General features: G+C 45.3%; 3 protein-coding genes across 5 annotated transcripts in view; all 3 read right to left on the bottom strand.

Annotated features, from left to right (window-relative positions):
* Positions 1-12476: 12476 nt before the first annotated feature.
* Positions 12477-46727, bottom strand: LOC102088834 (immunoglobulin epsilon heavy chain-like). Its single transcript, XM_021300643.2, is given in 8 exon segments — positions 12477-20418; positions 20581-20714; positions 21180-21242; positions 22038-22315; positions 23901-23960; positions 34584-34597; positions 37455-37774; positions 40229-46727. Coding segments are annotated over 8 exon segments (1017 nt in total). The 5' UTR covers positions 40275-46727; the 3' UTR covers positions 12477-20316.
* Positions 46728-47225: 498 nt separating this feature from the next.
* On the bottom strand, positions 47226-54194 carry LOC102089017 (immunoglobulin superfamily member 1-like). Of its 2 annotated transcripts, none has more exons than XM_065077219.1 (7): positions 54072-54194; positions 53565-53600; positions 52816-53118; positions 51069-51371; positions 49358-49435; positions 48280-48381; positions 47226-48206 (listed from the first exon to the last, which is right to left on the bottom strand). In XM_065077219.1, the coding sequence occupies exons 1-7, from the start codon at positions 54100-54102 to the stop codon at positions 48130-48132; spliced, it is 930 nt and encodes a 309-aa protein (XP_064933291.1). In that variant the 5' UTR covers positions 54103-54194; the 3' UTR covers positions 47226-48129. The 2 variants fall into 2 exon arrangements, with proteins under 2 accessions (XP_064933291.1, XP_064933293.1); XM_065077221.1 differs by having other exon boundaries at positions 49124-49435; positions 54072-54193.
* Positions 54195-67858: 13664 nt separating this feature from the next.
* Positions 67859-71359, bottom strand: part of LOC102089215 (alpha-2,8-sialyltransferase 8E) — a 9364-nt gene continuing 5863 nt past the window's right edge. The window contains exon 8 of one of the 2 annotated variants that reach the window (XM_065077218.1): positions 67859-68331. In XM_065077218.1, the coding sequence (XP_064933290.1) occupies positions 68280-68331 (52 nt within the window). In that variant the 3' untranslated portion in view covers positions 67859-68279. Of the gene's footprint in view, positions 68332-70987 lie in introns of those variants that run through there. The other variant, XM_021300644.2, reaches the window with a different exon arrangement.

Raw genomic sequence — 71359 nt, 5'->3', positions numbered from 1 at the left:
TCCCAGCACCACAGCAGCTGCTTGCGGCCCCGTCCAATCACCGGCCTCCCCCTCCTGCCCTGTCCCGTCCCTCCCCTGTGGCCTATGGAGCAAGGGGGGCAGCCCGAAGGGCTGGGAGTGGGCGTTCGCCTCCTCGTCAATGGGCATCTTGGGTCTCGTCTACCACAGAGCTGCGGTGAGCACCCAGGGGAGATGCTGCCTCCTGAGAAGCTGCTCTCCTGGGAGTGAGCACCCCAGGGCTCTCGCTCCTTAAATACCCCCACTGTGGGGACCCCCGTGTCACAATGGCCTCTGGCTGTGATGACCCTGTGTCACAATGGCCTCTGGTTACTACGTCACAGAGCCCAGGCGGTCGTCACGGAGACACCCACCTCCAGGCCCGGCTGGGACTGGCTGTGCGTGGCATAGGGCAGCCCCTGCTTGAAGGAGGAGGGAGCAGAGAATGGCGAGGGAAGCTGTCCCTAGCACACAGGACCCCATCCCCTAGAGCTTTGCTCAGAGATGCTGCTGCCTGCTCCACTACACCTGCAAGAATCTGCATTTAGAGCTTGTTTGCAGGACAAATCAAGGGCCACTCTACAGCCTCACCACACTGATTCTTTGTTTTTGTCATGGTTTGATCATGGGGAGACAATCAAAATCATGGGAGAAGGTTTCCCTTCGCCCTTTTTACCCCTTCCCCCTTCAGGCCACAGTAGTCTACAGTTAATCTCCACTCATTGCTAGACTTACGCACTGGCCAAATTGGGCTATTGAAAGGTGAGCGAGTCTTCCTGATCACACCCTGGCTTTCCAGTTGACGAATCAATTCCTGAACAGGAATCCAAGAGTCCCGATTGGTGTGATACTGTCGACGATGCACCGTTGTGGTAGCAACTGGCACCTGCTGATCATCAACCATCAGCAGTCCTACAACAGAAGGGCCATCTGAAAGACCAGGAAAATCAGACAGCTGTTCAATTCTCTCAGTGTCCACAGCTGCTATCCCAAATGCCCACCTATACCCTTTTGGGTCCTTAAAATACCCTCTCTTAAGGTAGTCTATGCCAAGGATGCACGGAGCATCTGGGCCAGTCACAATGGGAAGCTTTTGCCAATTTTTTCCAGTTAGGCTCATTTCAGCCTCTACAACAGTCAGATCCCCCAAGTCACTCCAAAAATACTGATGGGCTGTGTCCCCTTACAGTCTGAAGGAATTATTGTGCACTGAGCAGCAGTGTCCACCAAAGCCTTGTACTCCTGGGGGTGTGTTGTACCAGGCCATCTTATCTGTACCGTCCAGTAAACTCTGTTATCCCTTTCCTCCGCCTGGCTGGAGGCAGGACACCTCTAATCTCGGTCTTCCACGGTCACTCGGTGTGAATTAGAGGTTCCTTCACGAGCATCAGAATCTCTTTTGCAAACCAGGGCAGCCCTTTTCCTAGAAGCCTGCCCTGTTAACTCATGCACTCGTTCTTGAAGTTCCCCAGCAGGTTTATTGTGCCACTTACTCATATCTTCTCCCTGCTCACGTAGGAAGGACCACAGTAAACCTCTGATGGTGGCCTGCCTGTGTTCTCTCTCTCTGGAGATTGGGGACGCCTTCTCTCTCTCTCTGGGGACTGGAAACGCTTTCTCTCTCTCTCTGGATATTGGAAATGCTTTCTCCTAATAGCTGAAACATTGGTTCCTACAAATCGAGAGTCATGTGTGTGTTCCCTGAGTGCTTTCATTTCTCTCAAAAGCTTTTCAAAACAGTCAACAGTTGTTTCACTCAGTTTCTCCACCCTAGAGACATAAGCCCCTAGGGGATCAGAAAGGTTTTCCTCAAATTCCCGGAGCCGCTCAGTCATGTCATTAACACTTTGCCTACCACCAGCTGACACGAACGTTCCTGCTAATATCTTAGCATACGGAGCTGGTGCACTCTGTGAGAATCTGCGCCACATAGACCGTGTACACTCAACTCTATCTGGATTCATCCCCTCCTGGCTATCTGGCCCAAAATAGATAATCTCTAGCACAGCTAACTCTCTTAGGAACTGGATACCTCGCTCCATAGCATTCCATTTCCTTGATGTGCATTGACAGTCATCCTTGTTACGGAATCTGGTTTTCATGGCTGTCAAGAGTCGGGTCCAGAGGGCCGTGGGGTTGGGCTCACTGGCAATTGCCCTATCAAGGGTGGAATCCCTTGACAGAGATCCCAACTGTTTGGCTTCTCCACCCTCCAGTTCTCTTGTGTCAGCCCCATTATCCCAGCATTGGAGCATCCAGGTTAACATATTCTCACCATCTTTACGAGTATAGTCTTTTCGCAACTCTCTCAGCTCACTTGGAGAAAAAGACCGGGTAATGGTCACTTCCTCCCCTGACGATGCCCCTTGGGATGAATGTGGCCCCTTGCCATCATCTGCAGCCCGATTAGTCTTCTTAGTCGCTTTCTTACAACCAGCTACTGATGCCGATATGGGCTTAACATTATCGCTGGGCTTGTTTTTGCTACAACAGGAACAATGCCCTGTATTTGAGGAAGAAGCTTGAGCCTGAGTAGCCTTGGTGTTTGTGACTGGGGAAGTGGCGGCCGCAACGGCAGCCCCTTTTCCAGCCTCACCAGACACCGTGCAACTCTCATTGATCAAAAGATACACAAGCCTTCGATTTAACCTAATCTCTCCTAACAAATATATGAATACTAAGATATTTGTCAGGACAGAGATCAGTATTAGAGTTCTTTCAAAACTCCATGAATATTCGAAGTGCTCAAAAACATCAGGAATCGGCCCAAATGAGAAGCGAGAAGTATGCTGAGTCATACTTTCCCAAGATTCACTAGCCCATTTAGCAAACACATAACTGGAATTTAGCTCTCCTGGCAGTCTCTCAAGGTACAGCAGAAAGGAACAGAAACTCATTATTGGTTGCACTAGCATAAGGTAAACCACTGCCAAGCCACACAGTACCATTATAAGCACGGCCCAGTTCTTTGTTGTTATCTAATGTAAAACTCTATTGACAAGAAACATCCAGAGAAAACAAGGAATACTTGTGCACAAGGTATCAAATAACTTACAGAAAATATACCACAGCATTTTTCAAATCAAAGTAATTCACCTCTACATTAATACCACTATTCAATATTCTAAACACCCAGACCTGCGAGTCTTATAATCCTATGAGTTGGCACTGTGCTAGGAAAATTCAAAGGTACTATTGATCAGTTTTAAAACCTCCCGTTTTTTTTCCCCGTGCCACCCCACGCTGAGCCTGCCGGGTGGCCACGTGGCGCCGAGCCGCGCTCAAACAAAGACACGGCAGACAGCGACACCTAGTGCCCGCGCTGCGCAACGCTGAGCCCGCCACATGGCCGCCGAGGCAAAGGCTGATCGCGGCGGAGAAACGGCAGGGCGCAGGAGCACGCGGGTCCGACCCTGCCTTTACAAGTGCCAAAATACTAAAAATTTCTCAAGTCCCGAATTTGCCCGCATTCTCCACCAATTATCTGTCGTGGTTTGATCGTGGGGAGACAATACAAAACGTGGCAGATGGTTTCCCTTCACCCTTTATCCCCCTTCAGCAACCCCCCCTCTAACCTTCCCCCTCCTTCTCGCTAGGATGTGGGGAGGACAGGAAAAGAGAAAAGTAAAGGAAAAGAGAATTGGGAAACTTGAAAACGTTTACTAAAACTAGGAAAACGAACACAGGGCAAAAATAACACAGAAACAAATATTGGAAAACCAGTCCTGAAGTCCAGCAGGATCCCACAGTTGAACCGGAAACAGCACGAGACTTCAGCTCGCAGGAACAGCAGAACGAAGGAAAGCAGTCCGATGAAAAACAACCAATTCGCCCAGCAGCCGATGCAAAAAGAGAGCAAGCCAGTCCACGTGCTCTGCTTTTATATGCAGGAAATCGTGAATGGGATGGAATACCCCTATTGGTCATTTAGTGGCCACATGACTCGGGCCAGTTCCTTCCATTGCTCCCCCCCCTCCGCTTCAGCCCAAAACGAGGGGGGGCGGTTCACAACACCAGGACGGTTTTCAACGTGATCGTCATGAGTTTTCTTAAGTAGGTATGAGCCTCCTTTGAAGAAATAGGCTGAAGCCACATTCACAAAACCACACAGTCTGTTTTCAGCAATAGAATCTACTGTTTCCCCCTTTAGTGACAACCAGGGTTCTCTCAAGGTGCGCTTTTACAGTACTTCTGAGCTCTTCAGTGACTCACTTGCTAAAGGAGGTGGCCTCATCCAACTCCCAGTTTTAGCCTGCCAGCTCTCCAATGCATTGCCTCTGCCACCTTCCTTCTACCGGGCCCAAAGCGCATTCTACTGCCTGGTTAGGGAGATGCATGTGCCACCGGTCCCAAAGCATCTCTCTGGGGACCCATCATAGCTGACCATTACCTCTCAGCTGCTGCACCAGCCAAACCTTTCTGGAACAGCAAACTCTCAGAATCTGCTCCAGGTCTGTAAGAGTCGGTCCAAAACCAGTATCTGCCTGAACATCGCCACCAAGAACAGACTGACAGTGACTTAGAGAGAGGCCTGAGGAGAAGCATTGTGTTGCACAGGTGTCTCCAACCTGGAAGGCTACTGCTAACAATGGCTGCTGTGTGGAGTTTGCCTGCTGCTTCAGCCAAGCTAGCCCCCACCTCCTAAAAGGGATTGTTAGACGGGTCTCTCTGACCCAGGGACAATTGCTGCCGTCCAGAAGATGGATTCTTGCCTGCAGCCTCAGTCACACCTTGTCCCCCATCCGCTCCCTCGAACAAAGGACAACAAAAAAGAGAATGCCCAGAAGCTCGCCAAGGGTCCTGAGGCCACCCGATGGACCAGAGAGATACCCCTGAATGCAGGCCACGCAGGCGCAGACAAGCGCTGGCAAGAGAGGCGAAGACTTTTCGAGCCTGTGCAGTTAAGCCCGGATTGAGAAACAAAGGTGGAGATTGGCCTGAAACAATGGGAGCGAGGGGGGGTGAAGAAGTATAAAGATGGTTCCTGACTGGACGTCATTGAGATTTCCCCACCAGAGGATCCCCAACCACCATGGAGGACCGGCAGGACTCCACGGGACTGGACACCAGAGGGACGCCTTTGGAGCTCACCTGCTGGTAAACCAGTCCTCATTCCCATCTTTTCCTTCTTCTTTCCCTGTTTCTTTTTCTTTTCCCATTTTCTTACTCTCTCGCTATCGCGTGCCGCTTTACAGGCAAAATAATAAAGTAACATTGTTTGATTGTATTCTAAGCCCTTGGCATTTCAGATGCTTTAATTTTGTGCTTCGAGAAGAACGCAAATGAACCATCACGAGTGGACCCTAACAAGGTCCTTGCAAGCTCTCAATCTCCTTTTGCTCCCCTAGCACACTTCTTCCACGCTCCATGCAGTTTGGTTTCAGCCTAGGGAGCAGACAAAACCTTGGAAAAAGTAGGCATTCTTTTCATGTCCTATGTCAGCACGGGAAAAGAAGAAAATCCCAAAGTCTCAACATCTACACCGCCCTAAGTGGAAGGCCAACGTGTCCCCACCATCCACCAGCATGATGTGCCACTAGTTCATATACAACTCAGTGATTTTGAGAGAGGTAGAAGAAAACAGGCACCAAAAATTAGAAAAAAAGTCTGAAAGCATAAGACAAAACAGCACTTCTTTAGAAGGAGATGATTGGCTCGAAGGGGGATGGGGTTGTAGATGAGCTTGTCCCAGTCGGGCAGCATTCTAAAACTGATGAGGACCAGGTGGCCTCCTATGCCCCTGGGGAGAAATTGATGTGCTCTGCTCGCTCCCTGAAATGCTTGTACACCAATGCGCGCAGCATGGGGAATAAGCAGGAGGAGTTAGAATCCTGTGTTCGGTCGGGAGATTATGATCTGGTGGCAATTACAGAAACATGGTGGGACAGTTCACATGACCGGAATGTGGTCATGGATAGCTATGCCCTTTTCAGGAAAGACAGGCCAGCCAGGCGTGGTGGTGGAGTTGCTCTCTATGTGAGAGAGCAACTACAATGTACTAAATTCTGCCCAGGAGTGGATGACGAGCGAGTTGAGAGTGTATGGGTCAGGATCAAGGGGCAGGCTGGCAGGGGTGACACTGTTGTGGGCATCTGTTACAGGCCACCAGATCAGGCTGAGGAAGTTGATGAGGCCTTCTATGGGCAGTTGAGAGTGGCCTCACAGTCACAGGCCCTGGTTGTTGTGGGGGATTTTAACTTCCCTGATGTTTGCTGGAAGGACCATTCAGCCAGCCAGCCACAGTCCAGGAGATTCCACCAGTGCATTGATGGTAACTTCCTCATGCAGATGGTGGAGGAGCCGACTAGGAGAGGTGCACTGCTGGATCTCATCCTCACTAACAAGGAGGGCCTGGTCGAAGCAGTAAAGGTTGAGGGCTGCCTGGGTTGCAGTGACCACGAGATGGTGGAGTTCAGCATCTTGTGTGTCAGGAACAGAATAGCAAGTAGAATTGCAACCCTGGACTTTAGCAGGGCTAACTTTGGCCTTTTCAAGCAATTGCTGGGGGAAATCCCATGGGCAAGACTGCTTGAAGGAAAAGGGGCCCAAGATAGCTGGATTGCATTCAGAGATTGCTTCTTCCACGCTCAGGATCAGAGCATCCCCACACGTAGGAAGTCAAGGAAGGGAGCTAGGAGGCCTGCGTGGTTGAATAGGGATCTGTTGGGTATGCTCAAGCAGAAGAGGAGAGTTTACAGGTCACGGAAGCAGGGGCTGGCCACTTGGGAAGAATATAAGGCTGCCTTGAGAGGATGTAGGAAGTCAGCTAGGATAGCCAAGGCCTCCTTAGAATTACAGCTGGCGAGAGGGGTCAAGGACAGCAAAAAGAACTTTTTCAAATACACAGCAGATAAAACTAATACCAGAGGCAATGTAGGCCCACTGATGAATGGGGTGGGTGCCCTATTGGAAGAAGACCCAGAGAAGGCAGAATTACTGAATGCCTTCTTTGTCTCTGTCTACTCTGCCGGAGGCTGTCCTGGGGAGCCCTGTACCCCTGAGACCCCGGATGAAGCCAGGTCAATGGAGGAGTTTGCTTTAGTCAATGAGGACTGGGTTAGGGAGCAATTAAATAGTCTGGACATCCACAAATCCATGGGTCCAGATGGGATGCATCCGCAGGTGCTGAGGGAGCTGGCTGAAGTCATTGCTGGACCACTCTCCAACATCTTTGCCAAGTCTTGGGAAACGGGGGAGGTGCCCGAGGATTGGAGGAAAGCAAATGTCACTCCAGTCTTCAAAAAGGGCAAGAAGGAGGACCTGGGTAATTATAGACCGGTCAGCCCCACCTCTGTCCCTGGGAAAGTAACGGAACAGCTTCTCCTTGGTGCCATCTCAAGGCATATCAAGGATAAGAGGGTTAATAGGGGCAGTCAGCATGGGTTTACCAAGGGTAAGTCATACTTGACCAACCTCATAGCCTTTTAGGAGAATGTAACAAGGTGGATGGATGATGGCAGAGCGGTGGATTTGGTCTACCTTGACTTCAGTAAAGCCTTTGACACAGTCTCCCACAGCATCCTCACAGCTAAGTTGAGGAGGTGTGGTCTAGACAGTACTGGGGCCAATATTATTCAATATATTCATTAACAATTTGGACGAGGGAATAGAGTGTACTATCAGCAAGTTTGCTGATGACACTAAGCTGGGAGGTGTGGCTGACACACCAGAAGGCTGTGCTGCCATCCAGCGGGACCTGGACAGGCTGGAGAGTTGGGCGGGGAATAACATAGTGAAATCTAACAAGGGAAAGTGTAGAGTCCTGCATCTGGGCAGGAACAACCCCAGGTTCCAGTACAGGTTGGGAAAATACATATTAGAGAGCAGTGTAGGGGAAAGGGACCTGGGAGTCCTGGTGGACAGCAGGATGACCATGAGCCAGCACTGTGCCCTTGTGGCCAGGAAGGCCAATGGCATCCTGGGGTGTATTACGAGGGGGGTGGTTAGTAGATGGAGAGAGGTCCTCCTTCCCCTCTACTCCGCCCTGGTGAGACCCCATCTGGAATATTGTGTCCAGTTCTGGGCCCCTCAGTTCAAGAAGGACAGGGAACTGCTGGAGAGGGTCCAGCGTAGTACAACGAAGATGATTAAGGGAGTGGAGCACCTCCCTTATGAAGAAAGGCTGAGGGAGCTGTGTCTCTTTAGTTTGGAGAAGAGGAGACTAAGGGGGGACCTTATTAATGTTTATAAATATATAAAGGGTGAGTGCCATGAAGATGGAGCCAGGCTCTTCTCGGTGGCAAACAATGATAGGACAAGGGATAATGCAATCAAGCTGGAACACAAGAGGTTCCACTCAAATTTGAGAAAACACTTCTTCTCAGTAAGGGTGACAGAGCAGTGGAACAGGCTGCCCATGGAGGTTGTAGAGTCTCCTCTGGAGACATTCAAAACCCGCCTGGACATGTTCCTGTGTGACCTCACTTAGGCATTCCTGCTCCAGCAGGGGGATTGGACAAGATGATCTTTTGAGGTCCGTTCCAATCCCAAACATACTGTGATACTGTGATACGGTGATCCCTGCACCAAAGCACCATGACGCAGCCTAAGTAGATCTGCAGCTTATTTTTTTGTACTGCCAGCAGATAGTGGAAGTACAGTATAAAAACCATCCTTATGAAGAGATCTTGGTGTTTTAGGCTTAGTCTAAGTGTCTCAAATAGCTGGAGTTTTTGCTTGGGCCTAATCCATAAGGTCTTATGGCTTTCCTCCTCATCTGAAGATGAATGTGCTAGAAACTATAAAGCAAAAAAATGTCCTGCAGCCTAGCCTTGCCTTGCCTGTCCTTGCCTTGCCTCATTCCCTTCTCATCCTGTACTCTGTTCCATCCTCTCTCATTAATCCCTTGTCTGGCTGCATGTCTCTTCTTTCCTCTCTTCTTTCCTTTTCTCTCACTCTCCTGCTTCCTCTCTCTTTTCTTTCAATTCCTCCATCTTACTCCTGCAGCCCACCACTATTTTTTATTCTTCCTTCCCTTTCTCCTGCTCCCTTCGCTTTCTCCCTCTGTCCCATATCTTTCTTCCCGAGTTCTCTGTTGGAGACTTTGGGCCACTTTGGCCCCAAGTCTGGGCATGGTTTGACCAGTTTTCAGATGCCTGGCTGGTGACAGGAGGGACAGCAGGCAGTGACAGGCTCGGGGCTGACAGGCTCCCCCTCCCCTAGGGGGCGCCTGGCTGCCACACCCAGCTGACATAGAACCTTTGTCACAATGCCCGCTACCGTGGCGAGGATGCGGTGACTCTGCAGGTGACAGGGACACTGCAGGACTTGGTGTCAGCTCAGCAATTTCTCAGTTCCCCAAAGAGCAGAATTCTGCAAATTGCTGGCTTTGCTCTTGAAAGGATGTCATCAGGTGGGTGTTTTGGTGTAATACACTGAAAACCAGAGCAGAAATGGTGAAATATTCCCATGATATACATGATCCCTGCACCAAACCACCATGACTCAGCCTAAGTAGATCTGCAGCTTATTTTTTTTTACTGCCAGTGTTAGCAATCAGGATACATAACCACGGGCGTAATTATATGCGGTGCTTTATTTCAGCGCTGGGAAACCAGGGGTTCGCACCCAAAGCTGGCTTCGCTGGTCAGTTTAAGTTACACAGTATTTATGCAGTTCATTCACATACATATTCATATATTCATTAAGATACGTAACGGTTACCCAACATTGATTGCAACATCGATTGCAACATCTTGGAACTATTTTGATCATGTGCAGTGTCCTCTGGTGGTCTTTCAGGGGGTCTTCAGGATGAAGTAAGTAGTCTTCATCACTTCTGTCCCTTTCACCTTTGGGTACTGCACAGGCGTACTACTTCTATAGCTAGATAACTGCTGACTTGCTCAACCTCCGGAGATACTGTGTGTACTTCTCCTCACTCAAGGCGTATTTAGGCTAAGATAAAAGCTAGGTTGTTACGATAAGAGTATACTCAAACACGATATGCTTGAACATCCTTTCAGGGACAGTTTACAAAACTGATTCATCCTTTCAGGAACATTTTGTAAAACTGGTTCTGTTACTAACACTATAATGGCTTTTAATACTTTGTAACACTGTAGTGACTAAAGTCTAAAGCTTCACTCAATATTTAGTGACAAAAACAATATCTATGATTGCCATCCTTTGATGTCTAATATTAAATTTAAAGCTAAGAAATGTGCTGTTTCTACAAAAGCTTCACAATCTGGAAATTTAAGGAACTGCGGATGACTGTGTCAGTCACAGCCTATCTGTCTTTTGCTTTCACTAATTGTCAAATTTTGAAACATAAGAAAGATGGTTTTCTATTTAAATAGGCAAGTGTTTCCAGTGCTTAAGCTGTAATCTTATGGTTGGCTTTTAAACTGACTATTCTCTCATAACGGGGCCAACCATTCAAGAACCCAGGATGTTTGAAGCATAAAAGATCTAAGTTCCTTCACTTACTGGTACCTCTACAAGAAGTTACTAAGCAAGATTTCAAGCTTCTCAGTACTTAATGGAATTGGTAATAAACCCCATCTCACTCAAAATGAACAAAAACTTCGATATTCCTTTCAACACAGGTTCTATGAAATTTTCAGTTAAAGCTGCATTTCTCTCAGACACATCCAAAAATTTACCATCTAACACTTTTCAGCTGAAAAGCCTCCAAATCACTCTACAAATGCAGCATCACTAAGAAATCTTCCCTTGAGAATATGACCAAAACCTGGTAAACTCCTTCTACATACAAGGAACAACACTCCTGAAATGTGAAAAAAATTCTACTTTTCTAAAGTATCTTTATGGGACACAGACATGCTCAAAATGCTCCCCACCTGCTGCACAGAACCATCAGCTGGGAAATGTACAGGAGGTCAAAAATACTTTCTAATATTTTTCCTGGTAAAAACAGGAGGCAGAGATGGGAAATCTCCTCAAAATCTTTATACTACCAACCTGGACACTACACCAAAGCAAGTTCTTATATTATTGCCTTTGATCCTGAAGAAAATGTAGAAACATCACAACCTAACATGAAAGTTCTACCCACCTCCTGACTATCTGGCTCAACCTGCCACAGCTGCGCTGACTGCAGTCAAGTGAGGACACTTTGATCAGCTGGGGACTGGGCCTGACAACGGTGCAGGCATCAGCAGCTGCCAAACTGAGTGCCTGTGCATTTCAGCTCATTGCACGTACCCCTAAAGCCTTCGTGCTCTCAAATACCTTTGAAAACAGTACAGAGCTGTAATTCTTGCAGAAAGGCAGACAATTAATTTCTCAACTGCCTGAGAAAGCCATATGAAAATAAGACCTGAACCTGTATTCACTTAAGTTTTGCGGAAGTTTCTGCTGACTTTTCAGAGACCTTTATTACTCAAAACACCAAGAATAATAGGAAGAGAAGATACTGAAGGGAATTCCTCATGATCTTCATCCGCACTGAGCAGCCAGTCCCAGGAAGCAACACCTGGTCCCAAACAACTGATCCCAGAGAGAGAAAAAAGGCAGAAAGGTCCCTACAAAATGGCAAAAGGCCAAAGTAAACATCTCAAAGTGAACTCATCCTGCTCTGACAAAAAAAAAAAAAAGTGAAGAGAATGTGAGAGAGAGGGAGGGAAAAACAGGGAAAGAGGAAGATCCTGACTCGCCTTAAATATGCAGTATGATGCTAATGGGATGGAGTACTCGTATTGATCAGTCTGGGTGTCAGTCAAGCTCTGCCTCATCCATGCCCCGCTTCCTTGATACCTTACACCTGTATCAGTACCTGTGAGCAGAACTCAATGTCCTTGGCTCTCATATCTGAGCAATTAAAAACATTAACCCTGAGCTGGGGTGTTATCTGCTTGTTCTCAAACTGAGTACAAATAGTGACCATACTAGCTATGAAAAAGAAAAGTTTCCAACTGCGTGAAGAAAATTAACTCATATTCAGTCAAACCAGCACAGGTTGTGTGGCTGACTCACCAAGGCTGCATGAGTGGAGTGTGGCCTGCTTCACTGGGACAGGAAGGAGGCTGTTTCAAGGGATAATTATAGTCTAGCTGGCTCGACATGTTCATTAGCACTTGGCATCCCTAAGAAACAAAAACTTGATAGCCATGGTTTCCACAGTAAGTGCAGGCTCCTGTACATCAGTATTTCAGTTGGTTTCTGAAAAATGCTGTGGGCCCTGCCCCCCAGGAAGCAGTTAACATGTTTTTAAAAGCACGGGAAAATTTGTCTTTAGTCATGTGTTTTAACCTCAGTATCCTGTATCAAGCAGGCAGAAGCTTTCAGCTTATGAGAAAAAAAGTCAGTGTTGGGGTTTATTGGCTTCCCCCCAAATGGCCAGGTTATCTGTCAAAACACCCTGCAGTGTTTCCTGTTGGCCCCTTCCTAGTATTGGTGAGTGAAAAAGCAGCACCTTGTTCTCTCACCTCCTGAGGTCTGTACATTAATGCTCATATTGCCCCTTGTCTTAACTTGAGAGTACGCGGCTGAGGAAAACATGCAGGCCGACTCAATGTGAGTGATAAAGCATGATTCAACTTTATTGCCCGAGATAGCGTGCATTTATACCAAATACCATAATTATGCATACTTGTCTCTATCTAATAGGCTAAGCACTAAAAGGTTACATTTACTTACTCCACCTACTTGGGTTTAGCTAGCTATGCGCATCCCGCATTCTTCTGACTCTTATCTCTTCAAGGATATCCTGACCCTGCCTTAGTTAGTACTTTTCCATTCCCCCTTTCCCACGGCCTAATAGACAAGCTAACTAAGGCCTGCTTATGTCAACTAAAATGGGCTCTGCTCGTACAGTTGCTTGGTGGACTCATGTCCGTGCTCCTTGAGCCAATCCCCGACATCTCCCCCCTTTTCTTTTTTTTACGAGCAGAGCCTGCCCAAGTGTCTGCTCTAAAATCTTCTTAATACATGATATAGCACAGCTCAAGCATATAAATGCAACTACTACTATGATTAAGAGAGCCAGAGCACTCTGCAAAAGCCCTTTTACCCATCCTCCTAGTCCAAACCAGTTCATGAGGCCCTCTAAGCCAAAGAGGCCCACATCCTCTCTGATCTTCTGAGAATGGTCCGTAAGTTGTTTAATCTCCTTGTGTATGGATCTCGACTTATCCTGTAAATCCATACGGCACATTCCGTCAAATTCCTCACATCCATCTCCATGGGCTAATAACAAAAGTCTCTTGTGACTGTATTCTGCAGTGTAGCATGTCTTACAGAATCTACATCTAACAAAAGTCCACTTAAAGCCTTAGAAGTTCTGTTTGTTTGCTTAACTAGCCAGCATCCTAATTTTTCTAAAGTATTTAAAGCTTTAGTTGTGCCAACACTAGATACAAGAGATCCTAAAACCCTTAACCCTGATCCTCAAAAAACTACATTATCATCACATTTTGACTCATATACACGCAAAAAGTGTTTTTCTCGTCTTGCTCTTCTGTGATCTATTATCATAGATACATTGGGCGTTAAGAGAGTTAATAGTCCCAAAATACACAGTCCTCCAACAGCATTAGAAGGAATTCCTGGTCAGGCTCTATCTTCACAGATCAAGAATACACCATACAGGAGGTTTTAGGGTTGCTGTCCCACATTATCAATGACATCCCTTGGATTCCTCTGTGAAGCATTACACCGTCGAGTTTCATTTCTGTAGTCACCAAGGGTAGCATTAACATTTTGCAGTTTTATCCATTCATGTTCTTGTATACTGTTCTGACACTTTTCACAAAGTGGCTGGATACAAGCATCCATGGGCATAGATGCCAGCAATTCCAGTTCCTGTGGTTCGATGTCTGCTTCCAGGAGGCAATTAATCCAAAGTGCCATGTTAGTATTATTACAGTTCGTTGCAATGCCTCTGCATCAACCACTATTTAAAACAGTCATGTGATGCTGCTGTAGTCATCAAGGAAGACACCAACCAAGCATGTGTGGAACGTTTTTTCCAGAGACATCGTAGTTAGGCATATAGATGGTCAGTCATGTTGGCTAATGTAATCCACATGTTAGTCTTTGTCTGTGCAGGCATCCAAAACACAGCAGCTGCAACAATCATTGTCAGGAAGATAACACAGGTTTCACGTTTTGTTCTGGCAACCATTGCGGCCCTTGATCTGTAAAAACACAAGCATAACCTCTACCCCAGGTTATCAATTGGTGTGGCCTTTTCCATTGAATGTTAACTAGTGATTTGACCATAACTAATGTAGGTTCTTTCTGATTTAGCATGGGTTTGGGTCATACTTACAAAGTGTTTCATCACAGGGCAAATTTAGGCTGCACCACTTAGATATAAGTGATTCATCACATACAATCCTTTTGACAATTGGTTTTGTGATGTTTTCCCTACTTCTCCCCCCTTTTTGTTTTTTTTTTTAAAGAAAAAAAAGAAAAAACAAACCAAACCAAAACAAAAACACAGTTCAGACTCAGATACGTGCATTGGATCTTGACTACGTACTCAAAATCGCAAATCAAATTTAGAGGTTCCTCCTTAAAAATCTCTAAATAATTTAAAGCTGTGCCAAGTTCTGCTAATTGGGTTGAACTTTGAGTAATTTTCACAGAATGATGCTAATCACTATCTTCACGCTAAACCACTACAGCTTTATGAGACTGCCCAAAACCATCAACAAAAACTGTGCAAGTATGTAGGATCAGACCAAATACAAGTATGGCCTATGACCTGATGTTAAAGACTTGCAGGTTCTGCAGCAATTTACATTTTACATTTATGCATACCAAAAGCTGTGCTGTTAAGAAAACCAGCTAGTGCAATTGACAAAGACATAGATTACAAATAAAATAAAAAATAAAAAAAAATCAGAATTAAATTTCACAAATGGTACATATATGATAAAAGGATCATGGTCTATTAAGACTTAAATTCATTCCCTACATTTTCTTGATCAGAGTGACAATTGGTATATTAGTCTGTTAGCATTCTCATCATACTGTCCCACAGTAGCCACAGGTTGTTTCATAGACAAATCTGCAAGTCCAATCAAATGCAGTCAGCCTGTAAAGTTGTCATAAATTCATCCCTCAAAGTTTCTAACTCCATTTTGGCTGTCATATTTATTGGATATTGTTTTCCCTTACCGGATCAAAGTCCTGTTTCAGATCTATCAGTGTAGTATTTGCTTTATCAAAAACATTGGCTGTTAATACTAGTGGAAATACAGCATTCAAAAGTTCCTTGAAGATTTCTCACTTGCACAAGCAGATCTGCATCATCCAAGCAGCTTCTTGTAGGACATGCAACTAAACAGAATTCTCAGAAAACGTTATTTGAGCTTACAATTTACTTAACAAATCTTAACCTAAGAGAGGTATAGGACTTTTGGGCAAATACAAGAATTCATGTATTAAAACTTTGTTCCAAATTTGGCATTCCGTTTGTCTCAAAAAACAGCCTTTCTTTCGTTGTCTCCCATGTCCTCAAAAACTAGCATGGTGAATTTACTAAGAAGTCACTTACAACTAATTACCACAGGATAAGTCTATCAACAAATTTTTGGTTTAATTGTCCAGTTTCATTAGAACTACGGGTCTGCTAAGGATGCCTTTAAACTTAACCCTCAGACTGCTCCATTCAGTATTACATTGCTGCAGTGGGGGGGAGAAAGAACCCCCCTTTCACTGCTTTAAAAGCAGGCAGCCAGGTTTTTCCAGTTGTTTTTTCTTTCTTTGCAGTGTAGATATAACCAAGGTCATGCAGCTGGCATACTGGCTGGTACGAAGTAGGAGGCTCTGGGAAACTTCTCAGTTACAATGAGCTGCACATAGGCCTGGGATGTTTTGGTCTTTTGTGTTCCCATTTCATTCCAGCCATAATACACTTTACATGCAATTTCAAGTAACTCAGCAATAGTTACATTCCTTAGCTCCATTTACCTTTTACAATTTAGAGATGTCAAAAAACAGTATAAACCAGTATAATAAACATAAATCCATTATTCTATTGTCCTAGATCCAAATCAGTTCACATTCCAGCAACTTTTAAATACAACTTCATAACTTCATACAATACCCCAAGTTCACATCTATCATAGTATTTTAAAAATTTAAATGCTTTTCTAACAATATAAGCGATTACTTTAATGTGTAAGGATGCATCCTAAGGGGGAGCAAGGTGGAATTTTAGCAGTGGAACCGGTTCCCATTTTGTAATTGTCTCCCCAAACAAGATTCTTTTGGTACCAAATATGAATATGCAAACTAAAATACTGAGCTCAGATACAAAAACCATATACCAAGTTCAAATAAGCAGATGGATCACACTTACACCAATTTAAGACAATATCTCAATTTTTTGCATTGCACCTTTGAACCGCTTACTGCTCAGCCAGGTGGAGGTACCTCTGGGTCTCCCTGACAAAATGGGTCAGTGCGCGCTGGAGGCCCATTCGGCACCTGCCCCGCCCCCCGCCGCCGCAGCAAGCTGGACTGGGCAAGGCCTTTTATTAGTGTCTCATCTGGTGCACTACAACTGTTATTCTGAAACCAGGATTCTTTACTTGATGTGCATACAAAAAGGCCAAATTTAGTGCACCGAGATGAGAGACAGCCTGTCACAGAGTTGCGCAAGTCTGGATATTGGAATAAAGCTAGTACGCTAGAAAAAAAAATATAACAGCTACTACACATAAAATCTTAACATCACGTTCACGCAGTAAGGAACTAAATTACTCATAATCTTTTTGTACTATCACAAAACGCACCTTTTGAGTCAACCAATTCTCATGATTTAACAGTCTGTGAACTTACTGTACCATATAACAAAGACCTACCAAAATTGCAACATGCTTAAACAGATACCCACAAAGAAAACAGGCTAATAAGGAAAACATTGTGCAGACTTCGGCAAGTTTACTGTGACCTGCGTGTTATCAGTTAACTCTCTCTCAGCTGTCTGAAATGATTTAATGATCTCTTGTAGGGATTTATTTTGTCTTACTCTTCTCGCCCTAAAAACAACATTAATTGCAACAAGGTGTTATACTTCAAGATTCTATTCCGCGGACACTTTTCCCAATCATTTAACTTATACAGCAGCCACCATTAATTACAATATTTTACAAGATCTTCTTTCCTCATATTTCCAAGTGCTTCCCTATGTTTTGAAACACCTCCCAATACCGATTTTTTATGAACACGACTGAAAACAGTAATTTCTGACCCCATGGAAAAGCACAGGGCTGCTTGCAGCGTGAGTGGGAAAAGTGGAGAGAAAGTTTTACGGTGCACTTATACCACAAAGAAACAATTCTAACAACAACCAGTGAAACAATTAACTCACATTCCTGACAAGCTGCTTGACTTTCAGAGAGGCAGTAAACAGGAGCACATAATATGCACTGTAAAACTCGCAAATAACATGTTGATAGCAAACTTTAGCATTCTTTACTGCTAATTTCAACACCAGTGCTTCCTTAACTTCTAAGTTTTATACCCTGAGTCCCCAGGAGCACCCCCTTTCCCATCACGATTATCATGACCACATTGCCGACTGTCGGATTCACTTGCTGTTAGCTGATCTAATCTGTCACACAGTTCTGTTGTCCATTTCTATTTTCAGTGACTTCTTCTGTTCTCTCGTGGAAGTTAGAGGGTTAAAGGCAGGAAAAGCAGATTGGTAAAATTGGTAAAAGGACTGATAGTACATGTGTTTACGACTTTAGCATTCTCAGCTTTCACAGGTTCTTTGAGTAAGTTGTCTGACACCAATCCTCTGGACTTGCTGTTCTCACCAGGGTTAGATGATGGTACAGGAGGCTAACCGTTTGGCATTGTTCCTCCCCCCGCCCCGGACTGCTGAACCATCGGGGATGCTGAAAGCACAGCAGGGGATGGAATAGGGAGGGTATCGCAGACACAAACCGGGTGAACTTCACAGCAACTTTCAGGATACTTATCAGGCTGCAACGCTGCAAATATTCCGGCAGCAGCAGGCCGTTCAAGCTTCCATGTAGTTACTAATGATTTAGCTTCTGTATCTCCATTGCTGACTTTATCCCATAATTTCTGCTCTATACTGTCCCAAAGTTCAAGGTTAAGTTTTGAGTCACTAATGCTCGTAACAGTCTTTTCAGGTTTTAATTGCTTCACTGTAGTATTTATCAGTTTCCAGATGGTTACAAGGCCGAGAATATATTTTTCATGGTGACTAATTGCCTTCCACAACACAGTTCCCATCTTTTTCCAACTCTCTATTTGAAAAACTCCTGACAGGTCAGCAGGATACGCATTGCCTCTGCACCAAGTTAATAGTCTTTTGAGGTTCTTCGCTGATTTATCATAATCTATAACCATATCCCATAGTATGTCTCCTAATTTTCTCCATTCCGACACATCAAAGAGCGAATCAGTATTCGAAAAATACCCTTTCACTCAATCTACTGCAACTAGACCAGCTAGATGCTTGATACACTCAACCCCCCCCCCGCTTTTCTAAAAAGCGCTGTAATAAATCTTGGGCTACTTCTAAATCCATAGTTCCTTTATCCATATCCTGATACCTACCCTTAGGCAAAAGAAATCCTGATACCTGCCCTTAGGCAAAAAAAATCCTGATACCTGCCCTTAGGCAAAAGAAAAGCGCCTTACCCTATAATCCTTGGTACCTTGTAAACCTGGCACCACCTGCAGCCCTTGCCTTGTAGCCCACGCAGACGGTGAACTCCTAAATTCAGTTCAGGTCCTCGGAGACGACACACCGACGCACGCAGTGTTCGGTCGCTCTTGACCCCCCGGTCGCTGCTTCCCGGTGCCCCTCTGCTTCAGCCGCTCCTTCAAGAGTCCCTGTTCGGGGGCCACTTGCGAGTACGCGGCTGAGGAAAACATGCAGGCCGACTCAATGTGAGTGATAAAGCATGATTCAACTTTATTGCCCGAGATAGCGTGCATTTATACCAAATACCATAATTATGCATACTTGTCTCTATCTAATAGGCTAAGCACTAAAAGGTTACATTTACTTACTCCACCTACTTGGGTTTAGCTAGCTATGCGCATCCCGCATTCTTCTGACTCTTATCTCTTCAAGGATATCCTGACCCTGCCTTAGTTAGTACTTTTCCGTTCCCCCTTTCCCACGGCCTAATAGACGAGCTAACTAAGGCCTACTTATGTCAACTAAAATGGGCTCTGCTCGTACAGTTGCTTGGTGGACTCATGTCCATGCTCCTTGAGCCAATCCCTGACATTAACTGTTTACTCTTCAGACCCATCCCTTTCTGTTATGATCCACAATTTTCAGCCTAAATAATTTGAAGGGGGAATGAATAGTTAGAATTCCTTTAAACCTAAGAGGGCCAGAATTGACAGCCCTCCTGAAGTCTCTTAAATGTGTCAGGGAGTGTCTTTCCCTGTGGAAAGCCCAAGAAAGACAAATTTAATTAAAAGGAAAACTGGGCTGTAACAGGTGGTTTTCTGGTTCTCATTGGTCAGTAGATAGGACAGTGAAATTTCAACAATTTCCAGCTAACGTTTAGAAGAAAGGGCATAGTACAAACTAAGCATAATAAAATTTTATTTTGGTGTATATTGAGAAAATCTAAAATGCAGGTGCTAAGTACATAACAAAAGAGAAAAATGTTCTAAAGAAGGGATAGAAATGAAAATACTATTGAATACCTGTATGAAGTGAATTCCTTCAGGTCCAGTGTTACCTGTTCTAGTTACCTGCACTACAAAATTGCCACCAATACAAACTTCTAAAAATCAAAACTATACAGTACTTCCTCCGTACCTGGGATCCCTAAGCAGAAAAGCATTACTTACATAGACAATAATATAATATGACCAGAGATAGCATTTTTAAAGCGTAGTAAGTATAAACTTCAATTTTAAGTTTTCAAAACTGTCTAAGAAATTTGAATGCTTCAGTACAATGGATTCAGGAGTAGGAGAGCTAACTATTCCTGCTTAGCACATGGATGAGGGAAATTTCTTATGGAAATAAGAAATAACAAAAATTGTTCTAACAATTAATGAAACTAACCTAGACAAGAGTTCAGCAGTATTAGCTGTTTAAGAAGGCTTCCAGATGGTGTTAACTGAAGAGCATCTCATGGTGTTTAAATTATCTTTCTGTATGTTCTTTCCGCTCTCCTTCAGCCCATTGCTGGCTCACCTAGTACCTGAAAGAGCAAACAATGTCTATTTAAAATTCTTATTCACATTTAATGCAGTGGTGTTGAGTTTCTGTTAATCTGGAATGGGTTGGACAATTTTTTTTTTGTCATTTTGGTTACTTGATGTTCAGAATTCTTCTCCTCCTTTTTTCCACCCCCCTTTTCATATTTGTTGGCTTTTAGAATTATCTCTTTATAGTTCTTGCTGATCTGGATATTTACCAGACTTTGTGCTCTGCCACTTGAAATAACCAGCAGAGGATCTCTGATAGAACCCGAGATGCTCTGGACCAGCCTGATGCAAAGGCAATTGGGGGGTGAGGTGCGATTTGGGGGTTACATTAACTTAGCCAGTGGAAACAGGAAGAGTTGAACTGACATAGTTCCTTGTGGGGTAACAGAAAGATGCAAAGCCAACTGGCCACTCCTTGCACTTGCCTCCTGTGTTTCCAGGGACTGAATAATGTTTCCTGTCTCAGAAAATAAACAGCTTGATACTCATGATTGTATTGAAGGCGATGCTTTTTGCCAGCAGGACTCTCAAACCCAAAACAGCCATGAACAGCATATTCGCTTTCTCCATTTTGACATCTGCCTTAAAAAGAACGGGGAAGGGAGTGTGGTCTTGATATTATCCCTAGCCCCACTCCCACCCCCCAAAAAAGAAGGAAAACCCACACATCATAGGTGGATAAGGGAAGCAGGAACAAAGGAAAAGGTGACAGAGGAATGTATCAAGGGCGGGGAAGAAAGATGTCTGCCCAGTGCGCAATTTACTTCCCATTGCTGTTTCATCCCATGGAAGTTTGTTAGCTATTTAGTCTGTTAACCTGAAACAGCAGTTTATTTCTCAATAATTACTTCCAATTCTGACATTTCTGTACCAGAGAAAGCAATTTTTCATGTTTTGATATTGAGTCCACAAAAAGTGCAGCTTATTGCTTAATAAGTATCTTCAATTCAGATATTTCTGTATGAAAGACAATGCATTTTCATGCATTGTTACTGAATCCCCAATAAAGTGACCATATGCTATTGTTCCTTCAGGCAACTCACCTTTTGTAGAGGCACCTGTAATGCTGCAAGCATTAACTGTTTCAAATTATTGAGTTTTGTCTTCTGTTGAATGAGAGACACTATAAATTGTATACAAACAATACAAAACAAAAATCACACAAAACATCGCTATATCTCTTTTCACAGCAGCAGATAAATAGTACTATAGAATTAGAAGGCAGGCCATTAATTCTGAGATTAACTAGAAGAGAAACTTTAGCTTTCTATATGTAATTGCAGAAAAAAACAACCAAACAGACAAGCAAACAAAAGCAAAACAAACAAAACCAAAACAAACAAACAAAATAACACACCAAAAAAAAAAAAAAAAGACAAAAACCAACAACCATACAAATCAGGATTCCTGAGTTTTATTTTCTGTCTTCTTTGAAATGAACTTTACCACAGAAAAAGAAAAATTTAAAAATTGATAAAAAAAAAAAAAAAAAAAGATTTTTTGGGAAAAAAAAATCACATCAGTTTTTATTTGGGGTTTTCATAAAAGTTATTTCAAACTTTCTTCTGGCAGGCTTGTATATTCATGTCCCTTGAACTATTTTGCCTTAGATAAAGGTGGACTCACAAATACTAGAGGGTTTATTTTGGAGCAGGGAGCATGTGTTTCAGAGTTTTTGCTTGTTTGTTTTCTTTTATGAGAAGAAAACTCCAGTTGCTTAAATAGTTGAATTAATTCCATATATGCTAGGTGCTTTTGAACATCTAATCTTCACCTAACTAGGCACCTACATATCTTTCTGATTGCAGTTACTTGTTCCTGCTAGGTTCTCAAAGGGAAAAAAATAATATTGCAAGATGCATCTCCCAGAATCACGTTGTGTTTGGACCACAACACTGTACCTGGCAGAATTATGCTGGCTGTATTCTTGTTCCCCGTGTGCATAACATTGCACTTTACCTCTGCACCTGGTTCCACTCCAACTATCTTCATGGTACTATACATCCCCTCAGATGTGACAAGAGGTGCCTTCAGATCATATACAATGTCACTCTTGGGCACATCAAGGCTGATGTTCTTGGGATAGAAAGCCCTTGCCAAACAAGCCGTATTCAGTTTGTCATATTGTTTGGCTTCCTTTGATTTAAGCACAATGACTTCTGGGGCAGATTCTTCTTGACTCTCTGAAAAAGAAACATCATTTGGGGATGACTTAATTTTCTGCATACTTTTATGAGAGTTAAATAATTTATAGTTCAGATATAGCACAGCCACCTCTGCCCCCTGACAGCTGAGTGTCTGAGTGTTTCTGTCTTCCTCCTGTTTCCCAGAGCAGATCAAAGACAGAAAGTGACTGTAAGGGTAGGATTTTAATTGGATTTTCTAATCCCTTGGGCTCCTAATGTTGTTTTGACCAGAACTCATATGTGTGTATATATATATATACACATATTTTATATATATATATATAAAATGAATTCCTTTAGCAAGGGAGCTTGAAATGAGGAAGGGAACTGTTAAGAATACAACACAAATGATCATATTGATTTTGACTTCATAACAACTGAGATATTAAGAAGAACTTTTACTCCAAGGGTGGCCTTATAGGCTTGTAGTATGATCCTTTTTTCTTTATTACCCCAAAATCCTTTACCTGGTAAGGCTAAAAGGCTGAATTATAGCACATAGGGAAAGAACAGTTTGTCACTTCACTGTACAATGCTATTCTAATGAGAGGGATGACTTGCAGGTAGAAACGTTCAGTTCCAAGAAGGTTTTCTTTCTAAATTCCATTCTTTGAAGGTTTCTGTAATATTTCTATGTGGAGCTTGACCAAGGCATATAAAGTTAACAAGTGAATAATGCTATGGAGAGGTTTCCAAATCACGAGACTATCTCACTGCATGATGCCAAGCCATCCTAAAGAACAACACTGGGGTCTCCAACAGAGTAGTTTAGTGCCATTCCAAGTACACCATTTATTCTGTCTTTTCTCTGGCTGTCGCTTCTGAAAGAAACAGAACTCTTGTAGTTCCTTAGGACATCTTTGTACTGGGGGATGTGACAGGGGAGCAGTTATATTTGTATTGCACATAAAAAGCAGTTAATATATTTATGCAAACACTTGTACTTCATTTTCCTTTTAATCTTACAAAATGACAAAATTGGCTATGTATCCATTCTCTCGTGTATCTTGACTGCTGGCTATGTATCCATTCTCTCGTGTATCTTGACTTCCTCCAGTGAGAAGTATACAGGGAATAAACGAAGTAATTCCTTAGCTATTCTATTACTGAATTCTCAGGAGGAGATGTCTCAAAAACTGTGTGATGATTAAAGGATGTTTTCTGTATATTTTTTGTCTGGAGATTCTCAGAAGGCCCAGCTCCTATAGCGTTCTTAGACGTTTTAAGTTCTTTTGAATATCTTCCACAGAAACTGGGGGGGGGGGAAGGGGCGGGGGGACGGGGTGGGGGCTGGGGAGGAAAACACTAAAAAAGTCAGGATGCCAACATCCTAGAAACATGGAAAACCTCTTCTGGTGTCCAGAGGAGCCAATGATTTCTAAAGCCTACTGTTTGGGGATATGCTTTTTTCCCCTCACTCCTGAAGAACAGGAGTTATGACACAGAAATAAGTGACACAAAATTAATACTGATATAAATTTTCAGCAGAAATTTCTCATTATGCTGTCATATCACAGGATCCCTTTTCCCACCCCTGTACAAACTTGAGAAATACATTACTAGTAAAACAAGTGTAACTTACTTGGCTCAACTGAAAAAGTGATCCCGGTTCCAAACACAAGTTTGTCTGTTGCCACACTGTTTTCGCATAATCAAATAAACCCACTCTCCACACCACACTCTAAAGGTGTATAAAATCAGGATGTAAAATGCCAGTGGTTTCCATGAAAGATGAATACATGAACTGCTGTGGAAGTGCTCCAGTCACCGTTGTTTCCAAAACTGTGCAGAGAGAAAACAAAAATTTCATAGTAGAGCAATTTCAAACAACTTGTTCCAGGTCAAAGCTTTTAAAACACTTTTTCCTTCTATTAGCTCAGTAAGCAATATAATTCCAGAATAAATGCTCAGAAGACTTCTGCAGTTCCTGTCTTAAAAATATGCCCTTTTTCCTTTCTTCCTCAAAATGCATTGTTCTTTTTGCAGTCTCGGGTTTTTGTATGACACCTCACAGTGTTTGTGTCACCGTGCTACTCCAAGTTCTCAACACAGTGATACACTTACTTACAAAAAGTGTCTCTTCCTTCCCTTTTGCTATACAGTATTTCATATGAGATAGCTAGTCGTATACCGTACACACCACATGGAGAAATCACTTTAAAAGAAGGACCTGAAGCTGGGCCAGAAGAGGGGGTTTGAACCTTCTTGGGACCTGTAGGGTTATAACAAATGATTATAATGTTGATCCGGGAAGGCACAGATTTTAGTCTAATGTAAAAGCAAAAATTAAGTTGAAGTATTATTCTACAGCAATTAGCAAAACTCTTCAGAGTTGCAGAAGTGTTTTGTTTTTTTTTTTTTTGGGGGACGGGGGCGGTGTTTGTTTTTTGGTTGGTTGGTTTGGGTTGGGTTTGGTTTTTTTTTTTGTCACTTTGAACTGTATTTTGTTGCACAGGAAGAAGAGGAATACACTCAGTCTGGGGTTTAGCATTGTTATCTTTCTGGACTGGCCAGTGCTGAGGGTTGCTTGGTGCCTTGGGAAGACTGTATCATGCTCTTGGTATCTTTAAAAATAAAAAACAAATTATTATTCTTTATTAGGTAGAGATATGTTGTTCCATGGGAGAAGTCATTAAATAAGAATTTTGCTCCATATCATGCAAAATGAATGGATCAAATCCTCCATGATGGACAAGTTCTGCAACCTTAGTGCCACCTGCACCCAAAGACATGTGTGGAGCATAATATGCAGGTGAAGATAAATCTTGTTTGAATACATGTCTCATATGTAGGCTAGACAGCAAAGCAGCTGCCACTTCAGTGATCACTCTGGAAGCAGAGCTGTAGTGGCTGTTGCCTGACGGTTATTCAAGATGCTATTAATACAAAACATAGCCTTGCAATGCAAGGATGTAAACACAGCCACATGATTGAAACACACCTTTGAGTGAAACATTAATCACTTGTTATTTGCACCAGGGTAAGTGTATGAGTACTTCCCCACCCCCACCCCATGGACAGTGTTTAAACAGAACAATCCTTGAAAATGGACATGCCCTGGTTCTCTTACCTTGAGATAGCAACTCCAAGATGACCTCATGTTAACAGCTTTATAGGGAAAAAATAAGACTTGGGTACAGACGGGCGCAGGTGGTGTACGAAGGAAATATGATTTAATACTACTCTCTAACTGCTGTCAGACTGGAAGAGGACAGGAAGGATGGGAAATTTATTAATATCCTGAAAAAAAAGAAAATAATTACATGTACAGGAAGATGATAAGGCAATTGTGAGTTATTATAGGACTGATCTACCCAAGTAAAAGAGGCAGCGAGGGAAAACGTTGCAAAACTGTTAGTCCGATCATATACCGAAGTGGTACTGAGAGTTGACAGTGGGGGTCAACAAACATACACAAAAAAGGGGGTTGGAGGGGGTGATGCAAAGAGACCAATGACTGTAAATGGCCCAGGTGTGGATGGGCCCTGCTCTCTTCCCTGAAGCTATTGCTTGCCTGGGTGATTTCATGCAAGCTCCAAGGCCTCCTTAGAGTTTAGCAGCAATGGAGACTCTGCAGCTCCCATCTCCCACAGAAATCTATGAAGGGAGAACGAATTGAGAACGAATGCACTAACACAGATTTCCTAGGAGAGTGAAGTAAATTAACTTTGGAAGGGAGAACCACCCTGCAGGATGACCTGGATAGGCTGGAAGAGTGGGTTGACAAAAGCCTTATGAAGTTCTACAAGGACAAGTGTAAGGTCTTGTACATGGGAAAACATAATCCCGGAGTGTAGCACAGCCTGGCATCTATGCAGAGCTCTGTGGAGAGGTACCTGGGGGTCCTGGTGGACAACATGCTTAATGTGAGTGATCAGGGTGCTGCTGCTGCAGCAAAGAAGGTCAACAGGATGCTGGGCTGCATTAGCAAGGGCATCATCGTCAGAGACAAAGAAGACATTATCCCTTTCTACTCAGTTCTTGTCAGGCCGCACCTGGAATACTCTGTTCAGTTTTGGTCCCTGCTCTACAGAAAAGATGTGGACAGGCTGGAGAGAGTACAGAGAAGAGCCACAAAGGCCATCAAAGGACTGGGAAGCTGCCATATGAGGAAAGGCCGAGAAAATTGGGTTTGTTCAGCCTTGAGAAAGAAGGCTTAGGGAAGACCTCATCACCATGTTCCAGTAATTAAAGGATGGCTATGAAGAAGATGAAGACTCCCTTTTTACAAGAAGTCACATGGAAAAGAAGAGGGGTAATAGGTACAAATTGCTCCATGGGAGATTCTGATAGGACGCAAAGGAAATTTTTCATTATGAACTATCATCCACTGGAATAATTTCCCCAGGGAAGTGGTGTATTCCCCAACACTGGATGCTTTTAAGATTCAGCTGTACAGAGTGCTGGGCCATCTTGTCTGTACTTTACTTTTGCCAAGAAAGGTTGGACCAGATGATCTTTTTGGTCCCTTCTGACCTGGTATTCTATGAAACTGGTATTGTCAGAAATTCAGAAAACATGCCTTGAGGAGAAAACAAGTGGGAAAAAACTGCAGGTGTTATGGGCAAAGACAAGAAAATCATTATCTGGGCCACAGAGAAAAAGATCATGCCATTCAGGAGGGAATTAATGCATGATCTCTTAAATCATTGGAGGAGAAACAGACGTAGAAAAGGGACGAATCTGGGAGAATTTTAATACTAGATTGAACTGATGGATAGAGGGGCATTGCTTGTTGCAAGCTGAGATAGAGGGTCCCGTTTAAATGTTGATGCTCAGTAGTAGAGTGCAGAGTCATGATCTGTGTGGATGGTCAGGGAAAACTGGAGATGTCTTCCACCCACATGGTGTTAGTGTGTTCTCACCTACCTTCCAGAAGCTGCATTTGAGGCAGTTATCTGAATGTTGCAGAGAGTGTCATGCCACAACTGAAATTTTGTCTGTCTAAAATACCTTCTTATAAGCACTTGTTTCTCTGTAATTAATACAAGGGGACAAAATGAGTAACCTAGATGGAAACTTCTAAACTCTGGCAGGTAAAAACTGATCTGCTGAACTGGTGTTGATAATTATATGTTCAAAATCAAATGGTCTTGAACTCAACATCCAAATTTGAGTGCAAGAAAAAATGGCATGGCATACAGTGATTGTCCCATAGCTTGAATCATGATCAGCATCAAATGTGTTCTTCAAGATGCAGTTGTCTGTGGGAAAATGTTGTAAGAAAGTGTAGTACGTTGCGTCTTCAAACTTTTCAGGAAATCTGTGTTGGGTGGTTCAGTCCCCTTCAACTACTGTGTTACCTAGCCCACACCGTGGTAAATAGTCATACAAAAACATCTGTGTTTTCATTTCAGTGTCAGGTGACACCTCTTCTTTAATATCTTTTGGATGCTGCATTTTGTTTTCCTCTGCTCTTTTACTGCTGGATAATCAAACCACACAGCAATTGCCGTAAATTAAAAATAGCATTGCCAGCATCACTTTTTATGGTAGATTAAGGTAATAACACAAACGTCATACTGAAACATTGCTGATACTTGGCGACACTGAATATGGACTGATTAAGATTGGAAGAGTCTTTTTAACTCAAACTGCTTGCTTTCAGATATCAGTAAATCTAGATATTTAAGATAGACTCTTTTCTTAAGAATGCCAAGACCCAGATATTCAAATCACATTAACTGCGAGTTTAAATTTTTCTTACATACTAGGACTATCCCAGACCTACAATTATTTATATCTCTGATATTTTCATGCTCTAGCAAAATGAGTCTGTGATGCACAAATTCTTCAGAAGTTAATTTTGCTTGGTATCATTGCCTTTTTTTCTTTGTGGATCTGCTAAAATTGCAGGGGGGAAGTGGTGGCGATGCTTGTCCCAGAATGAATGAGGATGGAAAGGATATTAGAAGATTGTCAAGTACCAACCCCCTGTTTGAAGAGGGTCAGTGAAAGCAGATCCATGAGGACCATGTCTATTTGAGTTTTGAATATGGAAACTCTACAACCTCTCTGTACAATCCCTTCCAGTGTTCAGTCACTCACAGTGAAAAACCTTTTTTAAAGCAGAGTTTCCTGAATTTCAACTTGTCCTGATTTCCTCTTGTCCTGTCCCTGGGTACCACTGAGAAGAATTTGGTGCAATCCTCTTTATTCCCCTCCATCAGGTATTTATATAGATGAGATCCTCCCTGAGCCACCTTTCCTCTCTGCTTAACAGTCCAGTTCTCTCAGCTTCTCCTCCTATGACAGATGCTCCAGTTCCTTAATGATCTTTGTGGCCCTTCCCTGGACTTTCCCCAGTATGTGCCTCTCTCTCTTGTACTGGGAAGCCTAGAACTGGACACAGCATTCCAATTGAGACCTCTCCAGTGTTGAGCAGAGACGAAAGAATCACCTCCCTCAGCCTGCTGGAAACACTCTAATGCAGTCTAGGAAGATTTTGCCTTCTTTGCTACAGGGTCGCTTTTTTGGCTCATGTTCACCTTGTAGTCTGTCAGGTTCTCCAGGTCTTTCTGCCAAGTTGCTTTCCAGCTGGTTGGTCCTCAGCATGTATTGGTGTCTGAGCTTACTCCTCTTTATGTGCAGGACTTTGCATTGCTCTTCACTGAACTGCAGGATGTTCCAGTCTGCCTGGTTCTCCATCCTGTTGAGATTCTTCTGAATGCTAACACAACAGCTCCTCCTAGTTTTGTATCATCTGCAGGCTCACTGAGAGTGCACTCTGTACTATCATTAAGTTTATTCATGAAGATACGAAAACACATCAGACCTGGTTTTGTTCCCTGAGATAGTAATGGCCTCCAGCTGGACTTTATGCTGCTGACCACAGCTTTTTGAGACCAGCAGTTCAACCAGTTTTCAACCCAACTCGTTGTCCATTCATCCAGCCCATATGTAACCAGTTTGTCTATGAAAATATTATGAGAGGTTGCACTGAAGGCTTTCCTAAGATCAGGGTAAACAATATCCGCTGCTTTTCCCTTCTCCACCAAGCCAGTCATCTCATTGCAGAAGGCTATCTCATATTGGTTAAACACAATTTCTTCTTCTTATATCTATGCTGGTTACTCCAAATCATCTCGTCCTTCATACACCTGAAATATTTCCCTGGGTCCTTTTTTCCATCATCTTCCCAGGGATTGAGGTGAGGCTGACCAGCCTGCCATTCCCCATAACCTCCTTCTTGAATATGAGTGACATTTAGTTTTTCCAGTTCTCATGAACCTTTCCAGATCTCCATCACCTTGCAAAGACAATCAAGAGTGGCCTCACATGACATTACTTGGCTCCCTCAGCTCTTGTGGGTCCATCTTTTGAGGTCACAAAGACTTGTGTGTGTTCACTCAAATGTTCTTTCAACCTGATCCTCATCAGCTGAAGAAGACCTTGGTCTTCCTTGCTCTGGACTTACCCACTGACTTCAGGGGCCTAGAATTCCTAAAGGTAAATCTTATTAATAAAGAATGTAACAAAGGTGGTACTGAGTACTTCAGCCTTTTCTGTGCCCATTGTTACCAAGTCCTGTTCCCATTTAGCAGCAGAACAATTTCCCCATGTCTTCCTTTTAGTGCTGACATAGCTGTAGAAGTTTTTCTTGTTGCCTTGCGCAGATTCATCTCTAGGTGGGCTTTGGCTTTCCTGACCCCATGCCTGTGTGCTTGAAGAGTCTCCATGTTCTTCTCAGGTCACCAAACTCTGCCTCCAGCACTTGCATATTTCATTTTTTATGTCTGAGTTTTGTCAAAAGCCCCTCATTCATTCATGTAGGCCTTCTGCCACCTTCGCTTGTCTTCTTGTACATGGGATGAACCCTGTACATGGGTTCTTGAGCTTGAAGGTGATGATTCTTGAAAATCAACCAGTTCCCCCGGACCTCTCTTCTCTCTTTGGGACAGTATCTCATGTTTTATTTGGCATAAATTTCAGGGTTTCCCTAGCAAGGTGCTGCACAGATGTCCTTCGCAGAAGGAAGCTATGTACTGCTCTCTGCCTGTCACAACTGGATCCAGCTGGCACTGAAACAGACAAAACCAACCCACTAGTGTCAAAGCGTCAGCCAGTCAGAGAAGCTTATGGCATCTCTGCTCAAGTATATTTAAGAAAGGTCACCAACTGCCAGGGGTAAAGGAAATAAAAATGAGACTGTGATGGATGCACCCATTCTGACTGAGGGAACAGTACTTTGGCTCAGGCATCATCAACAAGTGGACTTGACTTAAATCAGCCCTGCTGTGAAAACTGTGAGGACTGTGCTAGGCCATATCTTCTTAGGAACTAAGGAAACTAAACCCTGTCTTATCAGGAGGTAATGGTACCAGACTGAGCTGGGTCTAAACAAATCTGTAGCTGCTGTGGCTGCAATCCTGCACATACAGCAAAGTGGGATTTGACTACAATCACTTTGTGCTATAAATATCTGTAGCCCCCCAAGCCCATTGAGCTCTCCTGTATGGCTGCAGGCTGCATGGCGGTGACCTCCCCCTTGAGCAGGGGGTTTTGTTCAGCCTGGAGGCTGACAGAGGACCTTATTTATGCTTATAAATATCTCAAGCATGAGTGTCAAGAGGATGGGACCAGACTCCTTTCAGTGGTGTCCAATGACAGGGTGAGGGTCAACAGGCACAGACTGAAACACAGGAGGTTCCATCTAAACATGAGGAGAAACCCATTTACTTTCAGGTGCCAGAGCCTGGCCCAGGCTGCCCAGAGAAGGCTGTGGAGTCTCCTTCTCTGGAGACATTCAAATCCACCTGGACACGTTCCTGTGCGATCTCCTCTAGGTGAACCTGCTGTAGCAGGTGGGTTGGACTGGATGATCCCCAGAGGTCCCTTACAACCCCAACCATTCTCTGATTCTGTGACAAGAGGCAGTTGTCAGGAGTTGCCTCAAGGAAAATATGATCTGGCTATAAAAAATTTTCTTTATCATGAGAATAATTAAACATTGGAACATGTTGCCCAGGGAGGTGGTAGAATTTTCCCTTGCTAGAAATATTCAAAGTTTTGCTTGACAAGATTGTGGACTATCTAATCTAAGGCTCTGCTTTTACCAGCAATTTGGATCTTTCCTGCCCGGATCTCCCTGTGGTTGAATGCTTTGGTGATTCTAAGAGTCTGGCTTTCTCCTGCGAGGAAAAATGCAGACACACAGGCATCATTCCACAGCATTTCCAAATCACAAAACTCTCTCCAAAACCTACGCCTGATTTTCAGGACTGATTCTGTTGTTTCAGTCCTTGAAAAATAGCATTAAAAAGGGAAGCAGAAAGGGTACTACTGGTCATCTATGCACTCAGCCAAACTGCTTCTCTTGGGTAGGTACTCCCACCACATCACAAGGATCACTGCATATATTTCTTTCTTCTTCTAACCCTCATGTCTGCAATTTAACAGCAAAACTAATGTAGGCCTAGGCTTTCTTCCAGATCGGCCCTGGTTAGGGGAAAACGTTCCTTTCTTTCTAGTGTGAACCCTGTTTGCATCTCTGTCTTGGTGTTGCTACCACAGGGGAAGGTAGGGGTGACAGCAAGTGTGAGGAAGCACATCTCCAGTGAGAACTGTTTCTTGGACATGTCTCTGGAGATGCTGATCCAGTTTTGGAAGGATGAGATGTAGTCCTTCACACACCTAAAAAAGTTCCACCCCAATCTTTTTCATAGATTTTTCTTGTACTAGTGGCCATGGATTTTCTGCAGACACCTGCGAGGAAGAGGTTGCACAGGTATTCTAGGCCTCAGAACTATTTAAGGCCTTTGATAGGAACCAGGCATGTGATGAAAACTGTTCAAGTACAAAGGCATATTGTGAGCACAAAATGGGTTATTTTATTGCTCTGGTATGCAAGCTGTGTGTGTGCATGATGAGAAACTGATAGTGCTAAACTAAAATTAGGTAGGGAAGTCAGGACCAAAGCGAGATAATTCTGTCAAAAAAAAAATGGATAACATCATAAATGAAATGCAACATGCAGGTTCAGAAGGGAGTCTTGGGATGGAAAGCTTCCTTCATCTGTATAACAATATCAGTAATACCATCTTGGTCCAAAATTGCTAGGTGATAGTGTCAGAAATATCAAATTCAGGTATGAAAGTAATAGAATTGGGATGAATGAGTAAAAAAAAAAAAAAAGGTAAGTACCTTTTGGTAACGGCAGGTTATTCATTTGAGAAGAGTGTGTGGACAAAGTGGTGCAAAAGTGGTTAAAAGCTATGTTCAGGAAAATAAAAAATTGGAAATATGGTATAAATTTGGGTGGAGAATAAAGAACTCAGGCAGGGGAAATCTTGTGGCAGCAGATCTACAGATGGTGGCAAAATGTGGATCCAAGCCCTCCAGGATCCTGTAAAGAACAACATTTGACAAAATGCTGTTTTCTTCAAGAGGTCTATAGTCAAAAGTCTTGACATGGGAAGTTTAAATAAGAAAGGATAAACTTCTAAGGAGAGACTTTTACCTTAATGTTATGTGCAGGAGAACTGCAATTTAGTAGTGTTTGTGTGTGTGATTTCTAAAATTTCTTTATAGTAATATACTTCTGTGTCAAGACTAACATTAAACAATAGAATTTTAACTCAGTATTGCTTCTGTATTAATACTACTAGTTATGATATTTGGTTTATTAGCCTATTTAAGGAATTGCTGCTTCCTTAGGGGTACATTGGTTCATCCATAAACATCATAACCACCTTGATCAATTATATTGCAAGTCTCCAGTCTACAAAGGGAATTTTGTTTCTTTGTAAACACACAACTTTCATAAATACATGTTTATACTGTGGAAATCAAAAGTCACAGATGTGAAAGAGTATCACAAGGAGGCTGGGATCCTCAGATACTCATATGAGAGAAGAGCTAGAGCAATCAGGAGAATCTGGTTCATGCTGGAGATGCACACAATCTGCATTTCACTACCCAGTCTTTGGTTTTCCAAGAACAGCTTCAATCCATGTCACAATCTGTGTCTCACTTTTCAGACTGTGTCTCCTGCCCTTTACTGTAAGAGCTTCCCAGCTTCTGGTTTGTGACTGCTTAAGGGAAGTGATGAAAAACAAATGAATTCAACCTTGCAATCTATTTTTCTACCCCAGGACTTACTGAATGTCTGTAAAGGATGGTTTAGGAAGTGACATCAGCAAATGCCAGTGAAAAACAAGCCTGGGTTCTAAATTTTTCATAAGGGACAGAAGTTTCATTTGGGAAGGATGGACATGGCCAAGTCTCAATTTAGTGCAGGAAATAAATTGATAGATTCACACTGGATCATGGTACAAGCATGTTTTCAAAGCACAGCTGGGTAAGACACTCAAGTATATTGTTTATTGCTGTGTATTTTTTGTCTTCAATATCTGGTGCTATTCTTCCCTTTCAGAAGTCCGTAAATCCAGCACATACTGGTACTTTAATTCCTTTTAGTCATCCTGGCCAAAGAAGAATACAGTGTCTTATTAAAATGTACTCTTTCAGCTCACTTTTCCAAATGAAAAAGACCAGTCCAATGTCATTGATTTGACACAATCCTCCCTATGTCAGTGTGAGTGGCACAGAAGTGCCTGCAAGCTGTTACACCATGCATCCACAGAAGACATCTTGTTCTTTCTTTGCTAGAAGAGACAGTGACTTGGCCTGGGTGACAGGGCAGAGCTTATAAAATTATTTGGACAGATCCACCTACAGTTCTGAGTATGTCTCAGGAACCTGGCTGACCCCAGTGCTAAACACAGACGTCACTGTATATGAACAAAACAGATTTTGTGTGATTGACTGAGAGATCTGATGAACTTAGGGGCAGACACAATCATCTGTATCTGGTTAAATCATCTGGAAAGACAAATACAGATATGAAAGCTGGAGATAAAGAGACTGAAATAAATGCATTTGTGTGTGTCTATGTCAACATGTGCAATCACTACTGAATATCAAGCCAGACTAGCCTGTCGCGGTTGAGACGGACAAACGACATAGATCAAGTTCTTCCATGATGAAAGTAGAAGATGCCATTTATTGCCACAAGTGCATTTTTATACAGTTTTACCAAATAATGTGTCTCTTCACTATTGGTTACAAGTTACAGCATTAACATCTCATTGGCTATTTTTGCTATCATCAATGTTACTCTTTTACTCCTTTGTCTCTCACGGGTACATCCTGAACATCTCCGGATACTCCTTTACTCCCATCTTTCTCACGGGTAAGCCTTCATATCTTCAAGGCTAATTTATGTTCCCATGCCCTCTGTCAGGGAATCCAAGGACCCACCGTAGTTCCCCACACTAGCCAATGAGTAAGGGGCTTGGGAGCCATCAGTTGAAGCAGTTGTAAGTCTGGGCAAGGCATCGGAGAAACAAGGGAATCTGATATTTGGTTACTGTGAAGAGTGGGCAGGAAGTTCAAACCAACTACCAGAGTACAGGCCAGAGGTTTGGACCTCTGGTCAACTACTGGTAAGGCCAGAGGTCCAGACCAGCTAGCAGAGAGACCCTTTGCATGTGAGGCCCCTGGGAGGCAAGGGTATCCAGGGCCAGATATTGCACAGACTGGATGTCTAAACTCAGTTACTGGAAGGGGGGGCACATAGAGTGTGTGTCTCTATGGGTGGGTGGATGCACAGGTCTGTGTCTTGTCCCACTGAGGGAGGAGAAGTAACTCAGATTCGTCATTCCCTTTGGTTGGAATAGAGTATACACAATACTTAAGGTCCATTAAAAAAGACTTCTATTTTGCAGCTCAGCCCAACTGGTAAATAATTTAGGGGCAGAAAGTTTTATGGCATATGTGGGGTTTTATACCCTACATTACTTACTGCTTATTAAAAGGAAAGCAAAAGAATAGAAAGAGAGAAAAGAGGAAAAGAGAGGCAGAGATATCACCATCCTTTCAGCTCCTGCAACATGTATGATGAGACTTGTAGTCTTGGTCCTCCAGTGATGCGTATTGTCTGGTGTTTGACTCGGTTCCCTCCGGTGCTTGGCTTGTTTCTGTGATGAGAATGGTGGGTGGAGTAGTCCTTGGGGTGGTGAGCATGCACCTGCACCCAGCTCTTGTTCCTGTGTGTATTTCGTAGTCAAATTCCCACCTCTCAATTGACCGCTTGCATAATCCTTGATCTTCTGTGCTGGCATCACTGGGGGGGTGACCGCGAAAGGTGGAAGGGTCCCAAAGGGTCTCAGGTTATCTTGAAGGGTCTCAAAGGGTGGTCTGGGGTCTTCTCCCTTAGTGCCATGCTGGGCCTATTAGAACACAGAACTGCACACTCTTCAGCCTCCCCCCCTCCCCCCCACCTCCTGTGGCAGCTGGTCCTTTGCCTTCAGCTTATCATTGTTATGTTAATCGCAACTTTATTTCATTATCGTGATGTCCCATCTCCTGCAGCTCATTGTTGCAGACCTGGTTTTGCCACAATGTTTGAGACCTTACCTTTTCAGTTTCTCACAATTTGAGAACCAGCAACTAGAGTAAGACTACTGGCCTCAGAGGTCTGGACAACTACTGGGTAGACCTGAGTTTCTAGGGCCAGTTACTGGAGGTCTCCACAGTGCATATATGTGAATATATACACATATGTACATGTTTTCAGTTAATCGTCTTTCATCCTGATCATCCAGAAAGAGAAACAATTTCAGGCTGTTTGAGTGCTGTGTTCTCTGTTTCTTGATCTGTGTTGCCAGCCATTTATGTATTGTATACTGTGTGAGTGCGCCCACCAGGAATACATGCTCAGCCTCACCACAGGCCTGACCTGGAAACCATAGAAGCCAACTTAGAATCACAGAATCAGAGAATGGTTGAGGCTGAAAGGGACCTATGGAAGTCACCCTGTCCATCCTCTTCTGCTCAAGTATGGCCACCTAGAGCCAGCTGTCAAGGGCCATGTCCAGATGGCTTTTGAGTGCCTCCAAGAAGGCAGACTCCACAACCTCTCTGGGCAAACTGTGCCAATGCTTTGTCATTCTCATGGTAGAAGTGTGTTTCCTTAAGAGGGAACCTCCTGTGTTTCTATTTTTGCCTGTTGCCTCTTGTTCTGTCACTGAACACTGCTGGCAAGAGCTTAGCTTCATCCTCTTTACACCCTCCATTCAGGTATTTGTTGACATGAATAAGATTGTCCCTACAGAAACTTCTATTCTCTGTGCTAAACAGTCCCAGGTCTCTCAGCCTTTCCTCACAGGGAGACACTCCAGTCCTTTCATCATCTCTGTGGCCCTTCACTGGGCTATCTCCAGTATGTCCATGTCTCTCTTGTACTGAGGAGCCCAGCACTGGACACAGATTTCCAGATGTGGTCCCACCAGTGTTGAGCACATGGGAAGGATCTCCACCCCCGACCTGCTGGCAGCGCTTTTCCTAATGCAGCCCAGGATACCATTTGCCTTCTTTGCTTTCTTCCTTCCTCTTCTCCTCCACCACCTCTGCACCCTCAGAGGCACCTTCCTCTCCTGATGGTCCCTTGCTTGCAGGCTCCTCTCACCCAAAAAGCATCAAGAGCCCAAAAGTCTCTCCCCTTGTTTAGTGAGGTTTTACACATGCTGCTGTAGGCTGGCACTGCTCAGGCCCCATCCCAGGCCCAGCATGTGACAAAGCATCTGTCCACTCCTCCATGCCCAGAGCTGTGAGGGTAGCTACCTGATGAGGGTACAAGCCAATTCTTTACAGGAATGGGTTGGACAGGCAGGCTGGGGCAGATGTGGGCTGCACACAGGAGCCATGTGCCCTCCTGCAGCCCCTACACTGGCTCCCAAGCATCCCTGCCCAGAGAGGTGCCCTGAGGTGGTCGCTCTGTCCCCATTCTCCTGGGACTGAAGGAGCACCAGGGCAGCCATGAGGAGGAGGAGGTAATGGCAGCACGTGGGGAAGTGTGTGAATCGTGATGCTGTGTGAGGGGTGTGGGGACTGACCTGCCCATGAGACTTATTCGTACATGCAATTTTATTTTTAACTTCCATCATAAATGTCAAATTTTACTGCAGATTCTGTTGCCCATGGATATATTGGGAGTTCCAGCATCTATTAATCCCAGACTTCACTGATATTTCCCAGGGCAAGTACAGGCAACTGTAATTTTGAGAAAGGGCGCTGTCACCACAGCAGTCCTCCCCCTTTTCATGCTGCCTCTCCCTCCATTGGTGTCACTGTGTGCTGCCTGGCACAGAAATAGGTGGCTGTGTCTAAGGCTGTAAGGGCATGCAGCTGCAGGGAGACCTTATTTTTGTCTTTATCTGCAGAGATGATGACTCGGTCTTGGAAGGCTGGAGCATAGCCCGTGTTATTCCCAAAAGGATAGATCCAGCCTACAAATTGCAGCTCCCCTCCTGGGGCCTGATGGACACAATTCCAGTCATATCGACGGCTCTGCAGATGTGCTCCCGTTACCGTACAGGTGAGTGGGAGTGATCCAGAGACCCTCCCCTCCTTGGGACCAGATGCCACCATCTTTATGGGGGAAATGGTACCTGGAAAGACACAGGGCAGGTGTGAGATTTGAGTGTCTATGAGAAAGCTCATGGGTGCAGTAGTCCATCCTGGAGTTCTATGGTGAACAAAATCAGTATTTCAGCCTTTAGTTCCAGGAGTTATCCCTGGAGGCACCGGCTTGCCCAGAAACAATAGCTGCATATTTCTTTGCACTGCCCAAATGACTGCTGAGGCAGGAGACCCATGAGAATCTGGGTAACTGCTGGTAAATATGCCATATCTTTAAACATGAATCCAGAAGCTTGACAGAAGAAGAGCATGGAGTTCCCGGCCCTTCCAAGTCCTCCTACTCCCTTCACCAGCTGTACCTGGACCCACACCCCCATGCACAGAGTGCAGAGAACAGATGGGGCATGGACACATAGTAAATTGGTTTGTCAGCTGCACATAAGCCTCAGAGGGACCAGAAGCATAGGAGTCTTAAACATTCCCAGGAAACAGCCGGCTCCTAGAAAATCCCAAAGCTGCTCAGAGTGAGACTCTGCACAGCTCCTTGAGGCAGCTATTGGCTTTCTCTAGAAATGTCTTCCCCTTAGTCCACCCTCACAAAAATCTCTGAAAACTTCCCTCGTCTGCACTACATTCAGCTCTGAGGCCCCCAATGTAAGAATGACATGGACCTGTTGGAGGGGGTCCAGAGGGGCCATGAAGACAATGACAGGGCTGAAGCAGCTCTCCTATGAAAACAGGCTGAAAGAGTTGGGGTTGTTTAACCTGAAAAAGAAGAGGCTCCACGGATACCTTACAGTAGCCTTCCAGTACCTTAAGGGGACCTACAAGAAAGCTGAAGAAGGACTTTTTATAAGGTCATGTAGTGACAGGATAAGGAGGGATTGCTTTAACTGAAAGACGGGAGACTGAGATTAGATATAAGGAAGAAATTCTTCACTATGAGTGTGGTGAGGCCATGGAAAAGGCTGTCCAGAGAAGCTGTGGATGCCCCATCTCTGGAAGTGTTCAAGGCCAGGCTGGACAGGGCTTTAAGCAACCTGGTCTAGTGGAAGGTGACCCTGCCCATGGCAGGGCAGTTAGGACTAGATGATCTTTAAGGTTCCTTCCAACCTAAATGATTCTATGACAAGGTCAAGAGCCAAGAACCCATCCTCTATGGGATCACATTCTTCTGGTTTTTGGGCAGGGAGAGAAGAAACTAAACCCCAGAAGGGACACAGAGAGTAGCAGGGGCCCTCCTGACTCCCAGAAGGGAGTCCCTGGGTTGACCACTCTGGCCCTATCACACACCACCCCTAGCACTGAGAACACCAGCCCAGGGGACAAACCAGTCCCAGCTGCTGCATGGGTAGCGGTGAGCTGAGCACGTCGGGTTCATCTGCACTCTTTGTGGAACCATGGTCCAAGTGTACCCTGCAGCTCTGCAGGAGCATAAGTCAGGGCTGGGACCCTCCTGGGACCCTCTTCCAGCCTGCCTCAGCAGAAGGAAAGACATTCCCTGCCCCTCTCCCTCTTCCCTAGCAGTACCTCTCCGCCTCCTCCTCTTGCATCCACAGGAGTGTTCAGCTCTTTTTCCACCCTCTTGCCTGTGGTCATTCACTCTGGCCCTTGTGTAGGAGAAACCAGTGCCCTGGGGTGGAAACTGGAGGTGCTGGAGGCAGCAGGAGCTCAGTGGACCTGGTAGCTCCAGGGTGAGCAGAGACCCAGGCTGCATTTTGCCTGATCCCTGCCCCGCTCCTGCAAGCTGTGCTAAGTCAAGACATGCAGAAGTAGCTGGTAGGATCCAGAGGATGCAGGATGCACCAGACCAGAGACATGCTCTCAGAGTTGTTTCTAGAAGTGGTGGCTTGCCTGTCCACAGCAGCCCCACATTGCAATATGAAAGAACTGTGGCTGATGTAGGAGACAAACTTAGTAATCCCACACTAGGCATCTGTTGGTACAAGTAAAGCTCAAAGGTCAGAGGCCTGGCAGGAGAGATGCATTGAGTCCATGGGTGCTGTCAGACCCTCCCCACCTGCCACCAGCCACACTGGAGGTCTCACACCTGCCAAGACACACAGCCAGAGTCACAGCCACAGGAAGATAAGTGCAGGGTGTCCAAATGCCTCCTATCACTTTTACCTGTTGTGCCCCTCATTCAGCCCACAGCCAGCCTGGCACCCCCCATTCCCACCCACAGCAGGACAGTGCAGGGCTGATGCTCTGGGGATCTGGAGAGAAGGGTCAAGATCATGAGAGGACAGAGCTCAGATCTGCCTAGGTCAGGAGCTTAGTCTACCATCCCTGGGTCTCTTCTGTGCCTGGTGGTGGGGTAGTGCAGGGCTATGTCAGATCTCCATCCTTCTATTGGTCCTCTCACCTCCACAGATCCTATGGAAGGGCAGGAAAGGGCAAAATATTTTGGGAATGATACAGGTAGATGGAAGCATAAAGAAACCATGTCCATGACCTCTTCCCAGGAAAGAGGGACCTCTCACCTTCAAGGGCTGCAGTAAAGGTGATGACCAGCATCCACAGGAGCATTGCAGGCTTCCCCAGAGGAATTCGCACGGTGCAGCATGAAGTAGGGAAGTAAAATTGTGGGGCTGAGAAGGGCTCAGACCTTCCCCTCTTCGAGTCAGCAGAGAAATGCCCTGTCCTTCCAGCACTGATGGCTCAGACTCCCTTGCCACTCTGGGCAGATTTGCAGCCTTTTCTGAGCATCCAATTTGCAGGTGCAGGTACTTGATACACTGGGGAGCTGGATACATTCATCACTGCTGGGCTGGGTGGGGACAGGAAACCACATTCCCTTTTGTGTACTGCTCAGTCTGCACAGGGACCTCTCATTTCCTCAGAGCCCCTCATACCTCACAACATCTCTGAACTTCCTATCAGAGGCTGTGGCTCTGTAGATGAGTATCACACAGACACCTGGGAGGGGACTGGCATGGCAATATGGAGATGGTCTCCTCCCTGGGAGTGGCATCCTCCCTTCCTCAGCACAGCCCAAACCTGCTGCTGCATCTCCAGCCAGGGGTCACAGCTACCAGGTCTGGGAGGGAGCAGGAGGATTTTCACTTCTGGATCTTTCATGCCCATGTCACTCTGAGTGATGAAGGTGATTAAGATGGAACTACTTATTTTTTCTGATTTAACAGGTTGGTTAGGAATAATGTTTTTAAAAAGAGAGGAAGAGGTGCTTCCCAAGATAAGCATAGACTGCCTGAATCTCAAGAGACCATCACCAAGTGCATCTATACCACAGGATCCTATAGCAGTGCAGGCATGTCAGCCTGTCAAGCAAGACATGCTTTTTGAAATCCCAAATGCCTGAATAAAGACAGTTACTGCAAAACAACTGCCGGTTACTTGGGCTGCTTCCAAACTTGTTATAGCCACCAGAAAGATTTTATGAACAGTTGGGTTCTTTCTCCAGAGCAGTTTCACATTCAGATCTTGGGCAAGTTGTCTGGAAATGACTTCAGACCAAATGTACATTATTGTGGCCAGCTACAGGCTTTTAAGGTTACCCATGAGCCTGGGGAAGAGGAGGTAGATTAAGTTCAGATTCCAGGTATTAGACAGGTTGCATACAGCTGGATAGAGTGAGACACTTGCAGAGAGAGTATTGGCTAGGGCTGAATGATGGCAGAATTATCATCCTTTATAGGGAGTCATTCTAAGCAATTAGTGCATCTTAAATGTAAGATAAAAAAAATGATTAAAAAAAAATCTTCTGTCCAAGCAGGTTAACGATAAAGACACAGGCACTTCCTTTTTTTTTTTTTTTGTCAAATTAGGCACATTATCACTGGTTGGTTACAGGAACGCTAAATAGAATATCAACAAGCAAGGCAAGGAAGAAAAAGAAATTACATTTTAAAAGTCCCTACCTCAGAGAGAGGGTACATAACAGACAGACCAGGCAGAACTGAGACTTTTCAGTGTTATTCACCTTGAAGGTGGTCAAGGGCTTACAAAGTAAGATTTAGACCTCAGACTAGTCCTCAGACTAATCCTGAGTCCACACAGCGTCATAACATGTAAGGTGAAGTTCCTCACATTTGTCACCCTAAAGCCTTCCTGCAGTTTTCACTCCCAGCCCTGCAGCCTCCCCCAGGTCCAGGCAGTGCTGCCTCCCTGGCTTAAAGGGCTCCAGCCCTCAGGGCCTTGCACACCTGCACTGCAACCAAGTCATCAGGTCTCTTCTGTTGTGTGCTGCAGTGGGAAGCAATGGCCACTGCTGGAAGAGTTGTCCTTCCTTTTCCTCCTCATTTTCTAGCTGAGATTACAGCCTTGGGCAAGGGACCAAAGAGTTCAGTAGAAAAAACAGGAGGCAATATAAGCAACGAATAAATGTTATCAAACAAAGGACAGTATAAAATTTCATGGCTAATTAGCACTGCAAGGTCTGCACCTGACCAAAGCCTGCTCCAATCAACACTGAGTCAAACTGTGGAGACTGAGCAAGACCTGAAAGCACCACATAGCTACTGCAGGAAAAGTATGAGCAGGACTCCTTGCTGCATTGGGGAGTGCTCATCCAGGGAGATGGCCACTGGGGGAAGTTCTCTCTTTCCCTTTTCTCTCTCTTTTTCCTCTCTTTTATTACCCACCTCCCCCAAGTAACTTTTACTGATATAGCTGATGCCTGTCATTAGCAACAGATCCTGACACCTCTGACAACTCTAGTCAGAGGAAGCTGCAGACACACTGCAGGAAGCACAAAGTATGAGGTGAAGTGGAACATCACACAAGGACCAAAATGGTGAAAAATGAAATTTTTCAGTTGGGGGAAGATGGCAATGTGATTTCTATGTGTCTCATTAGAGGAAAAGTTATTTACCGTAACCCTAAATTGCTCAATCTATCAGATTATACAGTGCCTGCATTTTTGCAGACTTGACCAGCTCACGTGACTGTGGCAGCAGCTTGATCGGGTTGTACAAAAGAAGTACGTAAATCAGTCAGACTGAGTAATTGCAACCAAAGCAGTAACTTAGAACTAAGCTCCTTGAGGGCTTCATGTGGGTTGGGCAGTCTTCTGAGGTGCCTAATTAAACACACGAGTAAATGGAATAAACCACAGTTGCAACCACATGGTTTGCATGTATTCCTGTGTGTCATTCAAGTAAGAGCACTTATGCTTTTCCATTGAATGTTGCGTAGTTTTTTTCTGTTCTTCTTGTACCCAACTGGAGTCTATAAAGCATTATTCTGCTGCTGTGGCAACTGTTGGATTGACAGTTTACACACTTAATTCTTGGTCCTGCAAACTTGCTGAGCATGCTGGTTTACCCATTTGGCTACAGTTACACATGTATATGAGTAGTGTGCTCAAATGAAATCGCATTATTAGGTAATCCACATATAAACATATCTTTTCAAAAAGCAGTAGTAACTGTTTACCACTGGTGCTCTTCATTCTTGAAGGAAATACTGTACATTTTCAGTTACATCAATTGGATTATTTTCATATTAGTGCTGAGAGTACTTTGCTAGTGTGAGCTATATTATCATTTAAATGAATGCCAAGGAGATTACCTCCTCTGCACCAAATCATTAGCAACCCTATCCAGAGCTATGCATCCTTTATATTTCTAGTTCATGGGTGTTCTGCCCGTAAAATTAATGGATGTTGGTTTCTGCAGTGCAGCTGTCTATTTCTGGCAAGTTCTAATTTTTGTAATGAGGAAAATTGAAGAAAACTGAGAGTGCTCAATAAAAGGATGTTAGCAACATAAGTGTTCAGAATATACAAAGCATGACCTAAAATTGTGAGATTAGAAATAAATGGGTTGAAATGGGGGGAAGGGTGGAGAGAAAGATCTCCCACCAGTGCATCAGATTTTCAAATGTCAGTAATTATGAAGGCAGAAAGCTCAGTTGATATGAGTTGCTCAGGAGTGTGAAAGACAAGATGCTAACGGAAATATTTGCTGAGAAGAATGAAACTACCTGAGACTTTATACCTCAAGGGCAATATGACCCAAAGACCTACCCTAAGCCAGCTCTTGATGTCTGAGAACACCCCATACCAATTAAAAAACAAACAAACAAACAAACAAACAAAAAAGCTTTATCCTTCAATAAAACCAGTTGTACAACCACAGCCAAACCACAGCTGACCAGAATCCAGGATAAACTCCCACACCTGCACAGGACATTGGTTTAGAACAATGAGGATTAACACACCACTGACCACATGTCCACACCACCTCCACAGGACAAGCATGTACTGATCCTGCTTGGGACAAGTACATACCAATTATGTGAGCAGCAGTAACTGATTAGCCCACCCCTTAACAGGCATGATTTGAATGGTCTACACAACTGCATTGTAACATATATAAACCCTGCATATACATATATATATATATATAAAAACCTCTGTACTGGCATCCTCCATGCATTAGGCTGGAGCACTGCTATAAGCATAACTAAAGTATTAAAAAATACATTCCTTTGGTAATTTTATGCTAAGCATTCTTGCCCTTTTCCTCAGCTGGCGACTTCCATAATGCCAAGACCACCACACAGACAAGCTCCAACATACCATCATTTCCCCACTTACACCTGCTGTCCAAACATTGCAGCTGTAGGTGACGGGGCTAGATCCCAACACGGATGTACCAAGAAAGCACATATGCTAGGCACCAAGGAACAGAGTGCTATAGAGCTAGAAAGAAATTATTAGGGGAAAAAAAATCAAAACTTATTAATTCTTCTCAATAACAAGTCTTTTCCAGTTGTCTTGTCCTGTCCCTATGGTCTCACAGTTACTGTTTCTACATCCCAGGGAGGTTGTCATTTCCAGCCCAGGAAAGCCAAAGGCCACCTCAGGCACTTAGTGGTATATTCAGCAAAAGCCAACAAAAGAGCGACATGTGGCTAATCTCATAGCTGCACCCACAGGCCACCCAGAGCAAATGCTAAGGCAAAACTAAGACAACCCCTGGACTCTAGGAGCACAGAACTCAGCTCCTGTCTGTAACAATAACGTTTTGTAATCCTGTCCCACTAAAACACCCTATAACCCTGCCACCCCATCACACTGTAATTCTCCTGCCCAATAACCCTAGCACCCCAAAATGCAAGCATATGAGAACCCAAGGAAACTGTTAGTCTAGCACCCTGTAACCTTGGCACCCCATAACACAAGGACACTGTTACCCCAGTAGCCCATCACCCTGAAGCACTGTGCACTAGAACTCCCTGTCTACATCTGTCAGGCTCTTTATCAGGCTCTGTCAGGCTTTCTAGGGCCCTGCCAGGCCCTGTCAGGCTCTGTTGTGCATTCTTGAGCACTGTTGGGCTTTGTCAGGCTCTGTCAGGCTTTGTCAGGCACTGTTGGGCTCTGTTGGAATCTGTCGAGCTTTGTCATGACGTGTCGGGCTCTTACGGCATTTGTCAACTTCTGTCAGGCACAGTCGGGCTCTGTCAGGCTTTGTCAGGCTCTCTCAAGCCTTTTTGAGCCCTGTCAGGCTTTGTCAAGCACTGTTGGGCTCTTTCGGAATCTGTCGAGCTTTGTCATGAACCTGTCAGGCTCTGTCAGGCCTTGTCTGGGCTTTGTCAAGCCCTCTTGGGCTCTGTCAGTCCCTGTTGGGCTCTGTCAGGCTTTGTCAGGCTCTGTCAAGCTTTGTCGAGCCCTTTCAGGTTCTGCCAGTCTTTGTTGAGCCCTGTCAGGCTCTGTCAGGATTTGTTGGGCTCTGTCAGGCCCTGTCAGGCTCTGTTAGGCCACATCGAGCATTGTAGAAAACTGTCGGGCTCTGTTGGGGTTTGTAGGGCCCTGTTGTGGTTTGCCAGGCTCTGTTGGGCCCTGTCAGGCTCTTTCAGTCTTTCTTAGGCTCTGTGGGTCTCTCTCGGGCTCTGTTTGACTTTGTTGGGCCTTGTTGGGCTTTGTTGAGCCCTGTCAGTCTCTTTTGGGCTCTGTCAGGCTTTGCCAAGTCCTGTCAGGTTTTGTTGGTCTCTGTCAAGCTCTGTCAGGCTCTGTCAGGCTCTTTGGGCCCTGTCAAGCTCTCTCAAGCTCTGTCTGGCCCTGTCGGGATCTGTTGGGCTGCGTTGGGCCTTCTCAGGTGTTATCAAGTCCTGTCAGGTTCAGTCAGGGTTTGTCGGGATTTCTCAGGCTATGTCGGGCCCTGTTGGGCTGTGTCAGGCTCTGTCAGTCTCTCACGGGCTTTGTTGGGCTCTGTCAGACTTTGTTGTGCTCTGTCAAGCTCTCTGAAGCCCTGTCGGGCTCTGTGGGGCCCTGTCGGGCTTTTTCAGGCTCTTTCAGGCCCTGTCAGGCTTTGTTGACCTCTGTCATATTCTTTCAGACTGTGTTGGGCCTTTTCAAGCTTTGTCAAGCCCTGTTGAACTCCATCGGGTTCTGTCGGGTCTTGCCAGGACCTAAAAATTCGGTATTTTGACCCTCAAAATAAATATTTGGATCCTTAAAATTGAGTTTTGGGCTCAAAATGAGGCTTTTTGCCCTAAAAAAATGAGGTTTTTTTTCCTCAAAATGAGCATAGTTCCATAAAATGGAGTTTGGGGCCCAAAATTCCACTCCCCCCCACCCAGTCTCCCTCCAAATCCCTCCCATGGGATGCCCCCAGCCTTTTGAGATCCCCTAGCCCCTTCAATAGCCCCTGAGACCCCCCCAAAACCCCCCATAGACCACCCCAGGACCCTATGAGACCCCCAGTTATCCCCCTCAGGACCCTCAGTTCTACCCCAGACCCTCCAATAGCCCGCCCTGGGAAGTCCAGACCCCCCATTAACCCCCAATTAGACGTTCAATTCAATCAAACTCGTGTCTCTTCCCCGTTTCCTGGCCGCGCCCCTGGCCACGCCCCCGGCGTGGCTGCGCAGGCCCGATCGCTCCACTCCCCCCCACGGCGCGCTCCCTCTGGCCGTGAGCAGAAGCTCCGCCCCCTGTATGCTCTTGACCAATGAGTAATCACTCCGCCCCCCTTCCCATTCTCCCCCCGCCCCACTGCTTGAATGAGCGATAGCTCTGCCCCCCCCCCGCGCTCGCCCCGCCCCCTCTGTGAATGAGCGGTGGCTCTGTCCCTCCCCGCATCCCCCCGCGCGCTCCACCGCCCCTTCCCCCCCCCCCCCCGCGGTATTTTTTTGGAGGGAAGCAGCGTTTTTTGGGGGGATAAAAAGGGCAGTTTGGGGGTGGGAGGGGATGGTGGGGGTGAGGATGGTGAGAGAGGAGCTGAGGGGGGGAAAATACAGCTCGGTTGATAAACAGAAGTCCAGGGACCAGGGCAGAGCTGCGGGGTGTTGCCCTGGAAGGCAATGTCCAGAACAGGATGTGCAGACAGAACCCCTCCTAGAACAATCACTTGGTTTACAGGGCTGCTTCTCCGCCACCCACCGAGGCTCTGAGGACACGCTTTGCAAAAAGATGGGGAGCTCCTTAGTGTTTTACTGAGTTGCCTGTTTCACCCTTATAAGCAAATTCCCTTCCACTGGGTAATGAATTACCAGATCCAGACAGAGGAAGTCTCTCATCATTCTCCTCCTCTGAGGTAACTCAAATTCTTTTTTAAACTAGCGTGTTTTACAAACTGGAAGCACAGGATACAAGAACAGTGGTTAAGAATCTCCTCCAAGTAGTACTCAAGTGAATGGAAACTTAATATAGGTCAGATTACTATGCCAAATTGCAGCTGTTCAAATTGGGTAGCTGACTTTCAGCTCTTCTAAATGTCTTCTTGGATGTAAGTATCGCTAAGCTGCTAAACCCATGTGTGTCTATTACATCATGTTTAAGGATAGGGAGGGAATGAGGGGACCAATCAGAATGAAGGACTGAAGAGACAAATCGCAATGAGGGAAGGACCTGAGTGACCAATCAGAGGCAAGCAAGCCTAGCTCAGGCCAATCAGAAGGAAGGATCTGAGGTGACCAATGGCAAGGAGAGATTGAGGGGTCCAATCACAAGTGAGGACTGAGGGGACCAATCCCAGTGAGGGCCTGAGGTGACCAATCAGAAGAAAAGATTGAGGGGACCAATCACAAGCAAGGACTCAGGGGACCAATTAAAACTGGGGGAGGAGCTGAGGTGACCAATCTGAAGGAAGGATTGTGACAGCCAAACACGAGGGAGGAGCCAATGTGACCAATTACAGTCTGGCAAGCCCAGCGCCGACCAATCACAAGAGAAGGCCTGAGGTGACCAAACAAAATGAGGAAGGAGCTGAGGGGAGCAGTCAGAAGGAAGGACTGGGGGCCAATCAAAAAGGACGAGCTGAGGGGACCAGTCACAATGAGGGAGATGCTGAGAGGACCAATCACAAGGCAGAACATGAGGTGACCAATTGCAATGAGGGACTAAGGTGACCAATCAGAAGGGAGGACCGAGGGGACCAAACCCAGCCAGCCCGCCCAGGTGGGCATGGCCAGTTGGTCACGTGTTGCCCACGTCGGCCAATGAGAAGCCGCCGCTGTCGTCTTTATTCCGGAATCCCTTCCAGGAGACGCCACCTGCCCAATAAACAACAAAGGGTGTGTGGCCAAAGCATCATGTGGCCTCCCCTGGCCCCACCCCCTTCCTCACCTCTCCGCCTCCTCCACAGCCAAACGACCAATGGGAGCAACAGGAGCAGCATGGCCACGCCCCCTGCACAGCCAGCAAACAATGGGACGAGCGAGAACTGGGCTGGGTGGGAATGGAAAGCACCAATGAGGGGGCAGCCAAAAAACCACCCATTTTCCCGCCATTTTCACCACCGAACAATGAGGTTTCACGAGGGTGAAACTCGGGGTCGTGAGAGGGTGAAAACTGGGGGAAAAAAATTAAATTAATTGTTGCAAGATGGTGAAATTTGTGATCAGGAGAAGGTAAAAATTGGGATAAAATTAAATTAATCATCATGAGAAGGTGAAATTCATCATGAGAGGATAAAATTCATTATTGTGAGGATACAAAATTTGGGAGATAATTGAATTACTCATAATGAAAAGCTGAAATCAATCACAAGAAATTGAAATTCATCATTGTGAGAAGATGAAATTTGGTAGAAAACTAAATTAATTGTCACAAGAAAGTGAAATTTCTAATGAGAAAAGGAAATTCATGGTCATGAGAGGGTGAAAATTGGGAAAAAATCAAATTAATTGTCAAGAGAAGAAGAAATTCGTCATCGTGAGAGGATGAAATTTGAGAGAAAATTAAATTAATGGTCATGAGAAGGTGAAATTTGTCGTAGTGAAGAGACATAATTTGAGAGAAAATTAAATTAAGTATCATTAGAAGATAAAAATTATCATGAGAAGATTAAATTTGTGGTTGTGAGAAGGGTGAAACTTGGCAGAAAACCAAATTAATGGTCAGGAGAAGATAAAAATCCCCTCAAAAAGCTGAAATTTCCCCCCACTTTGAGCCCCGAGGACAGAGGTACCGCTGACGATGATGTCGGCCATGTTGCTGGGTGGCCCCTCCACCCACGTCCCGCCCATGTTTTCCTCCACGGTGCAGCTGAAGTTCCCGCTGAACCCCAGAGGGGTGTGGGGGATGTAGAAATGGGAGGAATTCCCCCAATTTTCTGCCACGGAACCTTCCAGGCCTGGCGCCATCTTGGCCCCATTGCGATAGAAGTGGAAGCTCATGGTGAAGGCGGCTCTGGAGGACTCACACGTCAGGCGCAGGGGGGCGTCCTGGGGAACCACAAGAGTCGGGGGATCCACAGACAGGTGGGGAGCGGCTGCTGCCTCTGCCGGCAAAAATTGACACAAAGACCAGCGTAAAAATGTCATATTTAGGCAAAGAGTGAAGACAAGTTGGGTTGAGTATAAGAGGAGGCCAAGGGTTGGCTCTGAACGCCAAGGTGAAGGGGTTGCTGAGGCCTAAGTGGGATTTTGGCCCCAAAATGGTGGATTTATTTGCCAAAATGGTGGATTTTCACCTCAAAATTGTGGATTTAGTCCCCAAAATGGTGGATTTTGTCCTAAAAATGGTGGGTTTGTCGCCCACATGATGCATATTGGCCCCAAAATGGTGGATTTAGTCTACAAAATGGAGGATTTTGTCCCCCAAATTGTGGAATTGATCCCCAAAATGGTGGCTTTTGTCTCCGAAATGGTGGATTAGTCCCCCAAAATCGCACATTTTGTCCCCAATATGGTGGATTTCTTTTACCTAAAATGGTGGATTTTGTCCCCCAGATTTTGGATTTAGTCCCCAAACCGGCATATTACATTTCCAAAATGGAGGATTTTGTTCCCCAAAGTGGCGAACTTTGCCACCAAAATAGTGGATTGTGTCCCCACGACAGTGGATTTTGACCCCAAATGGTGGATTTGTCCCGAAGGCGGCTCTGGAGGCCTCACATGTCAGGCCCAAGGGGGCGTCCTGGGGCACCGTGCACGACAGGGGATCCATGGACAGGTGGGGAGTGACCGCTGCCTCTGCCGGCAAAAATTGACACAAAAAGCAGCATAAAAATGTCAAATTGGGGCAAAGAGTGAAGACAAGTTGGGCTGAGTATAAGAGGCGGCGAAGGATTCATTGTGAAGGCCGAGGCAAAGGGGTTGCTGATGCCCAAGTGGGATTTTGGCCTCAAAATGGTGGATTTATTTGCCAAAATGGCAGATTTTAACCTCAAAATTGTGCATTTGATCCCCCAAATGGTGGATTTCGTCATCAAAATTGAGGATTTGCCACCCACAAGCGTGGATTTTGTCTACAAAATGGTGAATTTTGTCTCCAGAATGGTGGATTAGTCCCCATGGATTTTGACCTCAAAATGGTGGATATGCCCCCAAATGGTAGATATTTGCCCCAAAATGGTGGATCTCGTCCACAAAATGGTGGATTTTGACCTCAAAATGGTCGATTTAGTCCTCCAAACGTTGGATTTTGTTCCCCAAAATGGTGGATTTGTCCCCAAAATGGCAGATTTTGTACCTCAAAATGGTGGATTTTGTCTCCAGAATGGTGGATTAGTCCCCCAAATGCTGGATATTGTCCTCAAAATGGAGGATTTTCTTTCCAAAAAGTTGGATTTTGTCCCCAAATTTCTGGATTTTGTCCCCCAAATGGTGATTTTGTCCTGAAAATGTTGACTGTTGTCCTGAAAATCGTGGGTTTTGTCCCCCAGATTTTGGATTTGTCCTGAAGATGTTGGATTTTTGTCTCCAAAGTGGTAGATTTTGTCCTGAAAATGGCAGATTTTTTTCTTCAACATGGAGGATTTTGTACCCCAAATGTTGGATTTTGTCCAGAAAATGGTGGATTTTTCCCCCAAAATGGTGAATTTCCACCCCTCCACCCCCCCCAAATGGTGGATTTTCCCCAGGAAATGGCGGATTTTGTTCCCAAAATGGCAGATTTATCCTACTTTTTACCTGTAATGAGCAGCAGGCGGGTCTGGCTGGGATAGGATGGGACCCACCGGCCCTCGGTCTCCTCCTCGTACCCGCAGGTGACATTGCCCGAGAGGCCCATCCCAGCAGCGGCCACTTTCAGCTGTGCCTCAGTTTCCCCTGATGTCAACTGGGTCCCCTCGGTGACCTCAACCTCGTCCTTGTAGAAGTGGAACCGCCGCGGCGCCTCCCCTGCCGGGGCATGGCAGAGAAAGATGAGCGGTCGACCTTCCATGGTGACCCCGCCCGCAGGGGTCAAGGTCAAAGTCGGCGGAGGCGGGAGGTCTGAAATTGTGAAAAAAACACCTTAAAAAGGTTTTTTTAAAAAAGATTTTTAACTTTTTTTTTTTTTCCAATGTGATAATCTCAAATTTTGAAGTGAAAATTTCAAATTCTGAGGAGTAAACATCAAATCTGAGGTGAAAATATAAAATTTTGAGGAGAACCCCTGCAAATTTCAGGTGAAAATGTCCAGTTTTGAGGAGAAAATCTCCAATTTTGAGGAGAAAATCCCCACTTTTGAGGTGAACACATACATATTTGAGGTGGCAACCTCTGATTTTGAGGTGAAAACCCTCCACTTTTGAGGTGAACACTCAAATCTGAGGTGTAAACCTGAAATTCTGAGGTGAAAACTTCCAATTTTGAAGTGAAAATCTCCAATTTGAGGTGAAACCCTTCAATGTTGAGGTGAAAATCTCCAAATTTGAGTTGAAAATCTCAAAGTCTGAGGTGATTTTGATGTGAAAACCTCCAATTTTGCAGAAAATATCTCAAATGTTGTGAAAATCTAAAATTTTGAGGTGAAAATCTCAGATTTGGAAGTGAAAACATAAAATCTGAGGTTAAAAGCTCCAATTTTGAGGAGAATTTATCCAATTGTGAGGTGGAAGCCTCCAATTTTAAGGAGAAAGTCTCAATTTTTGAGGTGAACACCTCCAATTTTGACCTTCCATGGTGACATGGGGCCTCAAGGTCAAGGTCGGTGGAGGTGGGAGGTCTGAAATGGTTAAAAAATAAACAAAAACCTCCATTTTTGATTAAATTTGGGGAATTTGACTTCACAGAGGCAAAAATTTAAAGTGAAGATGTCAAAATTTTTGGTGAAAATCTCAGATTTTGAGCAGAAAACCTCCGAATTTGAGGTGAAAAGTCCAGTTTTGAGGTGAAAAGCTCCAATTTTGAGATGAAAGTGTTCAATTTTGAGGTGAAAATCTCCACATTTGAGGTGAAATCCTCCAATTTTGAAGTGAAAATCTCCAATATTCAAGTGAAAGTCTCAAATTTTGAAGTGAAAACCTCAATTTTTGAGATTAAAATATCCAGCTTTGATGTGAGCACCTCCTATTTTGAGATGAAAATCTCAAATTTTTAGGTCAAAACCTCCAATTTTTAGGTGTAAATCACCAATTTTGAGGTGAAAATCTCGAGTTTTTCAGGTGACAACCTCCAATTTTGAGGTGAAACCCCTCAGTTTTGCGATGGAAATCTCCAATTTTGAGGTGAAAGTCTCCAGCTTTTATGTGAAAACCTCCAATTTTGAGTTGAAAACCTCAAACTTTGAGAAGAAAATATCTGATTTTGAGGTAAAACCCTTTGATTTGGATGTGAAAGCCTCCAAATTTTGCACCTCTCCAGTTTTGAGGTGAAAACCTCCAATTTTGAGCTGAAACCCTCCAAATTTGGCCCTTGTCGTGAGCCGACTCGTGATGAACATCACCCTGCCCACCTCTGACGCTGATGACGATGGGTTTGCTCTCCCGCGAGCGCAGGTAATGCCGGGTTGGGGTGAGGACACTGTAGGTGCAGGTGTGGGCGCCACTGTCCCGTGGCCCCGTGATGGTGAACGTGTAGACATAGCTCTTTGTCCTCACCCGTGCGTCCACCGCCCACCCACTGGTCCCCAAGAAGTGAAACCCCTGGATCTTCTCCTTGGTGGCCGGCGGGGCAGAGCAGCAGAGGGAGATGGTGTCACCCACGATGTATTCAAGCTTCTCTGGCGTCACTGTGATGGTGGGAGGAGGAGGAGGGTCTAGGGAGGGAGAAGATGGAGGAGGAACCACTTGGTAGTCCTCAAAATGTCTATTTTTGAGGGTTAGAGGAGGTAAAGGATGAGGAGAAACCACACAGTTTGCCTAAAAATCAACATTTTGGTGTTTGGAGGAGATGAGGCAAGAAGAGAAACCACCCCCCAAACCACTCCCCAAAATGTCAATTTTTGGTGGTTGGAGGAGATAAAGAATTACCAGATTGAGGAGAAACCACCCAATTTGTCTAAAAATCAATATTTTGGTGGCTGGAGGAGATGAGGCAGGAGCAGGTGGGACCTCAATGGGTTTGGGGTAAAAAACAGTGAATTTGGGGGCTGGGGGTGGGGGGAGGGGGAAGGGGGGGGGCGGGGCGGGGCGGGGCGGGGCAGGTGTTCACGTGACTCAGCAGGGAGGTGGAAACAGGTCGTTTTCCCCCAAAATTCATTACCTGTGGGTGACGCCGGCGGGAGGAGCTGGAGAGAGGCTGGAGGAGAGAAAAATGAGTGAAAAATGGGAGAAAAAGGGGAAAAAAAGGAAAAAGGGAAAAAGAAAACAGGGAAAATAGTGAAGAAATTGGGAAATAGACAAGAAATAGGTAAAAAGATCAAAGAAATGGAGGAAAAAGGCAAAGAAATAGGGAAAGAAGTGAAGAAATTGGAAAAATAATGAAGAAATTGAGGGAATAGTGAAGAAATGGGGGAAAATAGTGAGGAAATGGGGGAAAATAGTGAGGAAATGGGGGAAATAGCCAAGAAATGGGGGGAATTTGTGAAGAAATAAGGAAAAATAGTGAAATATTTTTTGGGAAAAAGTGAATATTTGGGGGAAAAAGCACCAAAAAAAGGGAAGAACTGGCACAATTGTGGTGGCAAGAGGGAGGAGGCCCCAAAATGGTTGGAAAAACCCCCAGGATTTGGAAAAAATAGTGTTTTGGAGGAAGATATGGAATACTCACCGAGCAGGGGCACGAGGAGCAGGGTCCCCATAGTCCTGTCAGCACGAAAGTGATGGAATAAAGGGGAAAACGCCCCAAAAAAACCCGGCTGGGATTGCGACACAGTTGCTGATGTCACCAGAGCGGGGATGTCTCGTGGTTTTTGACTTCTCCACGGTGGCTTTGGGCCAAAGAACGGTTTTTTTTTTTAGGAAGAAAAACATGGTGAATTGCAGGAAAACGGCCCTGAAATCAGAGGAAAAAGTCCCCAAATCGGGGCAAAAAAGGGCCCTGAATTTGGGTGAAATCACCTGAATTTGGCCAATTCCTAACTTAAGCCAACCTGTAGGAGACGATGCCTTTTGATGGGACATTTGGGGGTTTTTAACCTGATTTTTAGGGAAAACCCCCAAATTTTGGGCCTGTTCTCCTATCTGGGGAGAAAAAAAGGCAAAGATGGCAACTGTGAAGCTTCGAAACGGGGTTAAAAACCTCATTTTTGGTTGTTTTGAGGTCACAACAGTGGTTTCATCACATTTCGGAGGATTTTTGGGTTCGAAAATAACAGTAAAAAACCCCAAAGTTAGGAGTTTTACTTCCTGATTCCGAGGAACCTCAAGGGCTGAACTTCCTCATTTTCGGCAAAATCGTGGCTCATTTTTAGCAAGTTTTCTTTTTTCCTTCAGAAAATCCATTTTAAGGGACAAAAATATTCATTTTGAGGGTCCAAATATTCATTTTGAGGGTCAAAATACTGATTTTTTTAGGGGCCAAAGCCTCATTTTTGGGCCAAGAATTCCATTTTAAGGGCCTAAATTTTCACTTTGAGGGCAAAACCCTGATTTTTTTTTAGGGCAAAAAGCCTTATTTTGGGCCCAAACCTCCGTTTTAGCAGTCTAGATGCTCATTTTCAGGTTCAAAATACCGTGTTTTTTTAGGGCCCAAAGGCTCATTTTTAGAACCAAACTCCTAATTTAGGACCCACACTTCATTATTTAGGGTCTGAAACCTCATTTTGGGAGCGCCACTATTTTAAGGTCAAAATCCACCATTCTGGGGCCAAAATCAGCAATTTTGGGGAACAAAATCCTCCATTCTGATGGCAAAATCCACTATTTTGGGGATAAAATCCACCATTTTAGTGATAAAACCCAGCACTTTGGGGACAAAATCCACCATTTTGGGGACAAAATCCACCAATTTGGAGACAATATGCAACATTTGGGGGACAAAATTCACCATTTTGGTGCCAAAACCTACATTTTTGAGGTAAAAAATCCTCCATTTTGGTGCCAAAATCCACCATTTTCAGGAAAAAATCCACTATTTCGTGGACTAAATCCACCAATTTGTCACCAAAATCCACCATTTTGGGGAAAAGAATCCTCCATTTTGATGACAAAATCCACCATTTTGAGGATCAAATCCACCATTTTGGGGACTAATTCCACCATTTTGGTGACAAAACCCACCACTTTGGGGACAAAATCCACCAATTTTGAGACAATATGCAACATTGGGGGGACAAAATTCACCATTTTGGTGCCAAAACCTACCATTTTGAGGTAAAAAATCCTCCATTTTGGTGCCAAAATCCACCATTTTCAGGATAAAATCCACCATTTTAGGGTCAATGTCCACCATTTTGAGGGACAAAAAAATCCACTATTTTGGCAGCTAAATCTACCATTTTGGGGACTAAATCCACCAGTTTGATCACAAAATCCACCATTTTGGGGACAATATCCAACATATGGGGGACAAAATCCTCCATTTTAGCACCAAAATCCGCTATATTAAGGTCAAAATCCATCATTTTGGGGACCAAATCCACCATTTTGGGGCCAAAATCCTCTATTTGTGGGCCAATATCCATGATTTTGGTGCCAAAATCCACGATTTCCTGAACAACCTCCACCATTTTGGGGACAAAATCTACCATATTTGGACAAAATCCAACAGTTTCAGGACAGAATTCACCACTTTGAGGACAATATCCACCATTTGGGGGGCAAAATCCAGCATTCTGGGGACAGTACACAACATTTGGGGGGCAAAATCCACCATTTTGTGGCTGCCTTCGCCATGACCTTCCACTTCTACCGCAATGGGGCCAAGATGGCGCCAGGCCCAGAAGGTTCCGTGGCAGAAAATAGGGGTAATTCCTCCCATTTCTACATCCCCCACACCCCTCTGGGGTTCGGCGGGAACTTCAGCTGCACTGTTGAAGAAAACATGGGCAGGATGTGGGTGGAGTGGCCACTTAGAAACAGCCAACATCACCGTCAGCGGTACCTCCGTCTTCGGGGCTCAAAATAGGAGAAAATGGGAAAAATTCAGCTTTTTGAGAGGATTTTTATCTTCTGCTGACCTTTAATTTGATTTTCTGCCAAGTTTCACCCTTCTCACAAAAATGAATTTCATCTTCTCATGATAATTTTTATCTTTTCATGATGATTAATTGAATTTTCTCCCATATTTTGTCTGCTCATCTTGATTAATTTTACCCTCTCATGATGAATTTCACCTTCTCTTGACCATTAATTTAATTTTCTCTCAAATTTCATCTTCTCACAATGGCGAATTTCATCTTCTCATGACAATTAATTTAATTTTCTCCCAAATTTCATCTTCTCACAATGATGAATTTCAACTTCTCATGATAATTTAATTTTCTCCCAAATTTTCCGTGCTCATGATGAATTTCAGCTTCTCATGACAATTAATTTAATTTTCTCCCAAATTTTGTCTCCTCAAGACCATGATTTTCATCTTTTTATGATAATGTTTTATTTTCCAATGAAGATTAATTTAATTTTCTCTCAAATTTTGTCTCCTCACAATAACAAATTTCACCCTCTCATGATGAATTTCACATTCTCATAATAATTAATTTAATTTCCTCAAAATTTTCACCTTTTCCTAACCACAAATTTCATCTTTTTCTCAAAAATTTCACTTTTTCATGACAATTAATTTAATTTTCTCCCCAAATTTCACCTTCCTCTGACCACAAATTTCACCTTTGTCTCACAAATTTCACCTTCTCAAGACAATTAACTTAATCTTTTCCCTTGATTTTCACCCTCTCACGACCCCGAGTTTCACCCTCACGACACCTCATTGTCCAGTGGCGAAAATGGCGGGAAAATGAATGTTTCTTTGGCCACCCCCTCATTGGTGGTTTCCGTTCCTGCCCAGTCTGCTTCCCACTCGTCCCATTGTTAGCTGGCTGTGCGGGGGGCATGACTGCGCTGCTCCTGTTGCTCCCATTGGTCGTTTGGCTGTGGAGGAGGCGGAGAGGTGAGGAAGGGGGTGGGGCCAGGGGAGGTCACATGATGCTTTGGCCACACACCCCTTCTTGTTTATTGGGCAGGTGGCGCCTCCTGGAGGGGATTCTGGGATAAAGATGATGCCACTGGCTTCTCATTGGCTGACGTGGGCGACACCTGGGCAGGCTGGATATTGGCTCCCTTGGGTCCTCTTTTCTGATTGGTCGAGTTTGTCACTCATTGTGATGGGTCTCTTTATTTCTTCCTGGTTGTGATTGTTTCTCTCAGCTTCTCTCTCATTGTCATTGTTTCCCTCAGCTCCTCCCTCATTGTAATTGGTCTCTTCAGTCCTTCATTCTCATTGGTCCCCTCAGTTGTTCCTTGTTGTGATTGGTCCCTTCTGTCTCTCACTGTGATTGGTCCCCTTGGTTACTCCCCAGTGGTTGGTCCCTTCAGTCCTTTGTGGTGATTGGTCCGCTCAGGTCTTCCTCATTCTGATTGGCCCCCGAGTCCTTCCTTGTGATTGGTCCCCTCAGCTCCTCCCACGCTTGTGATTGATCCCCCCATTCCTCCTCTGTGAGTTTTCATTGCAATCCTTCCTTCTGATTGGCCACATCAGTCCCTCATTATGATTGGTCCCCTCAGCTCCTCCCTTTGGATTGGTCCTCAGTCCATCTTTGTGATTGGTCCCCTCACTCCACCATCCACCCCCACCCTCTTTCCCCCCACTGTCCCCTCCCGCCCCCCTCTGCGCAAGGGAGGGAAGGGAACACGCCAGGGCGGGGGAAGCCAGAGGGAGCGGAGCCACCGCCCATTCACGGGGGGGCAGAGCCACCGCTCATTCACGGAGCAGGTGGACCCACCACTCACTCACAGAAGGGGCGGGGCTATAACTCATTGGCCAAGCGCATGGAGGTGTCGGAGCTCCAGGAACACACACAGGCATGGGAAGGGCACCATGCGGGGGGCGGTGGAGCAATCGCTCTGTGAGGTTCTGTCAGACTCTGTGATCACTTGTCAGGTTTGTCGAGCCCTTTCAGTCTCTGTTGGGATCTGTCAGGATTTGTCAGGCTCTATCAGGCCATATCGGGCTATGTCTGGCTCTACCAGTCTCTTATACGCTTTGTTAGGCTGTGTCGTGCTTTGTGGGGCTCTGACATGATCTTTTGGGCTCTGCCGGCCTTTGTTGAGCCCTGTCGAGCTCTGCTGGGCCCTGGCAGGCTCTGTCGGGCACTATTTGGCTCTGTCAAGGTTTGTCTGCCTCTGTCGGGCTCTGTCAAGTTCTGTTGAGATTTTTCGGGCTCTGTCAGTGCTTTCTCAAGCACTATTGGACTTGGTCAGGCTCTGTCAGGCTTTGTCAGGCCATCTCGGGCTCCGTCAATCTTTGCTGAATCCTGTCAGGCTCCGTGGGGTCCTGTCAAGCTCTGTTAGGTTCTGTCTGGCCCTGTCGGCCTCTATCAGGATTTATTGGACACTGTGTGGCCCTGTTGGGCTCTGTCAGGCTCTGGGGCTCTTTCAGGCTCTCTCAGGCTCTGTCGGGCCTTGTTGCACGTTTTGAGCCCTGTCAGTCTCTGTCGAGCTCTGTCGGGCTTTGTGGAGCCTTGTTGGGCTCTGTCAGGCTCTGTAGAGCTTTGTCGAACCCTGCCAGTCTTTCTCAGGCTCTCTCAGGCTATATCAGGCCTTGTTTGGCTCTGTCAGGCTTTGTCAGGCCCTGTCAAGGCTTGTCGGTCCTTGTCAGGCTTGTTTGGACTTTGTCAGGCTTTGTCAGGCTTTATCAGGCTCTTTAGGGTCCTCTCGGACTATGTTGAGAACTGTCGGGCTTTTCGAGCCCTGTCAGGCCCTTTCAGGCTTTGTTGGACTCTGTTGGTCTCTGTCAGGCCTTGTCGGTCTCTGTCAATCTCTGTCAGGTTTGTCAGGCCCTTACGGGCAACGTCGGGCTCTATTGGTCCCTGTCGGGCTTTGTTGGGCTTGGTCATCCCTGGTCAGGGATGTTGGGGAGCTGAGTGTGCAGGGAAGGGGTGCAGAGAGGATAACAGTGGATGAAGGAGAAGACAACGTGCTCAGAAGGGACTGGAGAACACACACAGCTGGGGAACAGGGGAGGTGAACCCCCAGGGAAGAGGGAAGGGCTGGGAGAGAGGGATGGGGTGGGGTGAGGTCAGAGCTTGTCCCAAGGGGAAAGGAAAGATCTGTGCAGGACCACGTTGAGGGGACCATGACCACCTTGGTTGGGTCATTGAGGGATCCACAGACATCTTTGTTGGGTTGCTGAAGGGACCGTGACCATGTTGACTGGGACGCCAAGAGGACCATGGCCATCTTGGTGTCTTAAGGGGACTGTAATAAACAATTCTAAGAGTTAGAGATGTTTGTTCATTAACACTTCTTAAAAGGAAACGCTCAGAGGTTATTGTGCAACAGGGGAAGCCCCTGCCCTTTGTTATGCAATTGCCTTAAGTGTTTGATCCTCTAAAGGTGGGAGGGGGGCAGGGGTAGGTGAGAAGATAGGAGATTAACTGCCTGACAACAAGAGGACACATGCGCAGAAAGAATGAGTGACGTGGCGCTCTGAGCAACGAACCCGGGACCCTATAAAAAGGCTGGAAGAAGTTTTTCCTGCGCGCCATTGGAGAAGCCGCCCTGCGCTGTCTTTGCTTATTGTGTTGGAATCCATCGGGAATAAATTTGTGTTATTCAAGTTAATTTTGAGTCTAAATTTATTACAGGGACCAGAGCTGTCTCAGTTGGGTTGTTGAGGGGACCACGGCCATCTTGGCTGGGGCATTGAGGCTCCATGGCCATCCCCGTCAAGGTGCTGAGGGGACACAGGGTGACAGCCCGTGGGTGACACCCACCCTCGGGCCCCTCTGTCCCCTCATGCCTGGGCTGGCCCGCATCCCCTCTTTGCCGCTGCAATGGTACATCCCGCCGTCTCCTCCCCGCTTCCCACCCCTCGCCAGCCTCGTGACCGTTTCCATGGGGACAGAGCGACGCCTACCAGCGGAGGAGAACGTCCTCTCTCATTGGCTCCCCTACCGGGAGAGGGCGGGACGGGCAGAGGCACCCCCCCAATCGCAAAGCCGTTCGCTTCCCCGGCCCCGCCCCGGCTGGTTAAGGCGGCGGCGGCGGTTTCCGGCGCGGCTGTCGCAGGCGGAAGCGGCGGCAGCGTGGACATGGCGTCGGGCGGCGCCTGCGGCTCCCGCTCCCCCACCGAGCGCCGACCCCCGCCCTTCCCCAACCTTCGCGACGGCGACGCGCTCGGGGTGGCCGACAGTGACACGGAGGGCGAGGACATCTTCACCGGCACCGTGAGTGCGGGCGGGGGTGCCCCGGGGGTAGGCCCGGCCCGGGGAGCAGCTGCGGGGCCGGGCCCGACGGAGCCTGGGGCGGACCCGGCTCTGCGGTGCCTGCAGGCAGCGGCGTGGTGTCCTCTGAGCTTGCTTAAAACAGGGGGAAACGGCCCCAAAATCAAAGGGGGGGTCGTGGTGTCGCTGGGCTCTTACTCTTAGAACTCCTCGAGTGGCTGTGGAGGGGGGACAAGGGGGTACCCGGGGTCAGGGAGCAGGTGGTTCTGGGGCTGAGGAACGACTCATCCCGGGCTGGCCTCAGTTTCCCCAGGTTTATAACCTGTCAGTCCTCACAGAACCCAAGCGTCTCAAAGGTGTGAAGGTGTCGCTGTGCAGCGCAGTGCTCAATACCCCCCAAATCAGGAACACAGTAACCCCTGAGCAGGCTGTCTTGCTGGTTTGAGATCTGCCAGTGGTCACAGCTCAGTGTCTTTGCTTGTGAGACTTCATAGAGAAAAGCCTATTCTTCCTTCGGCATCAGTTCTTGTCCTCTTGACATCTGGTGTGGTTGCCTTTGATTTGGAATTGGGGGGTGGACCCTCCACGCGGCAGGGATGAGGTGACAGGAGGGATCTGGTGTCCCTCACTCATGGTGAGGAGGGTCCCCAACACCCTGGTGACCTTTGCCTTGTACCAGCACAACTGACTGCAGGAGGGTCCAGGGCAGTTTGGTGCTGCTTGTTCAGCAAGCCCTGTCCCTATGTTGCTGCACGAATCCCCCACTAAAGGCAGAGGTGGGAAAGGTGGAGGGTTTCAGCACCTTTTCTTGTTTTTAATGGTTTTTTTTTTTTTTGGCCGCAAATCCCTGGTTCTGGGCTCCTCTGTCAGGCTGGGTGCTTGAACACAAACAAGCCCTGGGGTTGATTTGAAGGGAAAAAATAAACTTAACAGCACAGTCAATTATACTGTGAAGTGGCATTCTTTTATCTTTTTTAGCACTGGGGAACACTGGGGATCATCCTCCATAAGTGCTCCAAAGACTGGATGCTCTTGCGTTGCTTATATTCGCGTAGTTATTACATATGTATTACAATTTTTGAAAATTTTTATGTGAAATACATCTATACTAAGAAATAATTGATGATATTAGTTATAATTGTTTAGTTTCTTACTTACAATACACCGTTTAATTATTAAATATAAACTAAGCACTCTGCTTCTAAACAATGTATCACTTAATCTTCTATCTCCCTCTCGTCATGCAGAAGGATCTAAAACTAGAAAAATATCCCCCCGTTCTGCAGGTGGTCAGAAAGCATTGATCTCGCGTCACTTGGTTAATGATGGGTGCGTCTTTTATAACTTAATCACAGTATAAGTTAACTTGGCAGCTTTTCTTCAGTTCCCTCTCTTTCATTACATTTGCAAATTCTTTTGCAATATAGATCTACAAAATATTATCGTCTTGTGTTCTGGTACGGCATAATTCTCTGTTATCTGATAGCAGTAACAAATAGAACATTGTAGCATAATGCAAGTAAAAAAATTATTATCATTAAAATTAAAGTAACAAGATGTATCATTTTTGTGACTTCACATAATACTTCAGTTTATTCCCAAAAGGATTTGTGATTGCTCATATTTCAATACTATATAAGACTATTTTCAAGACTATAGTTATCACCAATAATGCCAACAAGGGATACTTTGCATTTTCAGATTCGACCTGTGCAGACATTTCTTTCAGTTCATTTTGGGCTATAATAGTTTTCACTAAAGACTTGGATAAAAGCTGACTAGGAATAAAAGTATTTGTTAAAGTCACTAAGATCTATGCTGAGGAAACTGTGAAGCAATAGGCCTGGTTCTGATGTCTGTTTCTTATCTGATGCTTTCTTCACTCCTGAACAGTGAATCCAGGCAGGTTGCTCTTTAATCTTGATGGCAGTAAAGGCATCAGCAACACCTGGAGTGGTCCATTCCACTTCTCTTCTGAAGGTGGATCTGAAAAAGCTTTAACAGAAACTTAATCTCTTGGCTTGAAAGAAAAGGCCTAAGTTTTCCTTGACTCAAGCCTTAATTCTAATTCTGAGCAGCGTTAAAGGTAGTGCTTGATTCCACTTCAAATTAACTTCTGACAAATTTTATTTAACTGCTGTTTGATTATATGATTAATTTCGTTTTCTACCTGCTGACTTTAAGGCTTGTAGGGAGTTTGCAACTGCCAGTCCCTCTCTAATGCTTCACTGACATGCTGCACTACCTGTGCAAGAAATGTGGCCTCTGTCAGAGGACATCACAGCGGGTACCCCAAATCGGGGTATGATCTCATTTAACAAAGCTTTAGTTACTTTTCTGACTTTACTAGTTCGGCAGGGGAATGCTTCTGGCCAACCTGAGAAGGGATCCATTAATACCAGCAAGTATTGATACCCATCTTTTCTAGAGAATTCAGAAAAATGTATTTGCCAGTATTGTTCTGGTACATTTCCCTTTTTCAGTTGTTTTTATTTGTACCCTATTTACAGTATTAAGATTGTTTTCCAGACATATTTCACATTGCTGACTAACTTGTTTCTAAATAGTATATAAATTCACTTTTACCTTTTAATAAAGTCTTGGTGTAGAGCATCAGCTCCCCATTTAGTTTTGTTGTATTCTAATACAATTTCCCATAACATACTGCAAGGAATAGTTTACTGATGTTTGTTCGAGGAGACAGCCATTCAGGATCAGAGACACTACCTTTATATCTGTCTCTATCTTTTTAGAAGCTTATCTAGCAGTATAATCTGTAATCTGCCAATTTATTTCCAATTTCCTGATCAGTGTTTCCCTTTTGATGCTCCTTGAAATGCATGATGGCAACTTTTCTATAACAGCACAGCTTCCAACAATTGGATTATCATGTTTAATCTGTGTCCTGGTTTTGTTAAAAACAAGTTTCTCTTTTAGTGAATTTGCCTGTCAGCTAAAGCCTTCATATTAACTGCATTTTCCTGGAGAACCAGACACATGTTTTGGTAAACCTAGCAACAGAATGCAAACTTATTGATAAGCACGGATGGACATCTTGCGAGAGGGGCGACAAGAAACAAGTGACCAAGAAACTGACCAACTGTGTATAACATTCCATTCACGTGAATACTTCATATAAAAGTGGGAGATCACGAGGATCTCGTCCCTTTTCCCTTTGCTTTTTCCCTTCTGCTTATGGCTGACATTAGGAGAGGACCTTGCTAGTCGTCCCTGCGAAATGAGGCCTAGTGAGAGACTGAATCCAGCTCCGGTTGGCTGCAGAGTCCAGTCCAGGACTTTGGGTGCCGGCTCTGCAGTTGCTGAGACTTTCAAGATTGGTTTTGTATATTTTGTATTATTTTCTCTATTCTTATTAGTAGCATTAGTAAAACATTGTTAATTTTTCCAACTCTCTTCTCTCTGTCCTTCTTTCCCTCCCGAGCGCCTGTCCTGGGTGGGAAGGGGGGAGAGGGAGGGGCAAAAAGGGGGAAGTGGGGTGGGGGAGAGGGGGTTAACAATACATCTGCCAGGGTTTTATTGTCACCCTGCAATCTTAACCCTCGACAATGTTTTCCTTGAGCTGTTAATAAACTTAATTCTTTTCAAATGGCTCCATGGGTGTGCACCACTCTAAAAACATACTTGGAATCAGTCCAAATATTAATCTTCTTTTCTTTGAATAACTTTAAAGCTCGAGTGAGTGCAGCTTTCTGGGCAGAAGTCCTAGGAGGCAAAGGTTTCGCTTCGATTACCCTGTCGGTAGTTGTCACTGCAAACCCAGCTTTATGTACTCCTGGCTTTACAAAGCTGCTTCTGTCAGTGAACCAGGAGTCTTCAGCATCCTCCGGTGACTGGTCCTTTAAATCCATCTGCTGGAGTAAACAGCTTCTGTTGTTTCCAAGCAATCCTGGACCACAGGCTTGGAAACAGACCCACTGAGGAAAGAAGCTGGATTGACAATGTTAGTAGTGACAATATTCACATCATCTTGTTCCAACAACACCGCCTGGTACTTCAGGAATCTCGAGGGGGATAACCAATGGCTATCCTGTTCCAGTATGGTTGTGACTGTATAGGACACTAGCACAGTCATTTTCTGTCCCATAGTGAACTTGGAGCTTCCTGTATATTGAGTACAACCGCTGCCACGGCTTGAAGACACCCAGGCCAGCCTTTGCTCACCTTATCTAATTGCATAGGGAAGCAGTCACTGCTCACTTATAGGCTCCTAATTGCTGTGCTAGGACACCCAGAGCAAGGCCCTGCCTTCCATGTGAGAATATCCACAATGGTTTGGTGACATCTGGGAGTCTCAGGGCTGGAGCCCTCATCAGGTCCTTTTTAAGTTGTGAAAAAAGACCTCCTGGCTTCTCCCATCCAATTAAACTTGGAGGTGTTTTCTTTTAACAGTTTCATAATTATAAATTTCAAGATTATAAGTTTCAAGGCCAGGTGAAGGTAAAAGTGCATTTTCAGTGACAGCCACTGCAGGAAGTGTGGTTTTCCGAGAGTGCCTGGAGTGCAGGTGCTGCTCTTGGGGTTCTCTGTTTATTTGGCAGATACTGGCTGAGCCACAGTGCCCACAGGAGGTGGGAGCCCTTAAACAGGGATATAAGTGGAGTCTCCCATACTGGGCATTCAAATTACCTTCCTGCTGTCTGGAGCGTCTCCCTTCTCTGCATCATTTGTGACGCATTCCTTCTTTTACAGATTAAGAGACCCATGGGTTTGAGGCTGAACCCAGAAAAACATTCCAGCCCTGCTCCTTCCTGGGCCAGTGCCTGCGATCCTTAGGTGCCTCTTCTGAAATGGGAGAGGTGTCAGTAAAGCAAATGCAGGCTAGATACTTTGGCTAGACCTGCAGCACTAAGACCACAGGTTTGTACCCTTCTCATATTTTTCCTTCTTGCATTTTTACACATTGGGACAGTTTGCTTAAAATGACTGTTTTGCCTTTCCTTGTTTTCTCTCCCTTTTAGTCTTTAATGTCTCTATTTTTAGTGAGCTGCCGGTGCTCACAGGACTGGTCCCTCATTGATGGGGCAGGGCTTGCAGTCACACTGCCTGGGTCTGCACTGAGAACCAGAGCCTCATGGCTTTCAGCCACCTGGGCAGGAAAGGTAAAACAGGGCCCCATGCTCTCAGTGTGGAAGTGTCCATGGCCCCCATTGCAATGAACGCTGAGGAGGCAGAAAATGAGAAGCAATACTGGCTCTGGGATTGCTGTCCTCACCACCATCACCCCTGACACCGCCTCCAGTTCCCTACAGGGGTGGGCCTTATAGCCTGGTAAAACAGAGCCCAAAACTGGAGCAGCTGTAAAGAGGAGCACCTCCTCACACAGCTCTGCACTTTCTCTGTCCACTCCCTTACCCCAGCTATAAGTGCTGCCTTGTACCTAGGGCCAGGCAGGGCATTCCTGGAAGGGGGATTTCTGGCGTTCCTCCTGACACACCTTACCCCTTTGCATGGGGTCCAGCAGTGAGAATTCTTGTTTCTCACCCAGGCAGCCCAGGTCCCACTCCTGGTGTGGGAAGCTGGTGCCGCTATGGCCAGATGAGTTTTTTTTGGTTTGTGCGACCTACAGCCTTTTATTCTATCTCCTCTGTCCTGCCTGCACCAAATCAAAGGGGGCATATCTGGGCCCTAGACCAAACTGTCCTGTGTAAAGGACTGCCTCTAACATCTTCCACACCTCTCACTTGTCCCCAAGTCATCACCTTTTTGCCCATAACACAGAACTGTCCCACTGATGTCTGCAGCTCCTTCCCACCACTGCAGTGATTTGTCTCCCAACATGAGAAGGCTGGCTCAAACAATCCCTCAGCAAGTGCTGTCAGGCCTCTTCCCAGCTCAGGCTGTGGCCAGCACATCCTCCTTTTCTCAGGTCTGCTGCTTTCACGGCCAGGGGCTCAGCCTAGGGGACGTGCTCAGACATGCCTCTCCCATCATCAACCCCAGCACCACTATAAGCAGTGAGTTAATAGCCAGGAAAGATGACAGGGGGACTAACTCAGGGAAAGAAAGACCCACTGTACCACTGCATGTTGCTACCCAGGGCTGGGCAAAGGCCAACCCAGACCTGGGCTGATTTCTGGCACAATCTGTTAAATAGCAAGTTCCTAACATCTCCATAATCTGCTCCCTACCCTCCCCCCACTTAGCTATGTGGAGAGTTCGTTTGCAGCCAGTGGTGTTTATCTTGACAGTAAGTTCTTTCCTTCCAAGGGACGTGAGGACACATCCCATGACAAGGGGCATATCTCAGTCATTGGCACTTTGCCGTTTCCTGCCCAGGGCGTCACTGTGAAGCTGGTATTAGTTTGGGGTACACAGCACATCTAGGCAGCTGGGCACAGTTTTCTCCCCAGCTTGAAACACCCTTTGTAGAGCTCCAGGAAAGCACCAAGATGTCACCTCCTCCAAATCACAGCTGCTACTTTGCTTCTGAGAAGGAAACACATCAGCCACCAGTGGGGGTGGGGTGCAAATCTACAGGCAATAAGCAACGACCACACACAAGCAGTGCATCCATTGTCTATGCAACCATCTTAAACACACCTGAACATTCAGACCTTAACTGCACTTGATATAATGACACTTCATAGCATGACCTCTCCCCAGCAGTCCTGTTTCTGGAAACAGGTCCTTTCCCACTGATTTCTCCAGAGGTTTGAATTGTCATGGATAGGAACTGGAGCATTTGTGTTAGCCCTAGAGACAGAAGATGACAACTCTCAGAGGGGCCAAAAGGTTCAAAAACTTATCCTTGACCCCTGTCCAGGTTTTGGCTGGAATAGGGTTAATTTTCTTCCTAGTAGTTGGTATAATGCTGTGTTTTGGATTTAGTATGAGACTAGTATTGATAATACACTGATGTGTTTGGTTGTTGCTGGGCAGTCAAGGGCTTTTCAGCTTCCTACGCTCTGCCAATAAGGAGGTGCACAAAAGTTGGGAAGAGGCGTAGCCAGGACAGCTGACCCAAACCAGCCAAAGGGATATTCCACATCATATAATGTTATGCTCAGTATATAAACTGGGGGAATTGGCCAGGGTGACCATCATTGCTTGGGGATGGATTGGTTATCAGTCACAGGTGGTTAGCAACTGCATTGTGCATTGCTTGTTGTGTATATTCATTTATTATTTTCTCTACTGTCCTAATTAAATGTCTTTACCTCACCCCATGTGTTTGGCTTTTTTTTTTTTTCCCTCATTGGGATTGAGGGGTAGGTGAGTGAGTGGCTCTGTGGCACTTGATTGCCAGCTGGGGTTAAACCACAACAACCCCAAAAAGAGACTTCCATTGCCCTTACCTGGCTCCCAGTCCTCTTCTCCACTGGGGTGCCACAGAGGCAGCAGGGTCTTCAAGAAAACAGGACCGAAACCATAAAAATCTGTACGTGAAGCCCTGGCAAGGGACAAACCCCTGCACAAAGAACCCACAGATGGAAAATCTAAGGGGGAAGCCCAGCTGGGCTGACAGATGAGCCAGACATGGTGAGAGCTGCCATCCTAGGGCACACAGCATCTTTGTTCCCCAGCTTACCTGCCACCCAGTTTTACAGAATGCCTCTGGCTGGGGAAGATAGATGAACACTCATTCATTCCACAATTTACTTCCAGGCCAATAAGTGAAATAATCTAGGTCTTTATGCTCTTCGGATCTTGAGGAGTTGCTGCATTTGTTGTAAGGAATGGCATCTGTAAAGGAGGCAAAGCAGCTTTCAGTCCCAAAAGCTGGGGAATCAGGAGGCCAAGGGGAGGCATGGGGCATAGCGGAACTGCCTCTTGGCCCAGAGCTGCTCCTGATAGGACAGAGTGGTCCTGCTCAGGGAAGAAGATGTCATTGTTTGGGGTGGGCAGAGATAGTCCAGCAAATTAATGACTGTGTAAAATCTCAAGGAAAAGGCAGGACTACAAAATAATACATTCTACTTCTGCCCAGGCAGTTGATGTTAATGCAGTGCATTGATGTGTCCAGGGTTCCTCGTTCTGCTTCTCCTTACCTGTCCTGATAACCAAGATAAAGAGGTACAAGCTGAAGAGATTTGGCAGTCTGGTCTTGTTCTAGCATGCTTTGGGTATCATACACAGAATAGTTAATGAATGTACAAATGCCCTCTCATTACATGTAGTGTGCACCCCTCCACCTTGAAATAAGCTCCTGGATGGTAGGAATGCTGGTCCCACTCCCATTTCGGAGGTAGGCCAGGCATAAGAAAGCAGGGATTCAGCTCACCTCCTGTGTGCCTCAACTGGCCCATGGAGAATCTCCCCTGGGGGTTTGCAGGTGTAATGCCTGCAATTGCTCCCAAATCACTGTGCAGCCACTTTTGTTCCTTCTCACCATTCCCCACCAGTCCAGTGCCTGCTTTCTGCTTCAGCAAGCCAGAGGTACCACAAACATGCTGCTTTCCAGCTTCACTGGTCACCCTCTGAGCCAAAAAGGTTCCCTTCAGAAAAGCCCACATCCTAGCTGCCCATAGCATCACCAGCCTCACAGCCACCAGCCCTGGGACCTGCTCACAAAAAGTTTCCTGCAGCTGAGCAAGCTGTGCCATCCCAACCTGGAGATGGAAGCTGAGCACATGACAAAGGGAGTCCTTGCAACCCGGCAGGGAGAGCTGTGGAGGGAGAGCCCGTGCCACTAAGTAGAACTCTGAAATGATTGTACTATCATTACTAGTATGGGTTGGAAGCACCTGTATAAAATGGAGACATGGGAAGTCTGGAACCAGACAGAGCTGGGTGTTTGAAAGATTCAGGTCCCTGCAGCTGCTCTAGTTTCTTAGTGACTGTTCATCTGAGAGGCCTTTTCAGCATGCTATAAGGTACAGGAATAATAACATACATGTGTATATGCAATACAGTATAGAAAATGCACATTATCATTTCTTTAGAGATTCCCACAAGGGTCCAAAACTTAATGCAGTAATGTTGGTGGGGACTGTTAATTCTGACCGATCTCTCTACCAATCATTCACCCTCTTGCTTCAAGCAAGGGGTTGCACCAGAGTCTTGTGGAGGTCCCTCCCCACTGACGGGAATCTGTGTTTCTATAACACCTTCCCCACAACTCATCCCCTCTGTCCTTCTCACGGGTGTAAGAATCAGGACGCAATCATGCCTGCTTTGGGTTTGCTCCGTTATGGCCATTTCTTTCAAGATAATTATTTTGGTTTACTTTTACTGTGCACCAAGAGATACTTCAGGCAGGATGCAGACAACTGATGTGTACTCAGAAATTATTCCTTGGCTATTGCACTCACCAAATAGCAAAAAGCAATGAGGGTAAGCATTGATATGCCCACTGCCCCAGTAAGACAACCAAAGTCTTTGTTAGTCCGATGGAGAAACGTCAGCTCCCAGCTCTCGTGGAGACAAAGATTCCCATTTTCTTCATCTTTTTCTCATAATATTTTAGAGCTCTTCAAGCCAGTGAGTTTTCTCTGGCATCCTCAAGCAACTAATTGTTAGTATCTCAAAAAACTTAACCCCCTAACTACAGGACTTTGCATTTCCCATGGTTGAATTACATTAGGTTCTCCTCAGCCCATTTCTCCAGCATGTCCAGTGTATTAACTAATCCTTCCAGCTGTGTATCATCTGCAAAATTGCTGTGGCTGCACCCTGTCCGATCATGCAGATCATTAGTGAAAATGTCAAATAGTACTGGCTCCGTACGGGGTACACCACTGCTGGCTGCTGACTGGCCTGCGGCTGAGCTTCATGCCACTGATCACGTTGTGAGCTTGGCCATTCAGCTGGTTTGCACTCCACTGTCTGATGGTCTAGCCTGCACTTCATCGGTTCATCGGTGGTTATGGGAAACAGTGCTGAAACCCTTCTTAACAGCCTGATAAACAGTATCCACCTCACTCGTCTCATCCACCAGGGCAGTCACCTCCTTGCAGAAGGCTATCAGTTGCATGAGGCATGATTTCTCCCTTTGTAAATCTATACTGGTTACTTCCTAAACATAAGAGGAATATACATATGCTAATATATAACAACTGCCTATATCAGCTGGCAGCTACCCACAGCGTGGGAGGGATTTGGTGTTCATTCATGCCCTGAAGAAAGAGACATTGCTTCGTGTCTCATGGGCACTGATGCCTGCAGCTGATCCTTCCAGCCTGGGCTCCATGCCCAGTCACTGGCCCAGAGGGCGAGCCACGCAGCCGTGAGGACTGGCTGATTTAACTCTGAACTTCAAAAGCATGAATGAGCATTAACTACGTAGCTCTGACAAATATGCAGAACTTCGTGCTTTATGCCTAATGCTGATAACTAAATAAAAGAATCAGTGAAGTGAATCTGATTACAGCAAACAGAGAGTAACAAAGAGTAATAAAAATGTGATAAGCACTTGGTTTATTGACAAACGGTGTTAGAGAAATGAAGGCTTTTGAGATGGGGTGCTCAAATTCTGAAATGTAGTTAATAAATACATACTACTGGCAAGAAAGGAAGATATTTTTTGGCAATCTAATTATGCATTAAGCACTAGCAGCTGACAATTAGTGATTTTCAATTAATTAACAGAAAAATGATCTGATGCTAATGCTACCTACTGAACCTTCTACTGGAACAGTGTGGAAAAGAGAAGGAGGCATATTTTTTATCCTCAGAGTCTCTAGGTTTGCATCTAGGTCTATACATTCCCTTCAGAAGATCCCAGATGGATAATAACAGCAGAAACTCTGTTCTTTAGACTCTGTTTTGCTTT

Source organism: Columba livia, chromosome 11 (genome assembly GCF_036013475.1).
Source record: "Columba livia isolate bColLiv1 breed racing homer chromosome 11, bColLiv1.pat.W.v2, whole genome shotgun sequence".
Lineage (NCBI taxonomy): Eukaryota > Metazoa > Chordata > Aves > Columbiformes > Columbidae > Columba > Columba livia.
This window is presented reverse-complemented; position numbering and strand designations above follow the sequence as displayed.

Bases quoted from the DNA above. Each gene is read 5' to 3' on its own strand.
- LOC102089017 (XM_065077221.1), bottom strand. From the start codon at position 54,102: ATGGGGACCCTGCTCCTCGTGCCCCTGCTCG. The intron at 53,119-53,564 runs GTAATGAATTTT...CTCCCTCCCTAG, and splicing joins CCCGCCGGCGTCACCCACAG to ACCCTCCTCCTCCTCCCACC. The intron at 51,372-52,815 runs GTGGGCAGGGTG...TCACAATTTCAG, and splicing joins CATCGTCATCAGCGTCAGAG to ACCTCCCGCCTCCGCCGACT.